The sequence below is a fragment of the Thermobia domestica genome, chromosome 18 (genome assembly GCF_964235325.1).
Source record: "Thermobia domestica chromosome 18, izTheDome1.hap1.1, whole genome shotgun sequence".
Taxonomy (NCBI): Eukaryota; Metazoa; Arthropoda; class Insecta; order Zygentoma; family Lepismatidae; genus Thermobia; species Thermobia domestica.
In genome coordinates, this window is record NC_137471.1 from 164,304,417 (window position 1) to 164,376,505 (window position 72,089).

At 34.7% G+C, this 72,089-nt stretch overlaps 1 protein-coding gene across 2 annotated transcripts; it reads right to left on the reverse strand.

Annotated features, from left to right (window-relative positions):
* Window positions 1–8,615: 8,615 nt before the first annotated feature.
* LOC145675683 (uncharacterized) lies at window positions 8,616–39,623 on the reverse strand. Of its 2 annotated transcripts, none has more exons than XM_081746276.1 (2): window positions 38,712–39,623; window positions 8,616–21,318 (listed from the first exon to the last, which is right to left on the reverse strand). In XM_081746276.1, exons 1-2 carry the CDS (start codon window positions 38,762–38,764, stop codon window positions 20,136–20,138), a joined length of 1,236 nt encoding a protein of 411 aa, XP_081602402.1. In that variant the 5' UTR covers window positions 38,765–39,623; the 3' UTR covers window positions 8,616–20,135. The 2 variants fall into 2 exon arrangements, with proteins under 2 accessions (XP_081602402.1, XP_081602401.1); XM_081746275.1 differs by lacking the exon at window positions 38,712–39,623 and adding an exon at window positions 29,994–31,873.
* Window positions 39,624–72,089: the final 32,466 nt, after the last annotated feature.

A 72,089-nucleotide genomic window follows, 5' to 3' on the forward strand; every position in this document is an offset into this window, starting at 1 on the left:
GTCTTTATGCCATGCATCCGGCCTCGTATATATAAACGCAAATCATAAAAGAATAATTGGGGAAAGTTCTAGAACACAAGCCACACATATAGGTTAGCACATAGGTTGGTTCTTTTCTGTAGTGAAATGTAATATTTAATCGAAACAGTATTGCCGAGTGAGCGTGAGCGAGCGAAGGCCGGTTAGAGCCCCGCAGGGCACGTTGTTTCCAGTCTTTATTACAGCTAAAATGGAAGGGGGCCTTGCCGAATAATTATAATTTATTGACAATTACTTGCGATGCCCCTCTTGAATTTTATCTATGCCATGTGAGACATTTCAAGTCGCCTAGCGCAAATCATTTAGGCGACAAGAAGGAAATGAGTAAAAGAATCGGTGCAATTTTACTATACGGATCCACAGATTGTAGATTGCACGAAAAAACTTGGAGAAGTCTAATTTTCCATTTTATGTCGAGAACAGAACCCAACGGTAAAGTTCTAGATCACAGGTCCCTCTTCCCATTTAGTTGTAATAAAGACAGAAAACGACGTGCCCTGCGTTTCTCTAACCCGCCTTCACAAGCTCGGCAATAGGCTTTTAATTAAAATTTGAACTTTGGTACAGAAAAGAACCAACCTTACTACTAACCTATATGGGGGGACCTGTGTCCTAAAACCTTCCCGAACCGAATGAACCAATGCGGGGCTTCTAACCCCTTCCCACTCCTATTGTTACCCCTTAGCCCTACTCCTATTACTACTTACACTATGGATCCGTATACTAAAACTGCACGAAAGAATCAATTTTTTAACTATTATTTCGAGTGGTTAGCCAAAAGTAAACTTGCGCGGAATTTTATGTATAAAGAAAAAATACAAATTTAAAAAATATAGGCGTTTATACCGAATTGAGAAGTCACTCTCATACGCACAAGAGATAGAATACTTTTCCAAATGTTCAGCAGCTCACAAAAAACGTTCAATATTTAATTCACAATACTTTTCCAAATGTTCTGCAGCTTACAAAAAACGTTCAATATTTAATTCACACGGTATTCGCTATTCCTGTATGCACTCATTCACTCATTCACTTTAATTCATTCACTCATTCACTCATTCAAAATATAATATGCACTCATTCACTTTAACCGCAGAGAGTTAAAGTAAACTAAAATTTTTATGATCGTTATACTTACCGACTTCTTTCTTTCTTCTTCACTATCATTAGTGTTGAAGGAGTGCCTCCGACTTCAGGACGACATTGTAGAACTTTGTATCACACCAACAAGAACTAAAAAATAACATTTGTCGAAAAATAAACTGGAGTTCGAGATGGGCTCTCCTATAAAGACGCAATATTGCCCCGGACCTTTCTTGTTGTTAGTCATCTCCAATACAAGTAGCGCGCGCGGAATGCTGGTACTTTTGATAAACAAATGACGGCTGTTGTGGCGATACTAATTTGCAACCACACAGATGTCTGTGTGATATCAGTCAGGATAACATAATTTTCAGATTTTTAACAAAATATATTTGTTTGATGCTGCTACAATTAGTACAATGATTGCTAATGTCACTACGATATTCTCATGAGAAAATTTGTGATGTAGGCTACAATTGGGGATATCACAGAGACGTCTTAGATATGTACCATTTGTTATTTTGGAAAAAAATAACATTAAGATTTCTCAGTAATGTACACTCATGTCCAAAGTGATTGTTGTATATCTATAACTGCCTTCTTGTAAGAATATATTTGGATAATGATTTTGCAGTGTACTTTTAATACTGATACTATATGTAGAATCGGGAAATGTATATTTGTGGTAAATTTCATAGAAAAAAATATTATAAATACGAAAATTAGAATGAGTGAAACAAAACGTTGCTAAATTGACAAGAAAGTTTTATTTTCGTTTTATTGTTCTTATTGACTGCTCTTTTGACAAAGTTCGCCACATACACGTTTTTGCCGATTATACACATACTATTATTATAAGAAATACCGGGCGAATTCGTTATCAAATTATATTCCTACAACAATATATTTATAGACATGCGACAATAATTTTGCACATGAGTGTACCACTGACATCTCTGGGCTATGGTGGGACATCTCCAGAACGTCTATTAGGGTTTGCAGCTGTCGGCGGCTGGCCAACTTCTTTACCACTATTGTGCCGCCATTCTCCCGAGTCGAAAAATGCGCTCATATCGACCGCCTATTGACTCACTCTTTACTTTCATATAAATTCCATTCGACTTACTTTACATTTCAATATATTTGTTTCAACGAATGCCCTACCTGAAGCGCCGACCCGTGGATAGGGATACATATATTACGATTTTAACGCGACACACCGGCTGGGAATACAGTGGCGGTATGTTGCCTGAACGATTGCACTGCTATTTACATAATAGCTGAAAACCACCGAAGACCTTCTTAGGGGGGGGGGGTATTGAGAGACTTTGATCCTTCGCCAATTCCATTCTAAAAAAAAATATTCTTATGTTGTATTATACAGAATTGTACACGAAAATGCTCAAAAACCGAGCTTTTATATTAACAATTCCCTGCGGGAAACTCTCAGACCCCCTACTTGACTAAGGTGTATTCCAAACTCCCGGAAGAATCACCCGAACAGCAGACAAACCCTAAATACGCTCAGCCTGAAAACACGACATTTATATGAATTAAGACAAGAAGACACACAAATTCATACGAAAGAAACAATTCAAGTGACACATCCTGACTATAAATAAAACTACATGAACTGACATAAATTAAAGAGGTACTTCCCGTTGACGTGGAAAGTTGAAATTTGGCATGATTGTAGCTTTCTTGGACTAACCGATAGGAAAATTGCCAAACGTTTTAAATTTTATAGTGTCTAAAAAGGAACGAGGAATTTCCCCGTGTTATTTAAATGGGTCTTTTTTTTTTTACCTATAATCGCATGTTTCAGGCACTTGGAATCGGAGTAAAAACTTGAAAGTCGGTATGTTTGTTCGTTTTCGTTAGCATTACCTAACTAGATCACTAAAAATAAAATTTTCCAACTTTGGAGTGGCTTAATGGGGAACTGAATAATCTTTCCCATCTTATTTATATGGAACACCTTTTACCTCCCAAAATTATTGGGCACTTCCTGTAGGGCTACAATGATTAAATTTGACATGATTGTAGCTTTTCAGATAGAAAAATTGCCAAAAGTGGATATTTTTAATTTTTAGGGGTCTAAAGGGGAGATTCTTAATAGCCCCATGATATTTAAATGCGTCTTTTTTGGACCTATAATCTCATATTTTAGGTACTTTTAATTGGAATACAAACTTAAAATGCTGTATGCTTGCATGGTTTCGTTAGCGTTACATAAATAAATCACTATAAAATAAAAATGTCCAACTTTAGAGTGGTTTTATGGGGAACTGAAAAATATTCTCCATCTTATTTATACGGGATATTTTCTAAACACCAAAATGTTTAAGCACTTCATAAAACATTACTAGCTAAAAGCACAAACTATATTTCATAAACACGACGGAACACAGTTTCTATTCATTATTAATATCTGTTTTATTATTTTTATTCAACATTCAATAAAATATTCTGGAAATAATTCTAAAATATTGTATGAAAATATTTCATTTAAGTTACAATAGAAAGTAACAAAAACATTTCCATACAAAATGAATAGACGTTTTAAAAATATTTCTTATATTACGAACGAATTTATTTTTGAATATTCGAAACATTTTAAAACTTATGTTTCATATGTTTTCTCGTAACAATAGAAACGATTGCAAATAACATGTTGGAAAACGTTTGTAAAATATTGGCGAACCTTGTGCGAACTTGTAACGAACCTTGTGCCGAGGATTGTTTGACACCTACCTTAATTCTATTCAAGACAAATAAGCAAAGATTAAGTTTAGCCAAACTATCTTTTGACACGGTAATGATATCTGGCATAAATAAAAAAAAGGAATCCCCCAATTAATGCAGGCTTCAAATCTCCCAAAGGAAAATGCAAGGTTATCAAGATTACAAATACTAAATATTATTTTAAATAAAAGAAAATATTCAATTGGTTTTTTATTACAATCAAATAACTATTTAAAAAAAATACAAACTAACAATAACAATTTAAATTCTGTGAATGAGCCTCTTACTATGAAAATTAAAATAGTAATTTAAATGCAACTGAATAATAGGTGAAAATTACTTGAAAAATAGTTAAATATACTTTGATTAAATAAATAATTCCAAACAAGAACAATCCTAACGCTATTATCAATTACAAAAGTTAATAAAAAATAACCGCAATAGAAAGTGTCGAAACTTAGTCAAAAGCGACCGCGACTCGACCAAAGATTTTAATTACAATATAACGCGAAAAACTATCAAACGCAAAACTATTAAATGCAACTGAATAATAGTTGAAAACTGCTTGAAAAATAGTTAAATATACTTTGATTAAATAAATAATTCCAAACAAGAACAATCCTAACGCTATTATCAATTACAAAAGTTAATAAAAAATAACCGCAATAGAAAGTGTCGAAACTTAGTCAAAAGCGACCGCGACTCGACCAAAGATTTTAATTACAATATAACGCGAAAAACTATCAAACGCAAAACTATTAAATGCAACTGAATAATAGGTGAAAACTGCTTGAAAAATAGTTAAATATACTTTGATTAAATAAATAATTCCAAACAAGAACAATCCTAACGCTATTATCAATTACAAAAGTTAATAAAAAATAACCGGAATAGAAAGTGTCGAAACTTTGTCAAAAGCGACCGCGACTCGACCAAACATTTTAATTACAATATAACGCGAAAAACTATCAAACTCGCAAAGCAAGAAACAAGAAAATTTAATTCGACGCAAAATTTAATATCTCAATGGAAATCTCAAAAAGACTATAATGGAACGATAAATACAATTTTTATTTCGATATCAAATTACGAATTATTTTCATACCAAGTTTTAAATCTAATAACAATAGCTACTTCTACTTGTGTTAGAAGGAAAAAATGTATTAGTCAACTGTTAGTTAATTAACCAATCCAAGGTTACCAGGGTTTAAGTCCTAGAAACTACAACTAGGTCTGTACTTACCAATTTTCAAATTGCTCTATTCTGCCATTGGATTCGTCTGTCCTCAATCACCTCTACTCGATTCTACTGTTCCCAATTAGTTCAGTTAAAAGAAGAAAACTTTGTAGGAAATCGGATGATTCTAAAGAACGCCAAACAGATAACTTATAAATACTTCGTATTATTCCGATCCGGTAATTCAAACGAAGAGAATAATTCGACTTCAAACTTTATATTCCTCCATACTCCATTAAACATTCGACCAAATACAACAGTCAGGTACTTCCAGATGGACGTTCGACCCAGCAACTAACCTGGCTCACGGCTTTCGCTCACGAGCGAGGCAGCCGCCCACGCGCAAACGACCAGACACTACGTCACGCGATTTAACCTTGAGTTTGTTACAAACAAACTCGCTTCAACAACCTTCGCTCTTCTCATTACCTAAGATTTTACTTTTTCTTTTTTTTAAAAAAAAGGCAAACACAATAGATTCTCTCAAACGAGAAAAATAAAAAATTAGGAGTAAATTATACAATCAGATATACATTTTTCTTTCTTTCTTTCATTTCTTGTCATTAGTCCATATTTTCATTTCACATCCAGAGACCAGCATATACAGAGTGTTCCAAAAAAGAGACAGCTCCAACTCAATGTAGCAGAGCATGGACATGGGCATGCTACATGGACTACATTTCCTATTCTGCCTTTTTTATCATGTATGTAAGACATTTTTAGTATTACTTTGAAAACATTTTCCCTCTCAACATTGAAAACATATTACATTACATTTAACACAATAGGCCCTATGCAGAGGCGTTTTGACGTATGTTTAGCGTCATAATAAAAGCCTGACTACTGCAGAAACCATATGTTAGTCGAACTCTTTAGTATGGCAAAATCACGCGTCAGAATGTCTCTGCATAACGCCCAAAATTTGTAGTACAATTTATGAAAATTTTCCTTACATTATTTTCCTGCTAACGCTCTTAAAATGTACTTCCTGTACTTCATAAAATGTTTTCCAAACATTTCTTGAAAAGCATTTCCGGTAAACATTTGGAGTACTTTTCAGATATAACAAAGAATATGTTTATTTTCAGTATATTCTGAAAATAATGTAAAAATGTTTCTATAATATATCAGAAAATGTTGTCCACTAAAAACACAAAATATTTTCCAAAACACAACAGAAAACAATTCCTATTCATTTTTAACATGTTTTCTTTTTCCTGTTTTAAAGTTTTATATTAAAAATTCGAAAAAAATATTCTGGAAGTAATAATAAAATATTGTACGAAAATATTTTATTTAAGTTATAAGAGAAGATTACTAAAATTTTTTCGTAAAATTAAGTAAATTTTTTAAAAACATTTCTGAAAATTATTTATTACATTACGAAATAATTTATTTTTAAAATATTTTAAACGTTTTTTAAAATATATATTCAATATGTTTTGTCGTAAAAATAGAAAATATTGCAAATATCGTATTGGAACACATATTTTGAATATATGGAATATATTTCATTTCATTGTTTTCCATATCATATATGAAAAACATTTTTAGTATCATTTCGAAAATATTTTCCTTCTAACAGTGAAAACATATTACATTATATCCAATACAATATTTCTAATACATTTTGTAAATATTTTCTTGGATTTACTTTCCGGTGAGCATTCTCAAAATGCACTTTCGGTAATTTCTAAAATGTTTTCAAAACATTTTTGGAAAAATTTTTTTCGGGAAATATTCGGAATACATTGGGGAAACCAGCATGGAAATCTCCAGAGAAAGAAAAACTTTTGGAAACCAACGAAAATATTTTCTTTTGGTTGAGAAAATATTCCTTGCTGTGTAGGTTGCTAGTACCTTCATATTTCTTTATGCGTTTAAATTTTCTGCTCATATTATCTCTTAATCTACATGCTCTTAAACAAGTAGAAAGAAAGTACGAAATAAATACAAAACTATTTAGAAGCTTGAAAACCGGTTTTATTTGTCTGCAAATTGTGGACTTTTGTGTTGAAAGATAAAAGAGTTGAATTATTTTGTTTTTAAATGTTTATATATACTGTTGGTACACTTTAGAAGTTTATTAGGAAGATACATACGTAATAGATATATACATCAATACAAACTTTCTACATCTAGAATCAAAGCAAGATGAAAGAACACGCGTTGACATTGACAAAATTTGTGAACTCGAAATACATCAAGTTTCTAGAACTCGAAATACATCAAGTTTTTTCATTACAAAGAAATGAAGTTGTTATTTCATTTTATGAAAAAGTTTCTTTCTAAATATTAATGCTGTGCTATGTAATTAGTTATTTTATTTTTAAAAATACTTCACACAGAAAAAAATACGCTACAAGAAATTGATAATTATACTCAAGTACTGTCCAGCAACCAGATTTCTTAATAAATTTTACAGTCACTCACGAAGATACAATATGAAGCTCTGAAAGTCATTTTTAGACAGCTGAGCTTTTGTCCTAAAAATGCACTGATAACGAAAACAAGAACTGCTTCTTTACATATACAAATGTTTTTGTTTGCATGCAAATTTATGATCACAAGCCTGGGAATGTCATTATTTGAAATAATGTATAAATTACATAAATTTGCCAAAATTTACCAAAAGAGGAAAGTGAAATACATCTCACAGATTCATGGATATATCATACCTTTATTCTTCTTAACATTAGATCAAAAATAGCAAAAGCGTCTCTCCTCTGTTACAAGTTTCAATAACAATGTCACATTACTAATATTACTCTTATCTTACTTCACCATCCACTAACGTACCGTATATGCGGCGAAATATTAAAGCCCTAGGCAAATATGTCACATGCATCACATACGTCAATAGAACCAAGGACTACACTTCTGTTTACTTACGCAGCGGAAAAAAAGGTGCTGCAGTTCTCATCCTGAACTTAAACCAAAGTTAGAGATATAAGCTCCCTAAACTTATCGGCAGGTGAAGCATTTTCCATCCGCTAATACTAGTCAAACAAAAACAAATACAAACTGCATGTATATGCATTGATTCATTGAGATTGAAAGCGTTAGAAACAGTTAATTGAAATAAGAAAACGTTATGGATGGACATTATTATTTATTATGGGTTTAATTTGTACTTTATGAAAATTAACGTATTCATTCTGTATTTTATACATACTTTCCCCATGTCAACTTAAAATTCAATGCAGAAATTGACGAAATTTCTCGATCTGCGAAACTGCTTAAGTTGACATGGGGAAAGTCAAACTACAATGCTTCAAATTTCCATATTTTGCGAAAGTTATAAGTTAACGGACAGTTGTAGTTTTTTTTCTTTTAATGAAGCAAGTTCAAAAATGTTCAGTAACATTCAATTGGAAAATAATAGAATGTTATCAAAATCTAAACAAAGATATCAAATAATTATATTCATTCACCTAAAATTGAATACTTTACTTACGCCAGTAACTAAACCTACATAAAATAAACCCTAAGGATAACGACTTTTATTAGATAATCACTAGTGAATTCTATCAATTCAAATCAAGAAAATAAACTTAAGATAATATGCCGAAAGGAAACTTAATATGGTATTGATTGATATAGCTTAAGAAAAACTATCAAACTTTCACTAAACATAAATTTTACGAGTTGAGTTTGATTGTCAATGTTTGCATATTGCATTGTAAGCGTTTGTAACGTTTTTTTAATTTAAAATTTAATTCACCAGTGCAACTTGTGCCAACCTATTGCAGTTTGCAAGCGAGAGTTTTTAGATTTTTGTTCAAAAATATTAATATATCTGCATTTTCAGGGAGAAGTCTAGATCTACTGGCAGTAACGATATTACCAGCAAGTGCAAATACTCGTTCAGATTCGACTGAAGTTGCTGGAATCACCGTGAATCTTTTAGCAAGACATGCTAATTTTTGAAGCCGATGTTCGTTAAGTTTCCACCATTCAAGGCTGTTGCCACTTTGCGAAAGACACTGATCTGATTTATAAAGAGTAAGCTCATCTGTTACATTAGGACTTTTTGAACACGATGGAAATATTCCAAGCAAATAGTCTAATGCTGATGACCCACCAGACGATTGCTGTGATAAATCATCTTCTGATCCTACAGATTCTACGAGCATATCATCAACCAATCTATGGATCTTTGTTTGCATTTTAAAATTCAGAAATGTCACTGTTTGTGATTCTTGTGTGTCACTGCGTGACACCACTGCGTGGTAGCGATTTGTGTTCATGCAAAACAAAATGTGCGTACATCAGCACAATACAAAACTGAAAAAAGCTATTTATTAATGCTTCTTTTCATTACCGCAAACTAAACGCAAATATTACGTTGTGTCGAGCTCGAAAACCGCTAGTGAATGAGGGCTCAGAGCGCTTGAAAAAATTGATTTACACAATAATTTTGTACTCGGAGTCCAGGAAATGAACACCAATAGGCCTACATACATTTCAATTTCTTACTGGTAAATAGTTATCCGGACTTTCGGTATCCAGTTCTCAAACAAGCCAAAAAGTTCGATATAGTAGATTAATTCAACGACGGTACTAAGAAAGAGCTGTTTCAAAGAAACAGTACACAGTAATTTTTGAAAAGGCGGTAGATGAGCCTCCATAGGAATGCCTCCGTCTGTCTTTATTCGTGAAGACAATAAATCAAGCAATTTTTGTACTAGTATTACCATTTCTTCTATCTACTACATAATATTACGCAACTCTATCATACAGGGCATAGTGTTTAATTTCAGTATTCTCCCCAATAAATTGATCACTTATGACTATAAATATCTATATATTAAAATGCTAGGTTTATATGTTTGTGGGCAAAGAAAAGTTTATATGTTTGTCTCCAATCCTTTTGACAATGAGATCTCGAAAACCGCAAGTGCTAGAATCGTGCCATTTTTGCTGGTCGATTCCAAATTTTGTGTAGATTGGCCCAGTTCTAATTGGATATTTAAAAAACGTGGCCATTATTTCTTTAATACATTTTTTAGGGTACACTGGAACTGTTGACATTTTAAAAAATAACACATTCTATAAGTTATACACTCCAACACAACATGTTTGTATACAGTGGTTGTATATTTCTCAGGCGTTTGTTTCATGATCAATTGATAATGAAAATCGAAGAAAACTATTTCTCGAGTGATGGAGAATCTTTAACATTTAGAATGTTTTGCTAATGAACACCATATATCAGTGGCATTGTAATAAATTGTGTATGTAATGTATTTGCTTATTACATACTGCATGCAAGAAGAAAGAAAGCACTGATCATACATGAATTAGAAATTCCAACCAGCTTGCAAACGGTGCGAGATATTGAAAAAAATAATCGTAAAAATCTCTCCTTTGTGGTACCCCTTGCCGATTTTTATCAAGACGTCTTTCATTTATTGTGTCTATAAGGGGACATGTAGAGATGTTGTGAGGAATGACAAGGAGATTCATGCTCATATGTGAATGATGCGCTGTGTAGAGAGTGCAGGTTAAGCTAGTCTAATTAAAATAAATCCAGGTTCTGAAAATCTATCGATAATAAGGAAAGTAATTGTATTCGAAACAACTAGAGATTTACAGAAGAGTGAATATTGAATCGAAGGAAAAACATGTTTTTAAGCGTAACTAATAATAATAATAATAATAATAATAATAATAATAATAAAGTACCGTTATAACAAAAATCCCAACTGGGTTTTGATGAAAGTTCAAACTGGATTTAAGTAGAAGCTCAAAGGTAGTTCTTGATGAAAACGGAAGCCAATTTTGATTGAAAAGTAAGCCGATTTGAAGATCTAAGACATATGTAGATTCTCAAGGAACCAATACCGGATTCGGTGAACATCGCAATGGTTTTAGTAAAAACTAAAACTCAAAACTGTTCTGGAAAATACATAAAACTATCTGTGGAAAGGAAATGGGTTCCGGAGAACAACGAAAAAATTTCTAGTCAGAAATAGAACCAGTTTTGGAAAAACTGATACAGGTTTTGATGAAAAACTGAACCAGCTTTGAAGAAAACCGAAATCGGTTTCAGTACAAAAATCGTACCGGTTTTTGAAGAATACAAGAACCGGTTTTGGAGAAAACCGAAACCGGTTTCGATGAAAACCGAACCGAAAATGAAGAAAACCTAAACCGGTTTCGGCCAAACGAAACCGGTTTTTCGAAGAAAACCGAAACTGGGTTCTGAAGAAGACCGATACCGTTTTTTAAAACCGAAACCGGTTTTTGGAGAAAACCGGTTTCGGTGAAAAGTTTTTTTAAAATTTTGAAAAAAGGTTTAGGTTTTTCTTGGAAACCGGAAACAGAAAAACCGGTTTCTGCGCCTACCACTAGTATATACTGTATGTGTGTGTCGTCTTTTTAAGCGTATGAGTAATTGTATGTTTATCTGTTTATGTATATAATTATTTATTTCTGTGTATTTATATATATTTATAATATTATTTAATTATTTATGCCAATTATTTGTTAGTTTAGATTAGTTGTGCTAGGATCGTCCTTTTGATGTGTGTGTGTAATTTACAACAGATAGGAAGCCTCGGTATAGGGAAAAACGAATTAGAATACTTGAAGTGGATTGGCTGCTGCCAGGAGCCAATCAGAAGCAAGATATCTCAGCTCTTGTGTGTATATAAGACTGCACGTTTTTCATGTATCACATAGTGTCTGATGAAGCCAAAATGTTAGTTGACGAAACTGTAACACGTATGTAATATTTTGTTTTGCTCAGCAAATATTTTGTTTGTGTTTAAGTATATATAAAGCAAAGCTTCTACTTATGGAAAATATTACAGGTGTAAGGATAAAATAGTATTGTAACGCCGCTAGTGGCGCATCGAGCCGGAAGCTTCATATCGTGTGGAATGAGTTGATAGCCGGTAAATTTGCAATTAAGTTTGGGAGTGAGATGCGTTTTACTGATAAGTAATGTGTCAAATTGTTCCTCGTGTAATAACTAACTAACTAACTAACTAACTCCATGGCCTATGGAACCCGGAGGTTCAGTGCCGCGTTCACAAAAGCTCTCCACCGACTTCTATCCTTAGCCAACTGCATCCAGCTTCCACTTTGTATTCCTATCTCTGCGAGATCCATCTCAATATTGTCCTCCCATCTGCGCCTAGGTCTTCCTAATGGTCGTTTTCCTATGGGTCTACCAGTCAAGACTTTGAAAGCGTTTCCACTTTCTTCCATTCTAGCTACATGACCTGCCCACCTAAGCCTCCTAGACTTGACGACCCTAACAATGTTGGGTAAACCGTATAAACTATGTAGTTCCTCGTTATGAAGCTTCCGCCATTCCCCATTCTCGTTCCTCTTGGGTCCGAATATTCTTCTCAGGACCCTGTTCTCAAATACTTTCAGTCTATGTTCTTCCCTCAGAGTAAGCGACCATGTTTCACAACCATACAGAACAACAGGCATGATTATCGTTTTATATATTTTAAGCTTCAAATTTCTCGACAGAATTCGCGACGACAAGAGATTTTGAACCGAATAGTAACACGAATTCCCTGCTTTTAGTCGACATATAATTTCTTCGTGAATATGATTTTCGTCTGTTAATATTGATCCTAAATATTTGAAAGTATCTACTTTATCAAAAAATTTATCATTTAATATTTTAACGCCTCCACAATTTGCCGTATTACGGTCCCGACGCACTTCCATGTATTTAGTTTTCTCTGCATTTACTTCTAAACCCATGTCCCTGCAAGCGTTTAATAAGATCTCTGCATTTATTTCTACTGTTCTCCTATCATCCCCTATTAAATTTACATCATCATCATATGCCATAACCTGGTGAACACCGTTCAACTCTAGGCCCTGGTTGCTATCTTTGATTTTCCTTATGGCGTATTCCAGCACAATGTTAAATAATAATGGCGACAACGCATCTCCTTGTTTCAGGCCATTTTCGACGTGGAATCTCGTGGATAAAAATTTTCCTACCCGGACTTTACTTTGGGATTCACTTAAACATATCTTAGTTAATCTAATTAGCTTTCTCGGTATTCCAAGTTCTGTAAGAACGTTGTATAATGTTTCTCTCCTAACCGAGTCGTAATCCTTTCTAAAATCAATAAACAGCTAATGTACCGGGGTATTGTATTCCCACTTCTTTTCGAGTATTTGGCGAATGGTAAATATTTGGTCGATAGTTGATCGATTTCGTCTAAATCCGCACTGATAATCTCCAATAATTTCATCTGCGTATGGGGTCAATCTTGCTAACAGAATATTTGAAAGGATTTTATAGGATGTTGACAGAAGAGAAATGCCTCGATAATTATTACAGTCAGTTTTGTCGCCTTTGTTGTGAATTGGAACAATGATTGATTCTTTCCACTCTTGTGGCAATTCTTCCTTGTTCCAGATAAGGAGAACGAGTTTGTGTATCTTGTTCCACAATTTTTCGCCTCCAGCTAAAATTAACTCAGCCGGAATTTCATCTACACCCGGAGATTTGTGTTTCTTCAATTTCTTTATAGCGGCTTCCACTTCTATTCGATTGTGTTCTGGAATATACGGTTCTGCGGTGTGTATCTCCTTTTCTCCACGCACATTAGTTTTTGGCTGCGTGTTCAGCAAATCGTCAAGGAAATCTTTCCATCTATTTAAGAGGCTATCCGTATCGGTGAGAACTGTTCCGTCAGATTTCTTTAATATATAAGCACGAGGTTGATAGCCTTTCTTAAATTCGCTGATCCCCTTATACATGTCCCGAATATTTTTATTTTTACTATTATCTTCAAGTTCCTTAATTTTAGCTTTCAAAAAATCCCGTTTCTTTGTTCTAAAGGTTTTGGAAGTTTCCCGCCTGATATCTGCGAAATTTTGTGTAGTTGTTTCATTCGGATTTTGTAGCCACCGTAATTTCCTGTTTTCTCTTCTCTGCTAGTTTAATGCATTCTTGGTCGAACCATGGTTTGTTCCTACGTATTTCCGCGTGTCCCAATTTTTCTATTGCTGAATTTTTAATACTATCTCTAATTTCAATCCAAGTATCCTCAACACTAGTGCATTCCGAGTCTTCTAAAACCGCGAATCTATTCGAAACTTCAATCTGGTATTCCTCTCTTACCTGGCTCTCTTCTAATTTCTTTAAATTAAATCTCTCCGTTTTCGGACATTGAATATTAACTTTATTCAACGATAATCTCTCCCGTATTATCGCTACTACCAGGTAGTGATCAGTGTCACAATCAGCCCCTCTAAACGACCGGACGTCAATTATGCTAGATTGTCTTCTTCTATCTACTAAAACGTGATCAATTTGATTATGTGTTTTCCCGTCTGGTGATGTCCAAGTGTATTTATGAACGTCGCGATGTGGGAATTTTGTACTCTTCACGATTAGGTTTTTGGATGTTGCAAAGTTCACGAGTCTAACACCGTTGTCATTACTTTCCTTATGCAAACTTTCGTTCCCTATAATCGGTTTGAAAATATCCTCTCGTCCTACCTTCGCATTGAAATCCCCTAATAGAATCTTCATATGGTATCGCGGGAGGTGGTCAAATATCCGTTCCACTTCTTCGTAAAAACTATCTTTTATATCGTCACCCTTATCTTCAGTTGGAGCATGTACATTTAAAACAATAATATCACACCACCATCCCTTAAGAGTAATAAAAGAAAGTCTGTCAGTAACAAATTCAACCCGTTTAATTGCTGGTAATATTCGTTTGTGAACGAAAAACCCTGTTCCTAACTGGTGATTTTTATTTCCTTCCCCGTAAAAGAACGTAAAATTTCCGGAATTCTCAGATCCATTTCCTTCCCACCTAACTTCCTGAATTCCTACTAAGTCCATCCTGTATTTCTCTAACTCATTCGTTACAGATTTTAACGCGCCTGCCCTATAAAGACTTCTAATATTCCATGTTCCAAATCTCATGTCCATTTTCTTTTGCTGATGTCGTGCCAAGTTATCAGTCCTTATCCGAGGCTTTTGTGAATGTTTCTGAACAAGTACCTTTTTTTACAGGATGAGGATGTTAGCCTTACCCAAACCCCCAAGCTGGAGGACCACTCCTAGTCGTCTATCCGCGACTGCTTATTCAGTATATTCGCAGCTAACCTCTATATCTAGAGGCCTTCTCCTCGATCCGCAACCTGAGGACGCGCCATTCCGTGGTGACAGTTGTTAAAATAGGAGTTTATGAGGTAAGTACAAGAGAATGTTGAGAAATAGAAATAAAAGTCATAGTCAAATAACTAGATACATAATCACTATGAAGTTAAATAGTTGTTTCGGGTGGAGATACATGAAAGTGCACGTACGAACCACTGTAAGTGTCATGAAAATCGAGGTGAAGAATGTTGCGAGCTGCGTGCTGAACGTGTTTTAATATTAATGGTTGTGCAAAAGACGAACGTTTTGAAGAGTGTGGGTGACAAATGCTAATAGTTTATGCATATAAAGAAACTGATTAGTCTTTCGAAGTCTCACCTTTTCGATTTTGAACATAATGAGTCAATAGTGGTACTACAAGTTTCGGCCTGAATTCTTCTGGAGCAAGCCGAGACTTGCACTTGTAGCTGTATCTCGGAGGCGGGAATTGATACCAAGTGTTGCAGATTGGAACTTGTTGCAGATTCGGACAGTTTTCATAAGAAAAGGAAAAGTGTGCACCTCTTTGTAGGATTACAGGTTCATAGGTTGCACCTGTTAGTAGGATGTAATTTGTTTTCTTGACAGCGTTTACCTGGGAGAGGAATTGGTCGTAATGAGCAAGATTGTTCAAATCGGCATCTCTTCTTGAAAATTAAGATTTGTTTATGCAAAAAGTCGTTGATAGTATCCTGTGATGTTCTCAGAATTCGAACTATGTACGTTGGTCCCTGATTGTTCCGAATACGGATGTGATGAGAACAGGATAAGAGTGAAAATGATCATAATGATGATTAAAAATTATACTACTTGTGTACTCCAGCCAAATTACGCTCGTGAAAACTCTCAATTTCTTGCAACCTGTTGCCTGTTAATGAATTAGCATCACTGTGCGCCCACATGAGTGCAATAAATAGAGTCTAGACTTGGCAGCTACGCCTCACTACATGTGCGCCAGCTGAGAAAGTATGTGAATGCACTACGTTTTACCGGCAAATCGAAGTGGCTAGCAACCTATGAGAAGGTTACGCCCTCTATAACGTGAGTGATGGAAAAGAATTTATTTACAAAGTGTAAGTGGAGATCTGTGCTCTATCGAAATTTTACAATTATACGGTATAAAAACTAACAAAAAATCAAAAAGAAAAAGAAAAATGGGCGTATGGAACTTTGATCCTTAGCATTATAATGTAAGTAAATATATATAACAGAACTTAATATAGACAGATTGATTCAATATAAATACAATACAATTAGAGAAAATAAAAAATGTGTAAAGGGATAACGAGGACGGAGAATGAGGGGAGGTGCGAAGCAGAAGTTAACACATGTGTATTGTTAATCAGACAAATGAATGTGTCTTTTGCGTAGGGTCATCTCTATGTGATGATGGGAACCGGAGAAGCCAAACTGCGCAGAAAGTGATTACTGTGCAGGATAGGATGGATGAAAAAGTGGAAGATGCTAATGAATAACATAATCAGATATAACCTTCAGCCCCAGATTAGCCCCAACTCGTAACTTTTTTGAATTATTTGTAAACAACTGCAACTACAGTTTTCTTAATTTGTATGTTAGTAACTTTGGGTGAGACACTTGTCGGTTTGCGGGGAAGATGTGGATTTCGTATTGATATGCCTAAAAGACCTCCAAAATGTGGAATTAAAATTTTTATTCTTGTTGGTGAAACATTATACTACAAACAAATATAGAAGTGTATGTGAGGACACAACCAGAAGGCCCGTTCCTGATAGATAACAAACCTGAAGAAGTAGTGAAGAGATTGTGTCAACAGATTCATGGTTCATCTTGCAAAGAGACCTTTCTACAATAATCGGTTTACAAGCTGCAATTTGGTTAAATAAATGGAATGAGACAGTAAGTTAACTATTATAGGGACAATTCGTAAAAACAAGAGAGTTGCCCCCGCGTTTGTGAATGCGAAACGGAGGAAAGAATACAGTAGTGTATTTGGTTTTCATTAGAACTGCACCATTGGTTCCTATGCATCTAAGAAAAATCTGTGTTTAGTGCTGATCTCAAGTATGCACAATGACGTCAAATTAGATGAGAGTATCAGAGATAACAGGAAGCCAGATATCGTCACATTTTACAACGATACTAAAGGTGAGGTGGACATAGTAGACCAGATACCTACTGAATATGACGAAGAAAGAAATACTACACGATGGCAAATAACGTGATTTTATCACTTCTAAAATGTAGAACCGACTAATAGTAATGTTATACGTTTATACACATAGATATTTTGCCAAAAGTGCTGTAAGTTGATTTGCCTAAGTCACGCAAAAATGATGTGTGGAGACTGCTGCAGAATTGAAACGTGAATATACCACTATTAGGAGAAATCCTGGTTTACTTCTTTCTAGTTAATAAATATTTTATTTTCAGTACCGGTATCTAAGCAATAAAAGTCACATAATTATCGAACTTCATTTTAACAAGAAAGGTATTACCTCAATAAAATTCTATAGTTTCGCTTAAAGCGTATCCACTGCCTGGTGTTTGTATTTAATATTGTAAATATAATACAAATTTAAATCCTAGTTCACATCTTATCAGACAAAAATGTTCCTGTGTCCAAGAGACAAAATGTTACCATTCATAAAAATGTTTTTCACCTTACCACTATAAGGTTAAGAACAATGAATCTCATATGGGTAAAGTGTACTGGCAGAGCGTAAACATTAGGGACAAGGAGTATGCTGATAGCGATTTGGTTGGGGTCTAAAGTGAGGTAGTATATATTGCATGAATAAAAGGGTGCTGAGTTTAGAAGCGTTTGTTGATATAGGTGATATTTACTTTTTCGATATATTACTGTAAAACGGACAAGTTTTTCATTGGTATAGCTCCAGAGTGGGACTACGTAACCGGACAATGAAAGGTACGTGGAAAACTTTTCGTTAGAAGGTCAACAGTTTTTTTATAGATTTTGAATAATGAAGTTATCCACACTGTAAATCTGTATGTTGTTTGGCAGTAACAAATCTTTGTATGTACTTAGGATCGTCTATGCATAAAATACAGAAAGACGGCATCAAACCGCAGAAAAGTTAAAGTTCGAGGAAAAATATTTGTGCTATCTCTATGCTTTATCATTTCCATTGTGAACCCAGTAGTAAGTCTACGGCTAGAGTCTGCGTTTGAAGTTGGAGATGCAGTGAAATATCGTTATCATTTATTGGTAGAGAACACTCAATTAAAATAATTTACAATGTTCAACTCAGATAGCAAGAAATGAGTAAGAGTGACTTGGACAACGTAATCCCACGCTAGAGAAGTGTGCCAAATCTTACGTTTTATATTCTGCGTTTAATGTGGTGATGTACAGTAGAATGCTGCTCAAAAGTGCAGTGAACAGAAAACCACCTTTAAACTATACTACAAAAACGTACAAAGTGTAACAAACAATTTTACAGACTGTGCCGTAAATATGGCTGTTTAGTGGTGAGCGAAACATGTCTGAAAATATCAATAAGGAACAGTGGAATGTCGTTTCTCAACCAATTCTCTACATAGAAATAAGACCGCAAGACCATAGAGGCGGATTGTTTGTAGTACTAAAACAAATGGGGCAGCAGAGCACAGAATGATCTCGTACGTGAGTGTGAAACTATTTGAGCAGAGGTAAGTCTGTCCAAAAACAGTCTTCGTGGGGTGTTTCTGCAGACCATATAGGAACAGTGCTCAAAGTTAACTTGAAAGATGCCACGAACATTTCCAGATGTTGTGAGAAGGTGACAAAATTGCTCATTTTGGTGACTATAACTTGAGCTTAGTTATGGATCTACAATAAACATGGGATAACGTCAGACACACATGACATCCCTCTGTCGACTATTCTAATCAAGCATCAATTTGGGATAGTACAATTTTCATAGCACGCGTAAAAATAACAGCGTAGATTATTTCATCTCTATTCCTCCAACAGAATTCTACATCTCATATAAACTCTCCGCACGTGTGAGATTTTTTTCCTTTGTGGATTATCATTTACTTTGCAATATGTGAACCTTGAGTAAACGCCTTGCTAAGATCTTTGCATCTCTTTGGTGATTGTCGTATGTTCAACTGCATTTCAAGCTTTGAACGTAGACTATATCGTCCTCTACACCTGTCACGTGTGAGGTTTTGATCCTGTGTGGCTCAGCACGTATGAACGTTGAATAAATTCTATTCCAGGATTTTTGCAAGGTGAGATTTTGCTACTGTATGGATTCACATGTGTGTAGCCAATTTCGAACGTAGATTCTCCACACTCTTGGCATGTGTGATGTTTTACTCCTGCGCGGGTTAACATTTCTCTAGCCAAACATCAACGTTTATCAAATGACATACCACACTCAGGGCATATTAATGCATATTAACATGTGTAGCCAGAGTTGAACTTCGATTAAACTTCTAACCATCCTCTTAGCATACGTGACCTCTTTTTCCTGTATGGATTATCATGTGTGTAACCAAACTTAACGATATTTAAATTCGCCATCACACTCGTAGCATGTGTGATACTTTTTCCTCTGAGGATTAACATGTGTGCAGCCTAACTGGAACCTCGATTAGCCATTAATGACTGGAACCTCGACAACCAAATACGAACGACGAGTAAATGCCGTACCTCACTTTTGGCACGTGTGAGGTTTTCCTCCTGTGCGGACGAACATGTATGTGGCCAAAGTCGAACGTCGAATAAATGCCTCATTACACTCTTAGCACGTGTGAGGTTTTTCTCCTTTGTGGATTATCATGTGTGTAGCCAAATTTGAACGTCGATAAAATGCCTTACCACACTCTTGGCACGTGTGAGTTCTTTCTCCTGTGTGGGTTAACATGTGTCTAGCCAAATGTGAACGATGAGTAATAACCTTACCACACTTTTGGCACGTGTGAGGTTTTTCTCCTGTGTGCAGCCAAAGTCGAACGATAATTAAATGACTTACCACACTCTTGGCACATGTGAGGTTTTTTTCCTGTGTGGATTAACATGTGTTTATTTAAAGTTGAACGTTCAGTAAATGCCTTACCACACTCTTGGCACATGTGACGTTTTTCTCCTGTGTGGATTAACATGTGTGTAGCCAAATGGGAACGTTGAGTAAATGCCTTACCACACTCTTGGCACGTGTGAGGTTTTTCTCCTGTGTGAATTAACGTGTGTTTAACCAAACTTGAACGATCAGTAAATGCCTTACCACACTCTTGGCACGTGTGAGGTTTTTCTCCGGTGTGGATTAACATGTGTGTAGCCAAAGTCGAACGACGATTAAATGCCTTACCACACTGTTGGCATATGTAATTTTTTTCTCCTGTGTGGGTTAACATGTGTGTAGCCAGATTTGGACGTCGCTTGAATACTTGACCACATTCTTGGCATTTGTAAACTTTTTCTCCTGTGTGGATTAACATGTGTCTAGCTAAAGACGAACGTTGATTAAATGCCTTATCACACTCTTTGCACGTGTGAGGTGTTTCTCCTGTGTGGATTAACATGTGTGTAGCCAAATTTGAACGATAAGTAAATGCCTTACCACACTCTTGGCACATGTGAGGTTTATCTCCTGTGTGGATTAACATGTGTCTAGCCAAAGTCGAACGTTGATTAAATGCCTTATCACACTCTCGGCACGGGTGAGGTTTTTCTCCTGTGTGGATTAATATGTGTGTAGCCAAAGTTGAACGTTGTTTAAATGCCTTTCCACACTCTTGGCACGTGTGAGGTTTTCCACTTGTATGAAGCACCATGTGGGTAGCCAAACTTGAACATACTCTAAATTCCTTTCTACATACTCCACATATGTGAGATTTTGCACCTGAATGCACAAACTCACCACTTGACATAGTTGAACTTCGACTAGAGCGTTTAAAACTATTTTGGTACGTATGATGCTTTTCACTTTCCTGTGTCACCATATTTGCTGTCAAACGTGATCGATGAAATCCTTTGCCAAACTGCGTCGAAGTATCAGATTCCTCATAAGAATCAGAAATGGTCTTATTTAATGTAGTAAATGTATTCCCGTCTCCGTGGAAAGCAAATATGTTATCGCGCCTGAAACAAATTCAAGAAACAATGAAATGTAAATGGACATAATGATTAAGTAGCAAGAAAACATGTAATCATTCGCTATATTACATGTTTTATTCCATTAAATATTGTAGAAATATGAAATGGAGTACCATATCACTATAGTCTCAAAATAAGTTGCTGTAGTTTGTTTCACTATATCAAATTAAACTATCATTTATACCGTGGCGGACATAAGTCTATGACCAGGTATTGTCGGCTGTCTTGACACAAATGCACACTATGAGATTTTAATCTGTCTTATCTGTAGTTTCATCTGGAGAAAAAACCAACTTGCGATCCAAAGGTTTAAGAACAACTCAACGTATTAATAGAAACTGTTCCGAAGATAATTCACTTATATCATCATAAGAGGAACACGAAAGACGTTTTGAAAAAAATTAAAAAATTACATACAACTTTCCAATCTGAGGCAGAGAAACTTAGAGTAACAAGACTAAAGACGAATCATTTACAGCGTTGTGATCGTGGTTCAGTGGTCTGGGGGCTTGACCAGTAATCTCGAGGTTCTTCGATCAAACACACGTTAAGCATTTTTTTCCCTTTAGGAATTTTGATGGAAATAGATCGGCGATAACACAGGCTTCATTACATTCAAATATTTGAATACTTGTTTGTTTCAGCACTTGAACTATCAAATTTTCAGGAGTAATGCTAATAATATTATCAATTATCTCGAAGAATATTTAAAACTTAAAAACTTATTATCGCTCAGGTCGTACCATTACAAGCAGAAACGTGATATTAGGCAAAAAAAAAGTTTCGGTTTTGTGTAATGTTGCGCATGAAAAGACGAATTTCTCATCTCGATTCTAAAACAAACCAAACAAAATCGGGATGAAACATTTTAATTCGAGACGGGACAAGGTTAATTCACACTATAGTCATGCTTTGGAGATGAGAATCGAGACGAGACCCAAACTATCGTAAACATTTCTCATCTTATCTCGATTCTAGGAATAGTGTATGCCACTCTTTAAGCAACAATTGCTCTGTAGACTGAATCTTATACATCATTTTGATAAGATTTCAGAGCTCACTGAATTATGGTCTGTGTATATATTTTTGTAGCAAAGCTTTTTTAATTGCATCTGCAAACTTCACAAGTTAGTTTATGACAAGCTTTATTTTTCAATTATATTCAGTTCTTTTTTCCTGAAAACGTACAGTACAATATATTCTACACGAAATATTAGCGGAAATCTGTCGTTTAAATTTGAGTAGCTTTAGAGGTGTCTAATGATGGTACGGAACCCCTTTCCCGAAATCCCTTCGACATCTTCTGTAGCTTAGCCAGCATAACCATTACTTAAAAACAACTGTAATTACGGCTCTTGTGAGTTCAGAATCCCTACTTTCTACACCAAAATTACCTCGAAACTTTCCGTTATAACATTTAACTTTCCTTTAGAACATTTAGCTAGTTGAAGGGAAACTTTCCGTTATAACATGTAGCTAGTTGTAGGAACGTATCGAGAGGGTATGTGCTGTTGGTGCTGACACTTCTCTCCAATCCCGACTATTTTGTAACTTATGGCTTACGCTACGGGTTATTTTACAGGCTTTAATACAATGTGTCCTCATACGGAATTTGTTACCTATACTATTATTATTACTGAATATTTGAGACCTCAATATTACGTCTCACTGCCGTAGCAAAGCTGGGATAAATGCAATAAACAAGTGACAAATCTTGGGAAAAACACGAAAATCAATGTGAAGGTTACGATTATATTTACAAGAATCTAACAACTACCAAAAAACACGATTTCAACCACATGGCGACCGTTTTCCGGATTAAATTATAGCAGTCTTCTTACAACTGCTTTTACAATACCATTAGTTATACAGATTACGTGTTGAGTTTGGATCTGATTAGCCTAGTGTCGACAGTCAATTTCTATCAGATCCTCGGCGAACACAATTAATTAAAAATAAAGCAGAGTGATAGATAGAAACAAGAACTGAGTAATGTAGATTTTTCATGTAAGTTAAGTAAATATGTTTTGACCTTGAGAGCAACGGAGAGATTAATGTAGCTCATAAAAATTTTTCTTGTTGATTTTTAATTCTATGTAGATGTGAGTGGATAGCAAACAGCTGATTGAGTATACACACATACATACATGTTTTACACTATGCACCTTCATGTGCATTTATGAATACGAGTAAATGTTTTAATACTAATACACAATAACACACTGAGCAAGGCTATGTGATAATATGTAAAAAGAAAACAGTATCACGTGACAGTTTTGTCACAGTAACTGTGCAAACAAACAGAGAACATATAGAGAATGTTTCTGAAAGCAGGAATTAGGACGTACAGGAAAAGAGGAAGAAGAATAATTAAACTAGTCAGAAGAAAAAAGAGAAAAGCAATAGCGAACAAAGATCAAGGGGAGTAGTATATAGAGTAGGGTGCGAGGAGTGTAACAAAATTTTCATAGGAGAAAAGAAAAAAATATAAAAAAAAGGATTAAGCAGCACCAGGATGTTATAAGACTGAAAATGGACAACAATGCGATATACAAGCATCAGAAAGAAACAAACCACAGGATAGGGTGGGAAGGAGCAGAGGTCACAGAAGTAGAGAACAGGACTTTGGTGAGAAAATGGAAGGAAGCCAGAGAGATTATGAAAGCAGGACGCAAGGTGAACTGGAATGCAAGATTCTCGATAAATAAGGAGTGAGAGAAGATTCTGCTTAAAGAAGAAGGAATAAAAAGGAAGAAGAAAGAAAGAGAAACAAAATAACAAGGATAATAAGGATAATTAGAGGACAGGACGCATCCAGCGGAAAAAAGTAAACCTCTAATTGGACACGTGTGCAGCTAAAAAGTGAAAGTGAAAACCAGACAAGTGTTATTTTTTAAAGAAGGGGCGGAACCTAATTAAAATTGACCTCCGGACAGTATATATAAGTGATGACCAACTCCCAGCAACCAGAAGGAGTGGAAGTCTGATGAAGACAGAGTTATTGTGTAGAAACTGTCACGTGATACTGTTTTTCAAATATTATCACACGGCCTTGCTGAATGTGTTATTGTGTATTTGTACACAATGGAATCAAAGCCTGATAGAATAGTTATAGAAACTATTTTATATATGGTACTAGTTTATATCTGTGTTAATTTTTATTGAAGCACTTCGCAAAATGAAACCTGAGTTGTAAAAACAAGGATTGGTTGTTAATGGTCGTAATATCAAAATTCTTAGTGTTTCACGTTTTAAGTGCATGTTTCTTATTTTCGTATTAAACTCGGATACTTATATTTTTGTACTTTGAATTAGTTGCTCGTATCTCATATCAATATGGAGGCTAGTGTTTTAGAACAATTTCGAGCAATGTTGACAGAGAAATTAGAGAAACAATTAGAAACCATTGCTCAAAAATGGTAATGAATATTGGATGCCTAGGACAAAAAATACATGAATCAGTAGGTGAACTTCAAAAGCCTGTAACAGAAACGATTTGGGAGCGTAGGAAAGAGCGAATATAATGCCAAAGCAGACAGCTTACGTATTAATATCAACGTAACCAACAACTCCTTAACTGAAGTACTCTCTGAATTAGTTAACGCGGCCAATGATGTTGATTCAGTAACTGCTGAGTTTAAAAAAAGTGTAGCGGAATGAAAGAAAGGTCTCACTGTGTTCTATGAATACATGCGAACGGCACAGATTTAGTGTAGGCAAACCAACAAAATAAAAGAGTGCAAGGCGGAAAAGAAACCATCTTGAATTCGAGCCAGCCCAAGTTGTGAAAGATATGTGCCAAATAAACCAGAAAGTCGATTACAGTCAGGAAAAGGAAATATGCAGTGTAGAGATAGCAAGAAAGAAGAATCGTTACGCGTACCTGTAAAAAATTGTTTCTAATGTAATTGTTTTGCCGGCAACGGATACCGATGTTTCACACATAATAAGCGGTAGCGTTCTGGTTGCGCTTATCCGCCCTCTCGAAAAAGCCAGGGAAGGCTTGAGAGTTCAATTGATGATTTTGTGTGATAACGAAGTTACAGTGTTGTCGCTTTTGTGTCGCAGGCAAATGGTTTTGCGCGAATTAACAAATTCGTATTTGTCTTTGTAACAGTGTATGTCTAAAGTAAGTTGCATTTTAGTGCTGCAAATCCATTCCGACTTTATCAGCTTTGAATATTGTAGAAGGAAACGACTTCAAATTCACAATAGACCCACCAAGCGAATTCTTTTTTACGTAGTGAAGGTCTCGTAGATAATACATCGGTCGGAAATGTTTACCGTAAACAAGCGTAACACTTCCAATAAAGCACACGCAGTCGAAAGTATATTTCCGTTATAGAACCAAAATGTAACACCAAAGTTAAGAAGAAAAATAAGATGGCCAATGATACCCAGTTGAGTTTTCGTAATACATTATTAACGTAAACTCGATTTCGAGGAGCATAATCAGTAGAATTAAAATGAGCAGACGTGATCATATCAGTACATCAGATGCAACATTTATTAATTTTCAGTTGCCGAAATGTTTGAATTTTCAAGCTGGTACTTCACTATTGCGAAATTGTAAAAAGCGAAAGTTTAAGTGTAGTGCTACACAAAATGTAGACATGTTGATTGCTCATGATGAAAACAATGTGCGTCGACCTCCACGTACAGCGTATTCTCAGCACGCACAACCACACATTAGGCGTGCAGAAGGAAATATGTTGAGAATAAAAGGAAAGTGCCTTGGTAAGCGTAATTCGGAACGCACTAAACTCGGTCAAAGACGAACTACATGCAAATTAAAGTCGAGGTGTAGGCGAGGTTATTTCGAGTCAAACATGCTGAAGAAGTATACATCGACTCCGAAGAGCACTAAAAACCTTAAGCGAAAACACGTACGAACATTGTATAGTAAACTACATGGCAAAACATAGTAATAGTAAGCGCAAACCTAAAAAGAAATTTATGGCAGGTATCGCAATGCAGCGTAAATCCAAACGTCGCAAAGGAAGGCGTGTCATTACGTGGAAGTTTAGTAAATACGCTGTAAAAAGGAGAAAAGTTCCGAAATTAAACAAACTAACTGGAAAAGTACACGTAACCGTGCTAAATTTCAGCTTACAAGCGTAACCGGCACAGATGGAAAATTAAAATCTTAGCACAAAAAAAGCGTGAACTCCACCCCAACTCGGGTTAAACCCCGGAAGAGATGAGAGATCAGAAATACCGAATTTGAACTTTTAAACTTTTAGATTATGAAAAAAAGGATTACTGTTTATTTATTTGATTATTTCCCCGAATTTCGAAGGTTAATTTTCAGAAACAAAGTGTGTGCCCACCGCCACTGACGCACCAGTCCAAGAAACCATCAATATCGCCTTACAATTAGGTACGTTTATTTAGATGTCATATTTTATGGTTTCCTTACAGCATTTGGAGATGAAAGATGAATGTTGAAAGGAGAGGAAAGACAGCATTGGAAATTTTAATTGATTTAGAACGCGTTTTCCGACTTTGAAATTGTAATAATACCGCACCACTTTTGAAAAGTATGGCTATCCCGTTTTAAATGCGGACTTTCAGTATCGAGTTCTTATTAGGATGTTTAAGTTTTGTATTTTTTTTCAGGTTTTTCCAGTTTTGGGATCCATACTTCATAATAAAATTTTTTATCAAATTTTGCTTGAGTTTTTAATCATTCTCCTTTATGTTTATATTAACATTAACCGTCCCCATACAATCAAGCATTTAGAGACATGTTAGGCAATTAGATAAATTACGAACATAATTAGAGAAGTACTAGTAATAACTACAATTAATCATAAAGTTAAAATTTTGGGTAATTAAAAAAATGTGCTCTTCAGATAGTGAAGTTTTTCATCTGATGTTGTGATTGCATAATGAGAAAATATGCGAAATTTGTAATGTAAAATCAAGTCGCCGTCAAAATACTGTAAGTTAAACACAATTTAGTATAATATTGAAAGTAATTGACAATAACCTTGAGTTTGATAAAGTTTCTCGTTGATTTGTTCGTCGTTCGATATATACATGCCGTCTACTATGAAAAGTCAATGTGCATTCAATGTGACTAATGATAGCTGAAGTTAATTGACTTCAGGGAAAGCGATATTATAAGTTAAGAAGAGTTGAAAATTAAAATATAGTTCATCCCCTAGGGACATCCCTACTTTCGTTATAAAATTAAAGTGATGAAACCAGTTCGACGCTAATGTGCAGATTTGGCAATTGACTAAAATTTCAAAATTTTGTTCTAATTTTTAATGTTTGGCATAATTAGAGAAGATTTTGATATAATAATTAGTTTTGATTTGGATTTATAGAAAATAATTAGAGTTTTATTTTTCTTTTAGAGAAAGTAAATTAAATGTTATTCTTTTTGATATTTGAAAATAACTCTTGTATTCTTGTGCCGGGAATCATAAACCGATCTCGAGAAAAAGAAAAAGGGAAGCCCGTTTACGATTCCACGTTACCCTTTACTACGATAAACACCGGATACTATGATGTATCGATAGTACGGAGTGCCTACGTCAGTTACGTAGTATATGGTAAAATTAAGGATTATGTTATGAGAACATATTAAGATTGCTACGTACGAGTAGGCTCTGAAGAACAATAATGTTTAATGAACAAGTTAATATTACTGTTATCTTGTGTTTCACTATTGTGACAAATGCTCTCGGATGTGGCTTTGTTCTCGATAAAGATAAGTGCAATTGCTAGTAAGCCACACATAAGTATTAGCTAGCGCTCTTTAAAAGGTTACATTTGTAAACCTACCAATTTTGTAGGTACGAGCGAGCCTGAAGTAATACTAATGATTAAAAAATTGATGAATTGAAATGTGAGGCTGTAGCATTAAATCTCCTCCCAGGGTGTATTTCTTGTCGTCCTCTTCATTATATTTATTTTCTTAAAATGCCTCTTCAAGGCCTGAATGTTGACAGCCCAATTGAGGTTCGGAAATTAACCCTAATTTGTCACGACTTGAATACCGAAGGCATGCAACTAGGGTGGTATGTAAGGTCTTAGGGTAGAAGCGATTCATTCGAATCATGAGGGACCCTGCAAGCTTCAACTGTAAGAGGTTGTCAGCACTGTTGGTTTTAGGATCCAATTTATTAATCTGTAATTTTAATGAATGACCTACAACCTGTGTTGGCAAATAATTACGCACAGAATGGTGCTCCGTATGGCATAACCGCCGTTTTACTAATTTATTTGTATTTAAATGTTCAAACGGTTATTAGTTACGTTGTATAATGCAAGTTACAATATATAATATAGCGAAACTGACTTAACATTGACGGAAATTCTTTTAAAATTTGGCGGTCCTTACAGCGACTGTTTTTCACGCCACTACAACAACAAAGCCTCCCTGTAATTAGAACTGATGCTGACCCCAACTTAACACCAAAATAAAGTTACATGTTTTATCGTACAGTGTAGTTGAAACTTCGTGTATACAGTTCATAGTTTAACCGACGGAGGACTGTGAAACTCTCTTCATATTTTGGCGAAGTAATGCCCGATTAGCAAAGTAACCGCTTGTCAAGTTAGCTAGTAACCATTGTAAGCGAACTGAAGTATCAAAATTTAGTGTGGCAAATCATAACACGGAACTATGAAAATGTTTGGGAATGAAGGGATCCATATAATTAAGAAGTTACATCCGTAATGTATTGTGTTACTTTGGAACACAAATATACAAGCAAAGAAAGCATTTCATCATGTTACCTATAAAATACTTAGGAACGTACAAGAACACATTGAACACGTAAGACATGTAAGTCATCCTAAATACAGAATTTTGCGCTATCCTTGTTTACCCACATTCTGCGTAATGCCCTAATCTGCATAGCAATCTTATTTTTACCGGCCATCTAGTACATGCTGATTAGCGTTGTTTTTACAATAATTCATATATTATTAATATGTACGTATACCAAGCCCCTAAAGTGATCCCAAATTGAAAAATGCAAGTCCATACCCTAAAAAAGATTCCTGGGAATGTAAAAAGTCGACTTCCTTGAAAAAATGAGTGCAGTTATGAAATGGATGTTGTATGGACCTCTACAAATAATGAACATCCATTGTTGGTTAAAATATTCTTTATCTTGTATTTTACTTATGTCTTTCGAAGCCAGCCGGAAAAATCAAGCTAGACCCATTTGAGCTAAATCAAAATAAAATCATAAACGTCCATAGTTTATGTTCGAATATAATAGGCTACATTACAGATTTTCATTTGTAAAATTTTAGGATAATTACCATTCTCATTATTTGGTATTTTACATAAGTCTCTATATAAATAAAACAATATCGTCGAGCACCCATATTTTAAATATGTGAAACAATTAGTGAGAAATGTGTAACCAATAATAAAGAAATAATTATTTTATCAAAATATGAACTACATAAGAATTGTATGGATCGTATCAATCTCGTTATTATTTTTATTTGGTAAAGAGCTTGTCAATGTGTGCCATGTCATTTCCAAATTTTAGGCTACTAACTTACGTTCACGATATCTCCCATACCTAAATATTTCTCGTGAAGTATTGCTTTTAACCAATAAAGTTTCCGAAACCATGTAACCGTATTATCAATCTGAGCAAATTAGTTAATGAAAAATTGAACATTACCTTTCTGGCCGAACTGAATTTAAACTTTTTGTTGTTAATTGTTGGGAGTCATTAGAATACGACGCGCAAGTCTCCTGAACCACAATTTTTCTTAGCGTTACTATATTACTTTCAAATTCAGGATCTTCTTCTAGTGCTAATTCTGGTTTCACCCCAACAACGTTTAGTTTCACATCCAAAGAGCACATAGCTTTATCCTTGTCCACTGATACATCTCCTTCCGTTGTAGATAATATTAACTCTTTGTTGTCATTCATTAGTTCGTATGTCCACCCTCTCCCTTCGAGCGGATCATCACTAGGTAAGTCATAAGCAATTTCTTCTTTGCACATCAATTCCGACTAAACAGACGCCTTACCAGCCAATACTCCCCTTATATTTTACGCTGCCATCGTTAATGAAATGGTTTACAAGTACGTTCACAAAAGCAACTTTTTATTTCCAATAATCTTCTTCTTCCTCTTATTCTTCTTCATCAACCACTACTCCTCTCTCGGCAATTGATTGTTTGTTTGTAGTAAGCATCACAAAAGTTTTGCATAGTATCATTATCACTGTATTGAACAAGAATATCGGCAATTTAGAAAGGTAACTAAACGTGTAAAATGTAAAGATTAGAATAGTTGAAAAATAATAAAAAAGTAAAAAGATGTGTACAAAGTCATAAAACAGATAGAAAGTAGTAAGTATGATAAAGCGAAAATACGTTAAAAAAGAAGTGTCGCAGTCGGGAAAAAGTCAAATTTCAGGTTCCGGTTCTAGGTATTTTCCTTCCTTCTCTTCGGAAGTTTGGTTCTTGAAAAAAAGAGAAAGTAAGTACTGCCCTTTTGTCATTTAAAGTTTTTCATTTTCTTTTTCCACCAAAATTCAAGAAGTTCTTTGTTTTTTTTCCTATTTCTCTCTCACTTAGTTCCCTTCCATTTACATTAAAGCCTAACCTCCAAGCTAATTTAACCAAATTTCCTTCCTTTTTCATTTCATCGATCCATTTCCATTTTTCCCTGATTTTTATGGTTTCTTCACATTTTAACAATAAGTGTTCTAATGTTTCATCCTCTTTAAAACATAATTGATATTTCTCGTTCACTTCTTTAATTTTTTTCAATCTTACCCCTGTTTCAAGGCTCCCTGACCTGGCTTTGAAAATAAAAATGCTTCGCAAATCATTGTTCATATAATTTATTTTCTCATAAAGCCTTTTATATGTTTATATTCCTTTCAAACTGCTCTTCTTGACACCTTCTTCATGACACTTTTCCTGCGGTTTCTCTTTAATGGTTTCTTCTGTGATTTTTTGGAGGGAAGTGTGGTACAATAGGAAAAGATCAGAATAAGGAGAGAATTTCGAACAGATAAAGGGAGCTGAAGGCCAAGTTCAACAGAACAAGAGGTAGAGAAAATTGAGGAGTGTAAAATGACTGGGAAAAAGTGTAGAAAAAGGAGAGAATGTATGAACGTGTAAAGGAAAGAAAAAATGTGTAAGTTCAGTAAATATGTATAGAAAACCCCACAAAACTCTCGTCATGACAGGACGCACAAAGCACGATGCACTCGCCATAACGGCCACTCTACTCGATATTTCATGGATACTCTCCCGGCAATTATAGACGGTACTTGCAATCAAATGTACGATCAGGTTTTAATATGATACAGAATAATTGCTTATTGAAAAAATTAGTTCTTCTTCTTCACAAATATAAAGCCCGACCTGACAAAGACCATTGGAAATTTATGATGTGTTTAAAGCCACTGTTGTAAACATGTTGAAGGCATGAGCTACCACTGACTTTATATTATTATTATTAATAATAATAATGATATGCATAACAATAAACGAAAAGTGGTTGGTGTGTTTTCTTTGTACTTTTGTTTTGATATCATTATTGTTTTCCACCGTTAATTAAATTGTACTAGTAATTTTTTTCCTTTATTCTATTTGTAAAATGTTAACTTTTACCAATGTCAACTCATTCAAGAATAGTGATAGGCAGTGGGAATATTTACGGTGGAAAGGAAAATAAAAAAACGGGAATATTCCCGGGTTGTTCTCTTGCATATCAATTTCCGGGAAGGAATTTATTTCCATTTCTTTATTTTATTTTCCAAATTATAAGAAAAGTATGACAAATTACTTTATTTTCATTTATTATGATATACTTCTAGGTTTTAAACAATTTGGAGGTTACAAAAATTGAAATTCGTTGACTGTATTTTATATAACTAGTCATATGATTTTTTCTAACAAGGGACATGATTCGGTTAAACCGCGATGATCGGTATAAAACTTGGTATACATATACAGGACTAAGTATTGAACAATGTATGATAAGTCATTCCCCGTGTAAAAGTCGTTTTCCGCCGACAACGCCAACTATCCTTCGAAACACTAGCAGTTAAATTCCTCGTTATAGGTGCTGAGTGACGATCAGTCTGGCGGGCCAGTGTGTCGTAGTAAGCTCGGATTAGTGTTAGGTCAGTGTGGAAAAAATGGGGCGGGCTGCTGGCATTAACCTCCTTCATGTAAGTGAATTGTTAAAAGACAAACTAAGGCGCAGATTTAAGAATCAAATATCAGTTGGAGCAGAACATGAGTGATTTGCAACACTTTGATGCAATTTAATTATCAATGAGTACGAAAATAAATTAGAAATGATCATACTCGTCAGAGATGTTAAGAAAACTGGGCCATATGCAGAGTCCTTCTGGTTTGTGATTAGTACCATACTAAATCGTTCGACTTATATATGCTTCCTTCAGATGTCAGGCGTTTAGCATGACGCTAATCATTTGTCAAAACGACTTTGCATAAGGCGGATTAAATTTCTAAATGTTATAAACAAATTAGGTTGGATAACTGCCAGAACACAGATACCCCTCCATTTTGTGAACATTTGCGCTTAAATATGTATGTTCACAATATTTGCATGTCTTTCCATTTTTTTTTAATTTTGCATGTAACATTGCCACACACGACTTTTCTTCCTGCCTATTTCTCGAAATTCCATGCGTGAATTCACATGTAAGTTCGAGTACCTCTTCAGAAATTCGGGTCAGAGAGAAAAGACAGACTGACGTCTGTTAAAAACGGCAAAATTTGATGCAAATATGTTAGAACTGTTATATATATATATATATATATATATATATATATATATATATATATTACTAGGGTACTATTCACTAACTCGTGTGTGTCCATAGAGAAGAGGCACGTTAGCTGTGGTGGGTATACGCGTGCAAGATGTCGAAAAATACTAATTTGTTAAAGGCGGCCACTACAAGCTAGTTTTGATTACAATTAGAAGCAGTAAACCGTTTTCTATGGTTACAAGTGACCTATATAATTTCTCTTAATATTGCTGTTCCTTTCTAGCTTGACACGTTTCAGGTTGTAAGCCTGTAACAAGACCTCCGAAAAGAATGAAAAGCACTTCATCCTTGACAGTCCACAATTGCTCCTTCTGTGAAGATTACTTTGTACATAGTGTTTGTATTTGCTGTGTCAGTTCTTCACTATTACTTTTCAGCTATGTCGCCTGAGTGAAGTAACTATTCTGCACAGTCTTTTGTTGTGACGTGACTGATTTCACCTGGAAATGTCCAAATACTGGACCCCTTCTTCATTTTAAGCATGTCCCAAATAGCAAAAATGACATGCAACAAACTTGCAGTAGATTTGCAATTCAAGTCTGGCAAACTAGCAGCAGACTTGTGATGCAAGTCTGCAAGTTTGAAGCAAGTTTAATGCAAACTTCCTAGTTGACGCTCTTCGAACTTGCAGCACGCCTGACGTACAAGTGTATGGTAAGTTTGCAAAGCAAGTTTCTGCAACGGGGTTTACTTGCACAGCAAGTCTACTGCAAGTTTCCACTTGCACTGCAAATGCACAGCAAGTCGGCAGCAAGTTAGTGCAGGTTTGACGCAAGTCTGCAAGGATACCACTTGCACTGCAACTCTACAACAAGTTTGTAGTAAGTCTTCTGCAAGTCTACAACAGGTCTTCAGCAAGTGAGTGTAGTAAGTCTTCTGCAGGTATATACTAGCATTGCACTGCATGCCTTTTACAAACTGAACATTTACTGTATACGAACATACACACAGTATATTTTTCTCTACAACTTTGTCAAACAATACACGTTTAAAATATAAATTATTTCTACATGCTGGATACTTAGGTAATTATGTTAATTATCCACTTGTTTGAATGCATCACACAATTCGCACTTACTATAAATGCCGTTAGTGTATGTCTAACGTAAGTTGCATTTTAGTGCTGCAAATCCATTCCGACTTTATCAGCTTTGAGTATTGTAGAAGGAAACGACTTCAAATTCACAATAGACCCACCAAGCGAATTCTGTTTTACGTAGCGAAGGTCTCGTAGATAATACATCGGTCGGAAATGTTTACCGTAAACAAGCGTAACACTACCAATAAAGCACACGCAGTCGAAAGTATATTTCCGTTATAGAACCGAAATGTAACACCAAAGTTAAGAAGTAAAATAAGATGGCCAATGATACCCAGTTGAGTTTTCGTAATACATTATTAACGTAAACTCGATATCGAGGAGCATAATCAGTAGAATTAAAATGAGAAGATGTGATCATATCAGTACATCAGATGCAACATTTATTAATTTTCAGTTGCCGAAATGTTTGAATTTTCAAGCTAGTACTTCACTATTGCGAAATTGTAAAAAGCGAAAGTTTAAGTGTAGTGCTACACAAAATGTAGACATGTTGATTGCTCATGATGAAAACAATGTGCGTCGACCTCCACGTACAGCGTATTCTCAGCACGCACAACCACACATTAGGCGTGCAGAAGGAAATATGTTGAGAATAAAAGGAAAGTGCCTTGGTAAGCGTAATTCGGAACGCACTAAACTTGGTCAAAGACGAACTACATGCAAATTAAAGTCGAGGTGTAGGCGAGGTTATTTCGAGTCAAACATGCTGAAGAAGTATACATCGACTCCGAAGAGCACTAAAAACCTTAAGCGAAAACACGTACGAACATTGTATAGTAAACTACATGGCAAAATATAGTAATAGTAAGCGCAAACCTAAAAAGAAATTTATGGCAGGTATCGCAATGCAGCGTAAATCCAAACGTCGCAAAGGAATGCGTGTCATTACGTGGAAGTTTAGTAAATACGCTGTAAAAAGGAGAAAAGTTCCGAAATTAAACAAACTAACTGGAAAAGTACACGTAACCGTGCTAAATTACAGCTTACAAGCGTAACCGGCACAGATGGAAAATTAAAATCTTAGCACAAAAAAAGCGTGAACTTCACCCCAACTCGGGTTAAACCCCGGAAGAGATGAGAGATCAGAAATACCGAATTTGAACTTTTAAACTTTTAGATTATGAAAAAAGGATTATTGTTTATTTATTTGATTATTTCCCCGAATTTCGAAGGTTACTTTTCAGAAACAAAGTGTGTGCCCACCGCCACTGACGCACCAGTCCAAGAAACCATCAATATCGCCTTACAATTAGGTACGTTTATTTAGATGTCATATTTTATGGTTTCCTTACAGCATTTGGAGATGAAAGATGAATGTTGAAAGGAGAGGAAAGACAGTATTGGAAATTTTAATTGATTTAGAACGCGTTTTCCGACTTTGAAATTGTAATAATACCGCACCACTTTTGAAAAGTATGGCTATCACGTTTTAAATGCGCACTTTCAGTATCGAATTCTTATTAGGATGTTTAAGTTTTGTATTTTTTTTCAGGTCTTTCCAGTTTTGGGATCCATACTTCATAATAAAATTTTATTATCAAATTTTGCTTGAGTTTTTAATCATTCTCCTTTATGTTTATATTAACATTAACTGTCCCCATACAATCAAGCATTTAGAGACATGTTAGGCAATTAGATAAATTACGAACATAATTAGAGAAGTACTAGTAATAACTACAATTAATCATAAAGTTAAAATTTTGGGTAATTAAAAAAATGTGCTCTTCAGATAGTGAACTTTTTCATCTGATGTTGTGATTGTATAATGAGAAAATAAGCGAAATTTGTAATGTAAAATCAAGTCGCCGTCAAAATACTGTAAGTTAAACACAATTTAGTATAATATTGAAAGTAATTGACAATAACCTTGAATTTGATAAAGTTTCTCTTTGATTTGTTCGTCGTTCGATATATACATGCCGTCTACTATGAAAAGTCAATGTGCATTCAATGTGACTAATGATAGCTGAAGTTAATTGACTTCAGACAAAGCGATATTATAAGTTAAGAAGAGTTGAAGGTTAAAATATAGTTCATCCCCTAGGGACATCCCTACTTTCGTTATAAAATTAAAGTGATGAAACCAGTTCGACGCTAATGTGCAGATTCGGCAATTGACTAAAATTTCAAAATTTTGTTCTAATTTTTAATGTTTGGCATAATTAGAGAAAAGTATAATAGTAATAAAATTGATGCTCGGATTTTAGATTTTGATATAATAATTAGTTTTGATTTGCATTTATAGAAAATAATTAGAGTTTTGATTTGCATTTAGAGAAAGTAAATTAAATGTTATTCTTTTTGATATTTGAAAATAACTCTTGTATTCTTGTGCCGGGAATCATAAACCGATCTCGAGAAAAAGAAAAAGGGAAGCCCGTTTACGATTCCACGTTACCCTTTACTACGATAAACACCGGATACTATGATGTATCGATAGTACGAAGTTCCTACGTCAGTTACGCAGTATATGGTAAAATTAAGGTTTATGTTATGAGAACATATTAAGATTGCTACGTACGAGTAGGCCCTGAAGAAGAATAATGTTTAATGAACAAGTTAATATTACTGTTATCTTGTGTTTCACTATTGTGACAAATGCTCTCGGATGTGACTTTGTTCTCGATAAAGATAAGTGCAATTGCTAGTAAGCCACACATAAGTATTAGCTAGCGCTCTTTAAAAGGTTACATTTGTAAACCTACCAATTTTGTAGGTACGAGCGAGCCTGAAGTAATACTAATGATTAAAAAATTGATGAATTGAAATGTGAGGCTGTAGCATTAAATCTCCTCCCAGGGTGTATTTCTTGTCGTCCTCTTCATTATATTTATTTTCTTAAAATGCCTCCTCAAGGCCTGAATGTTGACAGGCCAATTGGGGTTCGGAAATTAACCCTGATTTGTCATGACTTGAATACCGAAGGCATGCAACTAGGGTGGTATGTAAGGTCTTAGGGAAGAAGCTATTCATTCGAATCGTCAGGGACCCTGCAAGCTTCAACTGTAAGAGATTGTCAGCACCGTTGGTTTTAGGATCCAATTTATTAATCTGTATTTTTAATGAATGACTTACAACCTTTGTTGTCAAGTAATTACGCACAGAATGGCGCTCCGTAGGGCTTAACCGCCGTTTTACTAATTTATTTGTAATCAAATGTTCAAACGGTTATTAGTTACGTTGTATAATGCAAGTTACAATGTATAATATAACGAAACTGACTTAACATTGACGGAAATTCTTTTAAAATTTGGCGGTCCTTACAGCGACTGTTTTTCACGCCACTACAACAACAAAGCCTCCCTGTAATTAGAACTGATGCTGACCCCAACATTAACACCAAAATAAAGTTACATGTTCTATCGTACAGTGTAGTTGAAACTTCGTGTATACAGTTCATAGTTTAACCGACGGAGGACTGTGAAACTCTCTTCATATTTTGGCGAAGTAATGCCCGATTAGCAAAGTAACCGCTTGTCAAGGTAGCTAGTAACCATTGTAAGCGAACTGAAGTATCAAAATTTAGTGTGGCAAATCATAACACGGAACTATGAAAATGTTTGGGAATGAAGGGATCCATATAATTAAGAAGTTACATCCGTAATGTATTGTGTTACTTTGGAACACAAATATACAAGCAAAGAAAGCATTTCATCATGTTACCTATAAAATACTTAGGAACGTACAAGAACACATTGAACACGTAAGACATGTAAGTCATCCTAAATACAGAATTTTGCGCTATCCTTGTTTACCCACATTCTGCGTAATGCCCTAATCTGCATAGCAATCTTATTTTTATCGGCCATCTAGTACATGCTGATTAGCGTTGTTTTTACAATAATTCATATATTATTAATATGTACGTACACCAAGCCCCTAAAGTGATCCCAAATTGAAAAATGCAAGTCCATACCCTAAAAAAGATTCCTGGGAATGTAAAAAGTCGACTTCCTTGAAAAAATGAGTGTAGTTATGAAATGGATGTTGTATGGACCTCTACAAATAATGAACATCCATTGTTGGTTAAAATATTCTTTATCTTGTATTTTACTTATGTCTTTCGAAGCCAGCCGGAAAAATCAAGCTAGACCCATTTGAGCTAAATCAAAATAAAATCATAAACGTCCATAGTTTATGTTCGAATATAATAGGCTACATTACAGATTTTCATTTGTAAAATTTTAGGATAATTACCATTCTCATTATTTGGTATTTTACATAAGTCTCTATATAAATAAAACAATATCGTCGAGCACCCATATTTTAAATATGTGAAACAATTAGTGAGAAATGTGTAACCAATAATAAAGAAATAATTATTTTATCAAAATATGAACTACATAAGAATTGTATGGGTCGTATCAATCTTGTTATTATTTTTATTTGGTAAAGAGCTTGTCTATGTGTGCCATGTCATTTCCAAATTTTAGGCTACTAACTTACGTTCACGATATCTCCCATACCTAAATATTTCTCGTGAAGTATTGCTTTTAACCAACAAAATTTCCGAAACCATGTAACCGTATTATCAATCTGAGCAAATTAGTTAATGAAAAATTGAACATTACATTTCTGGCTGAACTGAATTTAAACTTTTTGTTGTTAATTGTTGGGAGTCATTACAATACGACGCGCAAGTCTCCTGAACCACAATTTTTCTTAGCGTTACTATATTACTTTCAAATTCAGGATCTTCTTCTAGTGCTAATTCTGGTTTCACCCTATCAACGTTTAGTTTCACATCCAAAGAGCACATAGCTTTATCCTTGTCCACTGATACATCTCCTTCCGTTGTAGATAATATTAACTCTTTGTTGTCATTCATTAGTTCGTATGTCCACCCTCTCCCTTCGAGCGGATCATCACTAGGTAAGTCATAAGCAATTTCTTCTTTGCACATCAATTCCGACTTAACAGTAGCCTTACCAGCCATTGTGAATTGAAATATAATAAGAATTTAACACTGTTCTTATACTCCCCTTATATTTTACGCTGCCAGCGTTAATGAAATGAATTAGAAGTACGTTCACAAAAGCAACTTTTTTATTTCCAATATTCTTCTTCTTCCTCTTATTCTTCTTCATCAACCACTACTCCTCTCTCGGCCATTGATTGTTTGTTTGTAGTAAGCATCACAAAAGTTTTGCATAGTATCATTATCACTGTATTGAACAAGAATATCGGCAATTTAGAAAGGTAATTAAACGTGTAAAATGTAAAGATTAGAATAGTTGAAAAATGATGAAAAAGTAAAAAGATGTGTACAAAGTCATAAAACAGATAGAAAGTAGTAAATATGATAAAGTGAAAATACGTGAAAAAAGAAGTGTCGCAATCGGGAAAAAGTCAAATTTCAGGTTCAGGTTTAGGTTCAAGGTATTCTCCTTCCTTCTCTTCGGAAGTTTGATTCCTGAAAAAAAGAAAAAAGGAGAAAGTAAGTACTGCCCTTTTTTCATTTAAAGGTTACCATTTTCTTTTTCCACCAAAATTCAAGAAGTTCTTTGTTTCTTTCTATTTCTTTCTCACTTAGTTCCCTTCCATTTACAATAAAGCCTAGCCTCCAAGCTAATTTAACCAAATTTCCTTCCTTTTTCATTTCATCGATCCATTTCCATTTTTCCCTGATTTTTACGGTTTCTTCACATTTTAACAATAAGTGTTCTAATGTTTCATCTTCTTTAAAACATAATTGATATTTTTCGTTCACTTCTATAATTTTTTTCAATCTTGCCCCTGTTTCAAGGCTCCCTGACTTGGCTTTGAAAATAAAAATGCTTCGCAAATCATTGTTCATATAATTTATTTTCTCATAACGCCTTTTATATGTTTATATTCCTTTCAAACTGCTCTTCTTGACACCTTCTTCATAACACTTTTCCTGCGCTTTCTCTTTAATTGTTTCTTCTGTGATTTTTTGGAGAGAAGTATGGTACAATAGGAAAGGGTCAGAATAAGGAGAGAATTTCGAACAGATAAAGGGGGCTGAAGGCCAAGTTCAACAGAACAAGAGGTAGAGAAAATTGAGGAGTGTAAAATGACTAGGAAAAAGTGTAGAAAATGGAGAGAATGTACCCACACAGCAATGAAATATTTTCAAAACGTTTTTAAAACGTGCCATCATTTTCCTTCAGAAAATGTATCCTACTTCCCTTAAGGAAATATATTCCATACGTTCTTGAAAACATTTTCCAATTAACACTGAAAATATTTTCGCAATACACTCAAAAACGTTGTAGAAATATTTTATACGCCGTTAGAAAAGTTTTCCAAAAAATGTTTTCCGTACGATTTCCAAACATTACTGAAAATGTATTTGAAACATTTTATACAATGTTAACGGAATGGTTTTTAAAATGTTTCGCATAGAATATTTTAAAATTATTTACTAATAATACAGAAAATAATTTGTCAAGAATGAAGAAAATTGTTTTCTAAATATTTTTTTAAATGTATTGGGTACATTAGTTGAAATATTTTCTGAAGGTTTGTAATTCATTTTTAACAAAAATTAATGATCAGTAAAATAATAATTTTAAAATGTTTTCCATACATAACAAAAAATATTTTCCATACATGAAAAAATATTTAGTGAATATTTTCTGTATATCACAGAGAATATTTTCTGTAAATGGCAAAATATTTAGAGAATATTTTCTGTACATGACGGAAAATATTCAGAGAATATTGGGTAGACATATCAAAAACATTTTCAAATTAGTTTCCTTGGTGTTCTGTAAAAGTAGAAAATGTTTAGAAAATACTAAACTAGTTTCAGATATGAATTTGTGATAACTAAGAAAATATTTACGAATCATTTTTCAAATAGCAATTGCTGTTGTTGAAAATATAGAGAATATTTTCTGTATATGGCAAAATATTTAGAGAATATTTTCTGTACATTACAGAATATTCGGATAATATAAGGTAGACACATCAAAAATATTTTCAAATTAGTTTTCTTGGTGTTTTGTAGCAGTAGAAACTTTTAAGAAAATATTAAACTAGTTTCAGATATGAATTTGTGCTAAGAAAGAAAATATTTACGATTCATTTTTCAACAATTTATATGTTTTTGATTTATTATTGTATGTAGTTTCAGAACGTACTTAAAATATTTTTCTAACATTTTCTAGTTTTCACAGAGACATATTTTAAATTCTTTCAGAATACTTTTCGTCATTACACAATAACACCTACAGTTTGAAATACATTTCTTTCTTCAAAACTGAAGGAAATGCATACTGCACTGTTTTCCAACTCTTGTGAGTTAAAATTTCCTGATTTCATTTATACAAATCCATGGGATGGTAGAAGTTTGTGTATGTTGGAACCAGTTTAGAATACACGGAAACTTCTAGCATCAAATAAATTTGTGGAATAAATTTCTAGTATTTAAGCTTACAGGTTGAAGAAAGAAATGTATTTCAAAATGTAGGTGTTATCGTGGTAATGACGAAAAATATTCAGAATTTAAAATATTTCTCAGCGAAAACCAGAAAATGTTAGAAAATATTTTAAGTACGTTCTGAAACTACATACAATAATAAATCAAAAACATATAAATTGTTGAAAAATGAATCGTAAATATTTTCTTTCTTAGCACAAATTCATATCTGAAACTAGTTTAATATTTTCTTAAAAGTTTCTACTGCTACAAAGCACCAAGAAAACAAATTTGAAAATATTTTTGATGTGTCTACCTTATATTATCCGAATATTCTGTCATGTACCCAGGATCCCTTAATATTAGAAGGCGAGAAGACAGGGAACACTGTACAGTATAAGTGGAGAAAAACTAAATCATCTTGGACACACCACATTCTATATCTATGATAATATACATTGAAAAATATGGAGGAACAATAACAATCGGAACAAATCACATGCATTTTGAGAAAAGTATTTATAATGGAACTCCTAAGAAATACATTAGTACAATTTCTTACAGAAGTATTAAAATATAAGAAACTTACAAACACGTGTATATAATGAGTTTTTCTTTTAAAGAGTCATTATGAAACGTGGTCATACCACCATGAAACCATTTTATTGCACCATGACTCTCAACATAAGGACGACGTGGACCACTCATATGTTCACAGGTGGGGTGTCTTCAGTGTCCTCTTTGTTGTAGGTTTTACACAACATTAAAATAGCTATTGTAGTGCGTAAAATAAATGACAGAGCAAAAGAAAGACACCCCGGGTGTCAACATGTGAGTGGTTTATGTCGTCCTTGTAGTGGGTTCACCGGTGGTTAGATTTATATATGACAAATGGAGAAAATAACTGATTTTATATCATGTAAATATTTAATGTGATATACAATCGATTATTCCCTTGAGTTATCGTATATAATAGAGAAATTAAACCGTTTATCCTTAGAATTGTCTAAATTCCATCATTCTACATTACTTAGATTGCATAACAAATCGAAAGCCAAATAAAGGAACGAAGGTTTAAAAGACAATACATAAAATAACATCCTGTACATTTATTGAGAATAATTTCTTAATTTTACATCGAGTATAAATTTGTTGTACACAATACATTTAATGTGAATACATAAACAAAAAGTCTATAATAATTTAAGTCTAGTAATTGCATACCGTACATTAAAATAGTTTGGAATGTATATATACCTCAACAGTGTATCAATATTAACCAGTGTTATATATTTGGTCTAGGAATTAATTCGTGCGGTTTTACAAAAGATGGCGTAACTAGCTTATTGTCCCATAGTTTCGTTGATCCGAACATGCGTTGAAAACTACTGTCATTGAGCATCTTGTTTAGTATATGTCAGTTGCTTGAAGCGGAAACAACAACATTTTTTCTTCAACTGAAAATGGCGCATTTTGTGCCTGATAAAGTGTTTCTGCGGGGAGTTATTCTTCATTGCTTTAACATGAAGAAAAGTGCTACCGCAAGTCATCATATTTTAGTGGAAGTGTTTGGTGACCATGCTCTAGCTGAGCGAACGTGTCAGAAGTGGTTTGCACGGTTTAAAGGTGGTGATTTCAGCTTGGAAGACCAAAAGCAATTTGGACAGCCAAAAGAATTTGAAGATGAAGAATTGAGAGCATTGCTTGATCAGGATTCGTGTCAAACGCAGGACGAACTTGAGTTGAGCATTTGGAGTTGAGCAAATAACAGTTTCCAAACGTCTCAAAGCCATAGGAATGATTCAAAAGATGTCTTATTGGGTTTCACATGAATTGAAAAGAAAGACGTTGAAAGAAGAAAAACCGTTTGCGAATTGCTGCTTCAAAGACAGAAAAGGAAGGGATTTTTGCATCGAATTGTAACTGGTGATGAGAAGTGGATTCATTACGAGAATCCTAAACGAAAAAAGGCCTGGGTGAAGCAAGGTGAACCAGGTTCTTCACAACCGAAACGAGATATTCATTGTGCAAAGGTTATGCTGTATATATGGTGGGATTTGAAACGTGTGGTGTACTATGAACTTCTGAAACTTGGTGAAACTATTAATGGACACCGCTATCGACAACAATTAATGCGTTTGAAGCAAGCTCTGGCCTGAAAACGACCAGAATGGAATAACAGGCATAATAAACTTATGTATCAAGATGATAACGCTCGACCACATGTCGCAAAACCGGTCAAAACCTATTTGGAAAATGTCGGATGGAAAGTGTTACTCCACCCGCGATATTCACCAGACACTGCTCCGTCTGACTACTACTTGATCGATTGCATGAATAACGATTTGATTGGACAGCGGTTCACTTCTTCAGAAAATATCGAAAAATGGGTCTTTGATTAGATTGCGTCAAAAGATGAGGAATTCTTTTGACACGGAATCCGTAGATTGCCTGAAAGATGGGAGAAAGTAGTGGCTAGCGATGGACAATATTTTTGTTAACGTATTCATTTACTTTGTTTTTGAAATAAAGCTTCAATTTTTATTAAAAACCGCACGAATTAATTCCTAGACCAAATAACATTTTAAAAAAAAACACTTACTTTGTAAGAACAGTTCGAATAGAGTTGCAGCTTATCCATTTTCAGTCTTGTCCCCACATCCTAGCATTGTAGTTCAGAAGATGGCAGTACCAATAACCGAAAACCAAGCAACAGAATCATGCGTTTACTTACGTTCCCCCTTCCTTCACCACACACCCACAATATAAGTTAAACTATTTCTTGAAAAGTTCTCTGCTACCTTCTTCTAAGAATATATTTAACGATACGAAGTACGTATATTAACATTACTTTAGCATTTGAAGTGTGATTTAACTACCACAAATTAAAACTGAGCACAATATGCATGCAAATTAGCCTAAATGGGTACCATATACATCACACTAAACGAACTATGCCAATAAAAAAAATCATAGTCAATAAGAATTACATCTTCAGTCTAGACTTTTAAATTGCTGCTATGTTGATGCTCTGAATTTTGGGCTCCCCACACTAAATGTCTCTATGCCAAACGTTTTTGGTCGAAGCTGTGAGCAAACCGCAGGCTAATGATCGGAAGATGATGATAGCATGCAGGCTGATGATAGTTCATTATTTATAGGAAGACAGTTCGAAGTACTAGGTGAGACAGAACACGCTTCTTTTTCCTGGGATTCATCCTCACTTACGGTCAAATTTAGTACCGTCTATGTAGTATCTATGTGCAGTGTACCTTGAAATCATCTCGGTTGATAGCCTCCACAGTGCACTCCTAAAATAAAGCAATTGTTTTAGAATTTGCAGCATGTGTGGCAAAATTTAAAAACGAAATACATCTCAGAATCAAGGTTACGTCAAACGAAGCAATTTATGCGTTTTTTTTGTTATATATCTTACCACAGGCTATCCAAAAGACTACAACATTGTTTCCTATACTTTTGGAAGTTATATATTAAATATCTTAGTAGCTGGCAATCAATTTTGGAACGCTGAATAAGTTGTAGTGTAGATATACAATTGAAGCTATGATCCAAACATAAAATAATATTACAAATAAACAAAATTATCTTAGGATGAAAATGGAAGCTGTAGACGCATGAGTATTACTGAGTGAAGGAAGGAAAATACCAACGTTATGGCATCTTCAGCTGGGTTACGAGTTTGACAGAGTTCATACACAGAAATCGTTCGGTGGTTTATATTTCCTGTTTCGACTTAAAAGATAAAGATTTGTTCGCTTTAAAAAAGTTAAAAAGTAAAAACTTTAAAAAGATTTAATTTATTGTATTTTTGTTAATGTAAATAAATAATGTAGAAAACTGACACAGAGCTTTCCCGATGGATCTTGGCGCCCTAATCCAACTGCCATTTATGTGCCTGCCGTAAAGTAATAAAGATATAAACTTTTTTAAAAAGTGCAGATTAAAGGTAGCTTAACATTTACATTTTTTAACGATATCTATAAATTAATAAGGTAGAAGTATATGTGGTCCTTCTCACTATGCTTACTTATATGCACTTATATATATCTTAAAGCCTAGTGATAAATAACACCAGCCCTCTGCTCCTATACCACCCTGCGATACCGGAGCAGGACGTTTGGACGCAAAGCCATATATCTAAATAGGGTTATCTACTTAAATAGGTTATAATGTATTTCATAACCAGAAACCAAATAATTACGTAATAAAAGCCTTAAAAATATGCACTAATATCACAAAAACTCTTAAAAAATAACTGCATAAGCTAAAATTAGGAAGTTCAGAAAGGTGAAATTTGATCCAAATTTTCTTTAAAATGCCATCTTCAAAACTCTAAATTTTCGTTGTTATAGTATGTCCTATGGTAAACAGTCACTGAAAGTCTCAGTTGCAACAAATGCTTAATTTAGTTCTAATAAATTTTTGTGTGATGCACAAAGAAAACATATGGGTCTAATTATTTTGTTTTTAGAAAGATATATCCTAATTTCAGGAAAATCGGAGACAATGATTTGCAGATTTTTATTTTCAGCATGAATCTATCATGAGCTAAAATAAAACTTGCTGCAGGCATCCTATGACACCCCAAAATAAATTCTATGAAGTTACCTTTATAATATCTCTAACATAAAGGATATTCATAACTTCATACCAATTCATAACACTGCATTACTGCTTATTACTATGTATTTGCAACAGAGATAATTGGAAAGAAGGCACCAGAAGTAAACAGTGAAATCTAATAGACATATTGAATAATTTATTTCGTCTTATGTTACAATTACCATGACATTATCATTCCATGACGGAATTATGGGCCAAATTCAGCATTATTCTACAATTTCAAAAGTTTCAAAATTCTGTACGGCGAATTCTTTCATCTGTCTGAATATATTTCCTTTTGAGTTGATATTGAGATTAACGTCCCGTTCAGCAGCGAGGCTATATAAGACGTGGACCTACTGATTAACGTGGAATCCGAACCACATGGGCTCCCGACGGGAATTTTCTTCTTTTCACGGGCGGATCTTTTTCTCGAAGCATTGCCTCGTACACTAAGTCCTGCTTTTTTTTTCTTGTCCGAAATGCATCAATAAAGCGCCAAATAGACCAATATTGTTCCTTTACCTTAGATATACTATAAAGAACATAAGTTCATTTATTTTGGGGTTTCACAGGCTACCTAAAGTAAATTTTATTTGGCCCATTCTTCGTATTTAAATGTATAGTTAGTGCCTATTTTTATCAAAATTTATTAATATTGTCTCAACTTTCTATTAACCCTTGTAAATTATGGCTTTTTTTATAGGTATTTTGTAGACTTTCACTCAATTATCTATTGCTTCAAGACTATTTATCGTAGGATCATGGTTCATACACCGTTTTGTTTTTACTAAAGCAGTGTTTCCAACCGGGTCCGTAAAATTTCCCTAAAGTTTACAAAATGCGAGAAATTTCCGCTCAAAGTAGGAAAAAGAGATTTTATTTTTAAAAATTACCTTTTTTTTATATCGAGTATCTCCCCTTTGGTAAAGGGTTCGATCATGCAAATGCTACTAAAAAACTTTGCTTTATGGTGAAGAGAATGAGATACAAACAGCGGCCCTGGGATAAATAGTATTGATGGTACAGCCGATTTACATATTTTCCCTTGATAAAACTTTTTAGTGAATTTCTATACTATCACCATCATCATCATCAAGACTGTTCATTGTGGGAACATGAATTGTACCTCGTTTTCTTTGCCATTAACCAGTCTTTCAAACGGTACCACTCGCATGTCTCTAGCATGTACCATAGTGGAAAAAAATTGCGAAAAAGGGAAAATTTTGTCAAAAATCCCTTTTTCGCCAATTTTGGCCCCTCTGGCCGGCCCCTGTGACAACCCACAGAGCCCCAAAAAATTTCAAATATACTATATACTATGTGTAATAACTATACGAAGTTTCAATATTGTATCTTGAAAAATAAGAGAGGAAAAAAATATTGCCCCATGTGCAAAATGGGTTATCCATTGCTCACATAGGAGAAAGCTGGTGCTGTTTGCAAATTCCGAAGGTCGACGCTATGGCACAGGTGTTGTGCCATCATAATTTAAAAGGGTTAATACAACAGTCTCCACTATCCGATCTAATGGGCATATCAAATAACAAAAAGGTGCCTTCCATTTCAATTCAGGTAGAGCGTGTACCATCACCATCTCAGATATTGATGAAACGTTTTTATAGCAACCTGACATGTTCCTAAGTGACTCGTATTTTTTTGTTTTGTTTTGTCGAAAAAAAATTTCCCGTCAAGTAATGGGCCATCAAAGATGGGGAGTACAATTTATGAATTTTAGAAAAAATGGAAATGGTCAACTTCGGAGCATCACCATTCAGCTATGGAAGCAGATAGAGTTGTAATTCTTGTTGTGGTATGTACATAGGGATATAAATAAATATATTTTATTATAGTTTGGCTTCGCATGCGTATCTTTCTGTATATAAGTTAACAAATGAACTTCAGTTTATCTGAAAAGTCGAGGTTTGCGATTTTTCGAGCACTTGCGGTTCGAATTTTAAAATTCTGTTTTGACGGTTAGTGAGACCTAGTTACCCGCTTTCCGAAAAAAAAAATGCATCGCTTCTGTGTGCAACCGTTTTGTCGCAAAAAAATTCGAGAAATCGTCAATTTTTAAAAAAATTGCCATTTTTGAGCGCCATTTTCTCGAAAACACCATAATTTAAAATTGTGAAAATTTGTCAATGGTTCAACTTTACATGAATAATGAACACACCAAATAGCATTGCTTCATGAATTAACTACAGCCTTTTGAAATTACCGAAGATTCGTTAACTTTGATGTCACAGTTGGTAGCACTGAAAACAATGAAAGTGCAACAATTTAATGATGCTTCTGGTTCACATTCATTAAATAAAGAATAAAAAGTTTTTCTGGCTGCTTTTTATTACTTTGATGAAAATGGCTCTCTGAAATGGTAAAATGAGCCTCCAACTACTCCGTCTTCTTAAATCGATCTAATCTGAGATGGAAATTACGATTATGAAACACACACATTTTAAGTTTACTTGAAACGGCCATCCTATAGATCCTGATGATCTACAAACAGCCTGAACTATTACCTCAGTGATGAAATGGAATGCTCCAGACAAAATCCCAATAAGTGCGATGTCACTACAGTGATCGAAAATAGACAAAAAATTTTAAAAATCGAAAGATTTTCTTACGCATTCTATCAAAGAAATTTAAGGGCTGTTTAAACAGATCAATCCCAGCATAAGAATGGTTCACTCGAAATTTTATAGTATTCGACCAAAGTGGGTCAGTCCGCAACCTGCGAGGGAGGTGTTTGTGTTTTGTGCAAATTTTAAGTTAGCTGCTACTGCGTTGCAACAAATCAAAGGAGCAGCCTGTATTGAAGCTGTCATGAGTGACCTATTTCCATTAGTAGTATGGTTTGTAGAAAATGACGGCTGTCTTCTTCAATAATGTGGTGATTGTCCTGGAGCGGAAGAAGTAAGTGTGAAGTCTTTAATTATTGATCCTGATGAAAATGAAAATATTACACATGGGAAAATAATGATCTCGTTAAAAAAAAAAAAAACTGTGACACTTTCTGTTTTCGTATTGTACGTTGCTGGTTAAAACTAAGAATTTTAAATCACGAGCACATCGAGAAAATCCAAAGAGAATTACTACCGAAAAGCATCGTGTAAAATTTCAAGACACAAATTCTATTTTATTGCATGTGGACTTCGTTGAAAACTGGACTGTTATTCTGCAAAGTGAAATTCAGAGTGATCACTGAAAAACGATCAAATCTCCATCTTTACGGCAGTGGTATATTATTAAGAAACAACTGACAGTTTTGCTGTAATAGGCGACGACAAAAAACACGATTCCGATCGTACTCATAGCCATGGATAAGATTCTAAAAATACTCGAAGAAAAGCGAAAATATAGGTTTTAGAAAAAGGTTCGAATACATGAAGATAAGTTTCTACTATTTACCAAACCGTTTCAGTGATTTCTAATGGTGCTGTATCCCACTTTAAAAATTGCTTTCAGATGTTCGAGACGCAGACAGGTCCGATAGCAGTGGCTTTTCAGTGAAACCGGCCGTGTCAAGGGTCTCTGCGACGGTATTTGGGGTGTGGGGGGAAAGGTATAAAGAATGTGGCAACACGGCATAACCTTAGGCAAGAACAGATTCACAATATTAAAACTGCAGAAGAATTCGTGAGTATAGTGCAAGTACAAACTCCGGGTATTACTCTCGTTTTGTTGTCAGGAGCCGAATTTGACAATTTTCAAAAAAAGTGAGAATGGGAAAGTGTGCGACCGGTAACTGGTATTCGACGAAGTCATCTTTGGCTTTCATGGCAGTAACGGGTCACCATGAACTAACTTAGTGCTTTCCCAAAATCGAGCTGCTGCAATTCAAAGTGTAAATTTAAGAAATCTGCAAAAATTAACTTTTGTTACATGCATACATAATAACCAGTGATGGATAGGAGAAATATTATCAATAAATCAAGAATTACAGGAAGTTGAAGTGTTCTTTATGTTTCCACACAGACCGTCAACAGGGTACAGGTTTCCAGAAAGGCATAAGAGAAGTGAAAATACGTGTTTTGTGACTATCGACAACGTGCTAAGAGTTGTGAGTGCACCAGCACCTATTGGAGTATCTGCACGGTTAGATGCTACTAGCGAAGAAGACACTAAGCAAGTAAATAATTACTTCAGTTAGAAAAAAGCTGCGAAACTTTGTTTTCGAAAACCATTTTAAGTAAGTAAGTTTAAAATTTGTATGTTTCGTAATCGTAATTTTCATCTCTGATTGCATCGGTTTAAGAAAACGGAGGAGGTGTAGAGGGAGGTTCATTTTACCATTTCAGAGAGCCATTTTGATCAAAAGAATAAAAAGCAGCCAGGAAAAGCTTTTATTCTTTATTTAATGAATGTGAACCACACACGTCATCAAATTGTTGCACTTTCATTGTTTTTAGTGTTGCCAGTGTAGTTAATTCATGAAGCATTGGTCGAGAATACTGTTTGGTGTGTTTATTATTCATGTAAAGTTAAACCATCTGACAAAATTTCAGAATTTTAATTATGGTGTTTTCGAGGAAATGGCGCTCAAACATGGCAATTTTTAAAACATTGACGATTTCTCGAATATTTTTGCGACAAAACGGTTGCACAAAGAAGCGATACATTTTTTTTTTTTTCGGAAAGCGAGTGCAAACAGAATTCCAAAATTCGAACCGGAAGTGCTCGAAAAAAATCGCAAACTTCGACTTTTCAGATAAACTGACGTTCATTTGTCAATATATGTACAAAACAATACACATGCGCGAACCAAACTATAAGAAAATATAGTTTATTTATATCCCTATGTACATACCACAATAAGAATTATAACTACGTGTCTCCATAGCTGAATGGTGCGGCTGCGAAGTTGACCATTTTCCATGTTTTCTAAAATTCATAAATTGTACTACTCCCCGTCTTTGATGGCCCATTATTTGGTGGGATTTTTTTTCGACAAAACAAAATATACGGGTCATTTAAAAACATGTCAAGTTGCTATAAAAAAGTTTCAACAATATCTGAGATGGTGATAGTACATTCTTTTTGGGGGGGGCGGTGGCTGAGAGGATGGTATAGTTTTTTTGGGGCTGTTACAAATACAAAAAAAATTACATAAAATATAAAAACTTACTCTTTTCTTTATAATAGCACTATCTTATTCTAGATTCCTCGCTCTACTAAATGAGGAGCCGAACTTATGAAAGATCAATAAAAACTGTATTCTATAACCAAAGACGCCCGCTGCAGGGAACAGTTGCTTTCCCCATGGATTTTCAAAATACATATCAAAATTTTAAATTTTATTATTCACACGCAAGTTAGTGAAGTTAGCAGTGAATGTAAATAATTGTTTTTTACATTAAATATTATATGGTTCTAGGTATCTCTATTCGTGACTTTCTTTGTTATGTCGGTTCTTTTTCCCCCTCCCGCCTGTAAGAAATCCTGTGGGAGTTACTATGTCTACATTTCCATTTAAAATTCGCTTATATACTACATATACATCTATATAGCAACTAGTTTTCAATAAAGATGAATATATTTATGATTACGCCAACCACACGATTAAATTAATCGAGAGCCGTAATTAGTAGACAGTACTTTACTCGGTTAGTGCATCGCATACACGACAATGACAACCAGCATATCTGAGAATATTTCATACTGTTGACAGAAAAATTTACTTCGAAATATCCCATACTGCAGCTAACTTAATATTATATAAGAATTTCGATACCCGAAAAGAAAGAGCAATTAAGACGTGCTAATTTATCTTGAATAACCAAGTCCTGTAACCAACGAAGAGGGGTTAAAATAGCTAATTGTCTACAACAGCTCAAGTGCCCGGCAATAATTAGGTGGAACGAGCAATTACAAAGAGACGGTTATGGTTACCGCAAAACTGTACAATGGCTATTCCTCTTGCTTAATGTAACCAAATAAGTTGGTTAACACCTTTTGCTCATTTTCTTGGTAACTAAAGTCCAGAAGGTATAACGTCATTGACTTCCCGCACTTGGACATGCTCGTCACTGGGGGTGTGATAAGAGGATAGCCAATCACCAGCCACAATTCACCGCGCTCAGCGAGCCACGAGTAACCAAGCTGGCAATTCCCCATAAACGTCACAACACCTTTTCACGGGAAAGCAACGACGTTATACCTTCCGTACTATAGTAATCCAGGAAAAGGCAAAATGTAGTTTCACTGAGTACTGCTCGGTTACTATTTGGCTACGCGATTTCTAGCGTAGTTTTAACCGAAATTCGACTACCAGTAGCTAAGTTATCATTTAATTCTTACTATGCACACGATAAAAAATAAATAAATAAAAAATCACATGGACTCGTGATGTGAGTTATTAGTTAAAATTTATTAGTTATTTGTTACAATTTTAGACAATGCCTTTCTTTTCAAAACAAGACAATACTACGTAAATTCTAAGGGGAGAAGTGACACCAGTGCTTATAGTGTAAGTCTTCGTACATATACATATAAGCTCTAAGACAGGCTTTCCCAACCTGGGGTGCACAATCCAATCTGAGAAAGACAGGCAGACAGACAGACACACACACACACACACAGTGGTGAGAAATACACCATTTTAAACTAATGATAGAATTAATAATGACAAGTCAATCTCTAAAATGCTGCCACGAAACTTAATGCCGTTTGTCATGACATTCCGTTCTGAATCAACGTTTTCTGCTCTTTCTTATTCGAAGAATAAGAACAGGATCAGACTTGATGAAAAATGAAATCTTTAAGTTTTACGTCCCACGGTTATGCCGATTAGGCTAAAGGAGACGATGATGATGAGAAATGAATGAAATGGTGGAATGAAGAAAGTGGGAGAAGCCTGAGAAAACCCACGAGCAAGATGTTTGCCCAAAACAAAGTCTACACGGCGCGAGCTGGGTTCGAACCAGGAACCCCAAACACCGGAGCTGAACGCTATACCACTGACCCACCGCGACCCCCGGATTAGACTTGATGTTGAGGCGGATCGTCGCTTAAAAGGTTCTTCGTTTGATCCTGACATTTCCAAGTTAGTGGCTGGAAGATAACACCAACCATCACATTAACGAAGTTGTGTACCCCGGTGAGTCATACACTTACGAGGAAGGTCCATAAACCGTGAGAGTTGGATTTTGATGAAAATTTGTGACAAGATTCAGTTCAAGTTGCTAAGTAACGTAGGAATAGTCACTCGATGCGCAAATGCTTCGTTGAGCTGCTACACCGACGCCATCTTGAAATCCTGTAGACAATGTCCAAGAATACCCTTTTAGCACAAAAATGGAAAAGCTTTTGTTATATCTGACTTCAGTATTGTAAACCAAGGTAAATCATCTATATGTGAGAGTAGTTCCAGTGCATGACCGCAATCTTGAAAGGCGCCATATTGAATCGCCGTCAAATATGATAAATGGCAAGGGGGTCATGTGGGGTATCAAAGAGCACTGGAATTTACTCCAGAATTCATTTCCGTAACCAAAATTTAGCTATCTGTTTTCACTTCAGAGTTAAGAGCCCTCTTACCCACAGGAACATATAAAAACTGTGCGAGTTAAACTTGTCATGAAACACGGTCGTGCGAGCACTTGCATGATTTTAACTAATGCAGTACAATAGCAACCATACCAATCAGATCTTGAGACTAGTAAGAAAAATCGTTAATTAAATTGAAATTTCTGTAGTGAAAAATGGAATATCAGCATGCTACAAGTTATACCTATTTCAAAGTGCGATGGAATAGACTGTTGGTCGATGAAACACATGCCTAATAGTACTGACAAGCAGAGAATACCAAAGGGATAGTTCGGATATATATTAGAAAAATTATATAAACTGGTACATATTAGTTGAACGACCAAAATGTTTCGGATTCCACTATAATCAGTAGCCCACGTCTCCTTTAGCGTAGCAGGTGTAGGACGTTGAATTGTATCAAACCAAAAATCTCTTTTAGGCAATTTTACGTGGTCCATTATAGTGTGTTAAGTTTTATTCTCCAATCTAGAAACCTTACGCAAAGACCATCATTGTTGCAGAATATTGCGTTCCTTGACGACCTATAATTTACAGTGCATATTACGAAGTTAAAATACTTTAATGTATTTATTGACAGTTTCTCTAAATACAATCGATTTATTACTGCCACATTGAACAATGAAGGAGATTTAAATTATCAGTTCACAGCCAATTCTTAGAAGATACACCTGGAAACTCAGAATTCACTTTTCTTGTGTCTGTTCTGCTATTAGTGATAAGAGAATGCATGCACAACTGCTAAGAATATGTGGCAGTAAAGATTATTACAAGATTCAATTCCAAGTTGCAATCCATAAAACAAGCCTCTTTCTTCCTTTTCCCTTCAATATAAAATAATTAAATATCTGCATCTTTCCACCTTTAACGAAAAAACACTTGCTTATAATAAGGGCAAGACTAGTTTTCATATCAAAACTGTGATAAATAACTGATTGTAGCAGGTGTTCACTTGTTCGGTGTACAAGTTATATCGCAGAATTTTCATAAAGAAAATGCATTCTGTTGTGTATCATCAATTCTGTGAGCCCGTTCTAAAGGACATGCTTGCATATGCATGGCAGAAATGTGAGTACGTAACAGGAGCAATAGTTGGTTCATTTACAAATGTTCTGAAGACTAGTAGAAAATAGTGTCTGTGGTCATGAAGATTGTGACGAAAGTGCATTTGTTAAGTGTTTGCACTGCTCCATGATGCTGTGTGCTAATCACTACGTTTTGGATCTCCATCATCACATTGAAGAGCAAAAGGTTAGTAGGTTAATATTTGCTTATGTGCAATAGTTTATATTATTTTTCCAATATTTTTTTTCTATTAATTTTCTAATAACTTCAAGACAGATTCTTTAAAACCATATGTGCCGTTCCACCTAACTTATATTACAGCATTTAAATGCTATGCATAATCGCAACACACACAGACTCATATATATAGCGATTTTGAAATAGGTATAATTTGTTACAGAGCTGCTATTCCATTTTTCGCTACAGGCATTTCAATTTAATTAACGATATCTCTCACTAGTCTCAAGATCTGATTGGTATAGTGGCTATTGTAGATCAAATAACTACTATTGCATTAGTTAAAATCATGCAAGTGTTTGCACGACCGCATTTCATATCACAAATGTTACTTTCTCAGTTTTTGTATGTTCCTGTGAGCGAGAGAGCTCTTAACTCTGAAGTGAAAACAGATATCTAAACTTTGGTTACGGAAATGAATTCTGGAGTAAATTCCAGTGCTACTTGATACCCCACATGACACCCTTGCCATTTATCATATTTGACGCCGATTCAATATGGCGCCTTTCAAGATGGCGGTCATGCACTGGAACTACTCTCACATATAGATGATTTACCTTGGTTTACAATACTGAAGTCAGATATATCAAAAGCTTTTTCATTTTTGTGCTAAAAGGGTATTCTTGGACATTGCCTACAGGATTTCAAGATGGCGTCGGTGTAGCAGCTCAACGAAGCATTTGCGCATCGAGTGACTATTACTACGTTATTTAGCAACTTGAACTGAACCTTGTCACAAATTTTCATCAAAATTCAACTCTCACGGTTTATGGACCTTCCTCGTTAGTGTCAGGTTAATTTGTTGAAGTTAATACATTTTATATTTTTCCAGAAAAAATATTTTTCTCTACTGGACGGGTAGGCTATTGTGGTTTTGTGTTGTTTACGTACTGGATTTATTTGCAACATTTTAGTCAAGATATCCGGCCTGAGATTTGATACCAAGAACCACCTGATTACGTGGTTGGCATCATACAACTCTAACATGATTATAGCATTGCAAAGAAAAACAAACACACCCATATATGCACTAACATGGGAAAAAATATAATACTAACCGTATATTATTTCAAGGGGTCCTTCACATGCATTGTAGACTCTAAAGGAGGCCGCAGCGTGGAAAAGGTTAAAAAAGGCTGCTCTATCTGCGTGGATTTTCCCGTTTCCTCCCACTGTCTTCATTTCACCCTTTCGGTCATTTTTCATTATCATCGTCTCCTTTAGCCTAGCCGGAATAATCGTGGGACGAAAAATTTTTAAAAAGAAGATTTCTACGATATCAAATAAAGAATATATCAATTAAATAAATTTCCGGTATATCACATTACAATTGTAGCATATATAAGGGGCAAATTTTTACTTTGGTTCGAACAGTGACTGTAACTAATTCACCTGAAGTGGAATCACAGTGAAGTTTCTCCACCAGGTCGTGATGTAAGGTTATGTGGTATTATCATGAGGTAAAAGTCGAATGAAACGAGCCCTGCGGGATTTCTAACCCAATTGCTCGCTGAAGCTCGCTCAGCTACGTTTCGTTGCGTAAGTATCGATATCACTTTTTTTTATCAATAAATTCGTGTTTGCAAAGGCGAGCACCAAAAGCATGAACATTTCCAACAAGTGACTGAGGCACAAAACATTTCCAGGAAGTGACTGAACTTATAAGAACCAGGGTTTGCCCAAGTGGGCCCAGCCCGAAAAAACCCACTTTAAAACCCACCTGGGTTTTTAACCTATTTGTTAGTATATTATTGGTAAAACTAAGGTGATCACATTCTAAGTGATTTTTATCAGATTTTAGACTTTCCTTGGACAAACTAGAGGCTTTCACGAAGGTATACAACAACATTCAACATAAGACCTTTATACTGTTCTGAAAGCACTAAATGAATTAATTAAAAAAAAGCTTAAAATAGTTGTAGAACAAATTAATGTATGGATTATGCTTATAGCCTATTTGAAGTAAAATAAGCAATTTTGTACTTTATAAAATATTTTCCGTGAATATTGTCCCCGTCGACTTGGCGACACCGAGGGACATTATCACTCATACGTTTCACGTGTTTAAGGTCATAGGTGCCGGTACTAATAGTATATATGTAAAAATATTAGTAAAGCTAATAGTATTATTTCTTACATTTGATGTAAAACATAAGTTTCTTCAACTAAAATTTGGTTTTTCAACAATAACTGTTTAGCTCAGTCATTTGTTACTACTCTTCAAATAAGCATTCTGTAGAATCAACACCAGCAATAGCGTAAAAATTCTTGTCAAATTTAAGAAGCTTAATGCACGGGGTTCCGAAGACTATGTAACGCTTAATATTTCAAGTGCTGAGTTCAAATTTCCGTACTAGTGGAAGTTTTGGTGTACATGCCGTAAAAGAAGTGCTCGGGAAATTCACGAATTAAACGCAGAAGGATCGGAAATGAATACTTTAACAATAAAACTATTTTACGCTTAAGCCTGCCATACGTCCCGTAAAAAAGGCGACAGTCCCGTTTTGGGGCCCGAGTGTCCCGCGTCCCCGTAAATTTAGTCGGGACAGGGAAATGTCCCGTATTTTAACTCTGTTCCATTTCTGCTATCAATATCAGCTTATTCGAAATGTGAAAAACAAAAAATTCTGATTTGGCTCGGAATCCTGTAATTAATGAATGGTGTTTCTACATTCACAAACACAAGGAAGATGACTGTCCATTTCTCCAGCAACACATTAGATAAGTTAACAATAAATCTTTTTCAGAGGCTAGGGGCACAGAATTGTGCTTTGGTCCAGATCTTAGAAATAAGTAAATCTGGTCCTGACAATTACACACGGCACAGGGAGAAAAATCAGCTTTTTATCAGATTAAACTGACGAACGTAATTTTGGCAAATACAGCCATGTAAATAAATATTGCTAAACGCGCGAAGAATATTGTAGGTAGATTTATGTACCGCTGATTTAAATAATTTTATATTGTTTTCCTGTAAAGCATTTTTATAGCACATCTTAAATTTTTAGGCATCTTCAGTCTGTACAATTAATTGCACGGTACAAACAGAGAAAAGCAGCTGCTGCTTAGTGAACTTCCGTCAATTATAGTCTTAAAAAAAAATCTTTTAGCTTTAGTCTCACGGTTATGCGTGCTATACTCAAGTTGACGGTGATGATGAGAAATGAATGAAATGACGGAATGAAGAAAGTGGGAGGAAACGTGAGAATCATGAGAAGTTTTCAAGTTACAATCGTAGGTGACAAGCATTCTGTTACTGATGGAATAAGCTGAATTTGGAAATATATTTTTATAAAGAGTCTAAATATCTGTTTTTTTATCCTATGCATTCCCATTACTGATATAAGAAGAATTAAGGATTTTTCTTTTTTAATGAGAATCTGCAACGTCTTTAGGCACAATAAAGCCAGTAGGCCTATTTACCGAAGAAATGGAGAACGAATTAGTGGAATGTATCACATTACTGGATCAATTCTTCAATGACTTAACTTTAAAAGATCTAAGAAGAATGGCATACAATTTTGCTGAACGTAACTAGTTGCCCCATATCCTTTAGCCATGTGAATCGAATGGCAGGAAGAAATTGGACAGAGTCTTTCCGTCGTAAACATTTAACAATTGCTTTACGACAGCCTTCAAAGACTGGTCTGGGGAGAGCTCGTGGTTTTAGTAAGCCACAAGTTGAATGCTTTAATTGTCTAAAAGATCTTGTAAGACAAAATGCCTCTCTTCCACGGGATATCTACATGTACGAAACTGGCATAAATACGGTTCCTCTTAAAGTTCCAAAAGTCGACTAAAAATCAGTTGTGAATAAAACTGTATCTAGTGATTTTGGAGTTAACATAACAGCTGTTTCCTGGTGAGTGCATCTGGTGCCTTTATTCCCCAGTTCCCACAAAACAAATGAAATAAGAATTATTCGATGGCTCGCCGCCGGGTTCCGTGGGAATATCTAATTCTGGTTCATCACCTCACAACTTTTCATAGAATGGTTATATTATTTACACCAACATGTGTGATCAAATTTGGTTACGAAAAAGGTATTGTCACTTGTTGACAACCAGACCTCTCACATTTCAATTGAAGGGATTGATTTCTGCAGGCAAAATGGCATAGTGATGTTGAGTTTACTACCAAATCCCAGCCATAATTTGAAACCATTAGATCGCTCCTTTTTTGACCCGCTGAAATCCTGGTATTCAACAGTGTGTGATAAATGAATGAGGAATCATCCATCCCGCCTAATTCCAAGTTGCGAGTTTGTTTACTGAGGCTTATTACAAAGCTGCAACCATCGGTATCCAGCCTTCAAGAATCTGAAGTTGTCCTACTGAATCCAGATGTGTTCACTGAAGAAGATTTTCTTCCTTCTATTGTGGATGTGGTAGACTTAAATGTAGAAGCCAAGTCTGAAGACGAAAGCATTCCTGAAGCAAAAAATCAAGCATCAGACCTGAATAGAGCCCAAAATCGTTCATCGGATGATTCACTGGAAGTAAAAAGGGACCCATGCGGCACATCCAGATCAAACACTCCTTTGCCAGTTGCTCGTCCTCCTCCATCTGTTACCAAATCTTCAACCAGTAACGCTACATCCTCACTAGAAGCAAGCAAGAGTTCATGCGGACTGTCCACTTCAAATACTCTTCTGCCGGTTGCTCGTTCTCATTCATCTGTTACCTAACCTTCAACCAGTAACGCTCGATTCTCACTAGAAGCAAGCAGGAGCTCATGCAGATTGTACACATCAAACACTTCTCTGCCGGCTGCTCGTTCATCGGTTACCAAACCTCCAACCAGTAAAGCTGGATCTTCATAGGAGGTAAGCAGGGGCCCATGTGGACCGTCCACATCATGCACTCCTTTGGTGGTTATCAGTCCTCCTCCGACTCAACCAAAAAATCTTATCTTCTCGATGTCAATCAGAGATTCTGACAACCTCTCCTTTCAAGTAGAACTTACTTCCGAAACGGCGCCCTAAAAAGAGCAAAGGCAAACATCATCTTGCATCAAGAAAGCTACAACCGAAGTTGTAGCTACAACTCCTCAGGTCAGTGAGGAAGTAGTGTAAGAGTGTCCATTATGCAATATCATCTACAGTGATCCACCAATAGAAGACTGGATCAAGTGCGCAAGATGCCATGAATGGTGGCATGAACAATGCACATCATATAAAGGAGTAGGCATCTTCATCTGTGATAATTGTTAATGCTCTTTTGGGTGCGTACTCTTGCCCCTTTGATTTCGTACTCTTGCCCCACATATTGGGGCAAGAGTACGAATTTGAATACTTTCATTTTACGAATTATAGTTCATCCAAGGGCAAAGGTATATAAAAGTTGAGTTCACATTTCGTAAAGGAAAGTTCAAGTTTTGTGTTCCATGTAAAAGTTTTCCGTTGTAACTATTTTTTACCAAAATATATAAGTTTAATTAAAATTTGCGAACTCTTGCCCCCCTTTCCTATATATATATATATATATATATATATATATATATATATATATATATATATATATATATATTCTCCAAAATATTAAAAAATATCCAACATAATATCTAAGGATATGCAATTGAAATTAGAAAAATGTTTCAGAAACATTTCCGGTAAAATTCATTTTAGGTACAGCAAGGAATATATACTTTTATTGTAACTGAAGATATATTGTGAGAATAATGTGAAAGTATTTCTTTGATATATCAGAAAATATTATTAGCTAAAAGCACAAACTATATTTCAAAAACACGATGGTAAACAGTTTTTATTCATTTTAATATCTGTTTTAATTGTTTAAATTAAACATTAGATAAAATATTCTAAAAATAATTCTAAAATATTGTATGAAAATATTTCATTTAAGTTACAGGAAAAGGTTACAAAAACATTTGCATACAAAATTAATAGGCGTTTTAAAACATTTCTGGGAAATATTTCTAATATTACGAACGAATTTATTTTTAAAATACTCGAAACATTTTAAAAATTACATTTCATACGTTTTCTCGTAACAATAGAAAAGATTGCAAATAATATGTTGGGAAACATTTATAAAATATATGGAATACATTTCCTATTCTGTTTTCTATATCATGTATGCAAAACATTTTTAGTATTACTTCGAAAACATTTTCTCTCTCAAGATCGGAAACATTACATTACATCCAACACAATATTTCTAGTACAATTTGAGAAAATTTTCTTTCCAGTATTTTGCTTCTAACTTTCTAAAAAATATACTTCCTTTACTTCATAAAATGTTTCCTAAACATTTCTTTAAAAAAAATTCCGGTAAATATTTGGGATATTTCTCAGATATAACAAGAAATATATTTTCTTCAGTAACGGAAGAGTATATTCTGAAAACAATGTAAAAATGTTTCTATAATATATCAGAAAATGTTGTTAACTAAAAACACAAAATATTTTCCAAAACATAACGGAAAACATTTTCCATTCATTTTTAATGTGGTTACTTTTCCCTGTTTTAAAGTTTTATATTCAAAATTCGATAAAATATCCTGGAAATAATACTAAAATATTGTACGAAACTATTTCATTTAAGTTATAAGAGAAGATTTCCAAAATACTTTTGTAAAAATTAAGTAAACCTTTTTAAAACATTTCTGAAAAATATTTCTTATACCACGAAAGAATTTATTTTTAAAATATTCTAAACCTTTTTAAAAATATATATTCAATATGTTTTCTCGTAAAAATAGAAAATATTACAAATAACATATTAGAAAACATTTTTTAAATATATGGAATATATTTTGTTTCATTGTTTTCCGTATCATATATGGAAAACATTTTTAGTATCATTTCGAAAATATTTCCCTTCTCAACAGTGAAAACATATTACATTACATCCAAAAAAACATTTCTAATATATTTTGTGAATATTTTCCTGGATTTACTTTCTGGCAAGCATTCTCAAAATGTAATCTCGGAAATTTCTAAAATGTTTTACAAACATTTTTGGGAAAATATTTTCGGGAAATATTCGGAATACATTGGGGAAACTAGCATGGAAATCTCCAGAGAAGGAAAACCTTTTGGAAACCAAGGAAAATATTTTCTTTTGATTGAGGAAATATTCCTTGCTGTGTGGTTATAAGTCGTTGCAGTTTACGCGTAAATGACTTTTAGGGATTATCCCAAAAAATGATCAAAAGATTGAGATCTTGGCTAATAATTAGTTTTCGGATCAGGGATCACAAAATTTTTGAACGGCCTCTAAATTGAGTTTTCGTATTTTTTACGGAATGAGCACATCATACTGAGTTTAGAGATAGTTTGGGTTCAATTGGATTCAATTGGCTAAGGATAAAAGTCAATGGAGAGCTTTTGTGAACTCGGCATTGAACCTCCGGGTTCCATACGCCATAGAGTTAGTTAGTTAGTTATATGTAGTTCTCCAGATGTAAGGCATGCAAGAAAATTTTTGATTGAAATATATTGGATATTTAGATCCAAAAATTGTGTTTTTTTTTTTACAGTGTCTGTGTTGCACTATTAGTACTTGCTATAGCATATTGTAAACATGTTTATTTACAAATACAAATATTTTGAAAAGTGAGATATATATACAGTGGCGTATTTAGGGGGTTTCCAGGCTTAAGCCGCAGCCCCGAAATCTTACTTGCTATAATAAAGTATATGTAATATCTTGCAGAATTTTCACATTTTCAGGCAAAGCCCCCCGAAACAAAATCGTAAATACGCCACTGTATATATTAACCGCGATTCTTAATTATTGATTTATAAGGATAATCGTATCCTATAAAACATTTTAGAATATTTTTTACGTCAAAGTTTTTACGTTTCGATGATTAACTTAAAACCTATTTATTCAAGTTGAAAGAGTATATAGTAGAAAATCACTATATTATTGTCACGATAACCAATCGACATATTTCTTCACCTACTTCGACACTTCCTACTTCACCTACACTCAATATACATTTCGTTTTTTTAATCTCTTTAGAAAATGACATTTTTTCTTACTTAATTGCAATTAAAACATTTTTTCGAAGAAATTGCAACTTCCATAAATATAAACAAATCTCCATAAGTATAATCAGAATAGCACTAAACAAGAATGAAGTATTGAAGAAAGTATTAATATAGCATTAGTAAGAGCACGTGTAAAGAAATTATTAACATATGGACAATAGCTTTATCCGCAATTCTGTGATACATATAGATCTTTCTTTAGTAATTGTTCTTTTTTTTTTTTTTTTTTTTTTGGTAACAGTTGGTTAATAATATGCCTGTTGTTAATAGCTATTCTTGTGTTTAGTTTGTTTCGATGGCATTACTGTATATGTGTGTTTAATATGATCAAATAAAGAATGAATAGAAAGAAATTAGGCTAGTTTTAGACGGAAGCATTTATCGTAGCATTTCTCGTAGCAAAAATCCTATCATCGATATCCTACCGTGTAAAGTAGCAAATGCTATAGCATTTCCCATGCCATGGCATATCCTATGGCATTTCTTATCGATGGAACCTGCTCTATTTCGTAGCATTTTCCCCAGCATTTCTGCTCCGATTGCAGCGCCGTGGTTTGTTAAAAGGAAGCGATTTTTTTTGTCAAATATCCATGTTCTTTGTTTTGTGTGGGAAATTGAATTGTAGTAAAGAAAAATGAGTTGGAGTAGGGATACTATTATTATGTTGATTAAAAAATATGAGGAACATCCTTGTTTGTACAAAGTTAAAAGCTTGCAGTTTCACAATACGGATCCACACAGAAATTCATTTTTAAAAAAATTCTCGTTTCATTTATTGTACCTTCAGCAATCATTTCTGAGGTGTGCTCTTGCATTCTCCGGTGCAGGTTCACTTTGACAGGTGGCAACGTGTAGTTTTACTATATGGATCCATAGTATATGTAGTAGTAGTTGTAGTAGTAGTAGGAAGATTAGTAGTAGTAGAAGTAGTAGTAGTAGTAGTAAGAGTAATAGCAGTAGCAGTAAGTAGTAGTAGGAGTAAGTAGTAGTAAGAGTAGAATTGGGAGTACTTAATAATAGTAAGAGTAGCAGTAGGTGTAGTAATAGTAAGAGTAGTAGTAGTAGTAGCAATAATAGGAATAGGCGTAGAAGTAGGAACAGGTAGTAGTAGTAGTTGGAATAGGAGTAGTAGCAGTAGTGGGAACTTGTTAGAAGCCCCGAAGGGGTTGGTTGGGTTCTGTTCTCGATACAAAATGGGGAAGTTACAGACTTGCAAAATTTTATGGCAGCTTATTGAAGGTTACGTGCATTTCAGGTTCGACTTTAATTTCTATATTTCCACGTAAATACGCATTTCAGATGTAAGTGTACACCTTATTTCCATTACTTATACACTACACTATTAAATATTAGAAATTTCTTCTGTAAATTTTAAAATCTATGGATCTGTATAGTATAACTGCACCGTTAAAAATCCTTTGTATCATAATAAGCATATGCGAAAAAGGGCTTTAGAAGAAATAGTGACTGAAATATCTGTTTTTAGTTCTTGAGCCATAATTGCGCTCTTCTCCAGTGATTTCTTTACTACATGACGACAAAATGCTTTTCAAAATGCTACCGTGTAAAAGCAAAACATACTTTTGATGCCATAGAATATTATATGAAATATTTGGCAGCATATCTGCTACGAGAAATGCTACGATAAATGCTTTCGTCTAAAACTAGCCTTAATCCTCATCACTGTTTCGGTCCAATATTGGAACAATTTCGGTTTTCTTGAACAAGACTGTTGGCTGCTGTTCTCACGTTGCTGCTATTTTGTATTATTTATCATATGCGAGGTACTTATCGAAAATCATTCGACCCGAACGAAAGAAGTTCCACATTCTGACTGTTTGTACTTCTAGTAAGTTATATTGGTTTATCACACAATATTTTCTAGACCGATACTTCGGTCAGAAATATAGTGCTTTGTCCAAAGTAGGGTCACGATGGCTTAGTGATAGAGCGTTTACTTCTTGTGCGAGATGGACATCGTTCGATCCCAGGTTATAGAAGTTCGTGGTGGATACCATCGTACTAGTGAGTCTACTCGGGATTATCTGTTTTCACTTACATTCTCATTTCACGAATTATTTTCCAATAATTAGCTTCCATCTATTACCTGTCTGTATTATTGGTTCGGATTTTAGTTTAGCATTCCTTCGGTAGCGAAGTTATATGAGCTATGGAGCTACGAATTAACCTGAGATTCAAACCGCTTGCGTTCCTGCCGGGTATCGGAGCCGGGTCTCCTATGCCAAAGTCCCGTATGCTACTCACATAGCCGTGAGTGATTTCTCTGTCTTCATTATTCTAGAAGACATAATATTTAAACGTTTTGGATTTCATATAATTTCAGTTCTTCCTCGATAGCTAATTCTGTACTGAGACAAAGTAGATCAATCAAGTATACTAATCTTTCCTTTTTCGAATTCTAACGAGGTTCTTGTAACTTGGACCACGTTCTAAGACTTTTGTTAGTTGAAACATCGTCTTTAGTTTAATTAGTTTAATCGTATGTCATTATACTCAACGTTTAATAAAATATCCCAGGATTTCTTCAATTTCTTTGGGGTGACCCTTGCCCCCGCCCTGCACGACATCGAGTTGTGTATTAATGGAAACTACGGCTAAAGATAATAAACATTCCCTTTCCCCCAACTTCGATCCGACATTTTGTTCTCGAGTTATGGCTTTTTTTTTTGCATCTTCCGACAGATTTTTTGCTGGTCATAGTACCGAAAGGAAGTATTTGTACAGCCAGGTTGGTCCCTAATTTTTGTCTTATCTTGGTGTCAGGAATCTGCTCCCAAACGTTGTCAGTGTTGTTTTGAAACACTGTATATTTCTATCATGTATATTTCTATCCTGTTTCTGATTAGTTCCTGTCTGCTAAGCACCTTCTAGTTTTCCCAAAACCAACCAAAAGTGAACTACATAAACTTCATCGTCCCCCCTCCCATGCTTTCTTGTTGTATAGTACTTATTGAATATTTATATTGTAGTTGACAGAAATTGAAAATATTGATTAAAATATCTGGTTAAAATGCTAGTAGAGGAATTCTCTCTTTAGTGCAGAAATTCCCTCCTTGTATCTTACCGTCATTTTAGGCGAGAAGGGATTAGGCAAGATGTGAATTCCCATCTCACCTAAAATAGCTGACATTCTTCTCTTGAAGATATCAGTGACTGATAAATCGTTAGGCGAGATGGAATGGAATCTCTTTTTCTATGGAAAATATTTTTCCTTCTCTGATAACTTACTACAAGGATGCTGGTGACCAGAACGCCATCCAGTTTCCCACCACCCTAATTTCAAGACAGCGGAAGTACGAACAAGTCTCCTGACGCAAATTTGTCAGAACAACTGTTGCATGCATACCCACTTAGTGGCTTGATGAGTCAAATAGTAATACACTGAAACTAGTTTCAATGCTAATATTCATAATTTCTTTGCTTTTGTCTTTAAAATAAGTTTATATTTAATTTGTTCATAGAATTACATTGTGATTTTTCATAAACATAATATTGTATCATTTTCTTTTTTAAGAGTACCATTGTGGAAGCTTCCTATTCGGATAGTTCTGAAGATTCTCCTGGACCTTCAGACTGTGTTGAGGCCACAAATATGTCAGAAGATACTACTGTGAAAGTTTCCTGTGATACTGTCACCAATGACGAAACGCGTGATGATGTAATTAGAGTTCCTCAAACACACAATAAAAAGTGAACGTATAAACAAAGATCAATAGTAAAGTATCTTTAAAATAGCCGGCTCTGCACACCAGAACATGAAGAACAGATTGCGAAAAGGATTGCAAACATGATAGTAACAGATCTACTCCCAATTTCATTTATTGAAGGGAAAGGGTTTCGGGAATTAATGTCCTTTCTTGAACCAAATTATAGCGTACTGTCTAGGCGAACACTATGGAGACGCTTGCAGCTTTTTTTATTCTGAACTGAAAGAGCAAGTACAACAGAGGCTACAGAGAGCAGAAGTAGTTGCTTTATCGAAAGATATATGGACGTCTCGAGCAACAGATTCTTACATTACAGTGACATGTCATGCTCTGTATAAGAACTTCTGTATAGAAGATTTTGTTCTCAAGACAATTGAACTAGAAGAACGACATACAGCTGAAAATGTAGCTAATGCTATTAAACTGTGTATGGAGGAATGGTGCATCAAAGACAAAGTAGTTGCATTACTTCACGACAATGCATCGAATATGATTAATGCTGGTCGTTTGTTGCCGTTTTACAATGTATTATGTTTGGTACAGCGATCCATACTGACCAGTTTAGAGAAAAGCGAGGTAACAAATATAATTTCAATCTGTAGCAAAGTGGTAGAGCACTTCAAGCGTAGCACCACTGCTTCAGTCGCGCCCGAAAAGAAGCAAGAAATTTTAAAGTTACCAAAGCATCGCCTTATTCAATATACAAAGACTCGCTGGAACAGTGTATATTCGATGATCGAACGGTTGCTGGAACAAAGAGAAGCAATAATTGCAGTGTTCTCTGATAGAAATGTCACTAAACATTAACTGAAGACAAGTGGCAAATCATGGAAGACATCGTTCGAGTACTGAAGGCACTACAAATGACTACAACAGTTATGTGTGATCAAAAGTGTTCCATTTCTTTTGCTTTACCATAAGGCTAGGGTCTTATTTCTAACCACTTGAAGGAATGTCCTTCAGATTCTGAAATTGTTAAGAACTTGAAATCTTCAATATCAGTTGACTTAGGAAAGCGTCTTCAGCTCGATGCATTATCCGATTCTGAATCATCAGATTTTTTGTCAAATAGTGTTCTGAAATGTTACCTCTTAGCAACATTCTTGGACCCAAAGTACAAAGCATTACCATTTCTGAATTTTAAAATGCAAACAAAGATCCATAGATTGGTTCATGATATGCTCGTAGAATCTGAAGGATCAGAAGATGATTTATCACAGTAATCGTCCGGTGGGTCATTAGCATTAGACTATTTGCTTGGAATATTTCCACCGTGTTCAAAAAGTCCTAATGTAACAGATGAGCTTACTCTTGCTAAATGAGTTCAGTGTCTTTCGCAAAGTGGCAACAGCCTTGAATGGTGGAAACTTAACGAACATCGGCTTCAAAAATTAGCATGTCTTGCTTAAAAATTCATGGTGATTCCAGAAACTTCAGTCGAATCTGAACGAGTATTTTCACTTGCTGGTAATATCGTTACTGCCAGTAGATCTAGACTTCTCCCTGAAAATGCAGATATATTAATATTTTTGAACAAAAAAATAAAACCTCTCGCTTGCAAACCGCAATAGGTTGGAACAAGTTGCAGTGGTGAATTAAATTTTAAATTAAAAAACGCTTAAAATGCAATATGCAAACACGATTTCACAATCAAACTCAACTCGTAAAATTTATGTTTAGTGAAAGTTTGATAGTTTTTCTTAAGCTATATCAATCAATACCATTTTAAGTTTCCTTTCGGCATATGTTCTTACGTTTCTTTTCTTGTTTTGAATTGATAGAATTCACTAGTGTTTATCTAATAAAAGTCGTTGTCCTTAGGGTTTATTTTATGTAGGTTTCGTTACTGGCATACGTAAAGTATTCAATTTTAGGTGAATGAATATAATTATTTGATATCTTTCTTTAGTTTTTGATAACATTCTATTATTTTCCAATTGAATGTTACTGAACATTTTTGAACTTGCTTCATTAAAAAAAACTACAACTGTCTGTTAACTTATAATTTTCGCAAGATATGGGAATTTGAAGCATGTCGTTTGATTGATGCTACTTAAGCAGTGTCGCAGATCGAGAAATTTCGTCGATTTCTGCATTGAATTTTAAGTTGACATGGGACAAAGTATGTATAAAATACAGAATGAATACGGTAATTTTCATAAAGTACAAATTAAACCTATAATAAATAATAATATCCATTCATAACGTTTTCTTATTTCAATTAACTGTTTCTAACGCTTTCAATCTCAATGAATCAGTGCATATACATGCAGTTTGTATTTGTTTTTGTTTGACTAGTATTGGTGGATGGCAACTGCTTCACCTGCAGATATTAATATAAGTTTAGGGAGCTTATATCTCAAACTTTGGTTTAAGCTCAGGGTGAGAATTGCTGCACCTTTTTTTTCGCTGCGTAAGTAAACAGAAGTGTAGTCCTTGGTTCTATTGATGTATGTGATGCATGTGAAATATTTGCATAGGGCTTTATTATTTCGCCGCATATAAGGTACGTTAGTGGATAATGAAGTAAGATAAGAGTAATATTAGTAATATTACATTGTTATTGAAACTGTGTTCTTTTATCTTGCTTTGATTCTAGATGTAGAAAGTTTGAATTGAAGTATATATCTATTACGTATGTATCTTCCTAATAAACTTCTAAAGTGTACCAACATTATATATAAACATTTAAAAACAAAATAATACAACTCTTGTATCTTTCAACACAAAACTCCACAATTTGCAGACAACTAAAACCGGTTTTGAAGCTTCTAAATAGTTTTGTAATTTATTTCGTACTTTCTTTCTACTTGTTTAAGAGCATGTAGGTTAAGAGATAATATGAGCAGCAAATTTAAACGCATAAAGAAGTATGAAGGTACATGCAAATGGCTCCAGGACACCACGTATGGAGGATATCTTAGCGAACCATTCTGACTTTTTTAGTCCCTTCTACGTAGCTAAAATCAAAGAACGCTGAAATACGTATTTATTTATTTTAAATGAGAGGTTCAAATTACATGTGTGTAACCTTAAAAGTTTACCTCACATTTAGCGAAACTCACCGTATTTTTTATTTTATTTATTTATTTATTTATTTATTTATTTATTGGTGAGGTTTAACTGGATTGTTGACGGAACTTGCACAATACAATATTTTAAAGTTTTTGTTTGCAAATAAACCTACATCTGTTTTATTTTCTGGTTATAATCACCTTAATTTCATCGCCAGTAACTAAACCTACATAAAATAAACCCTAAGGACAACGACTTTTATTAGATAAACACTAGTGAATTCTATCAATTCAAAACAAGAAAAGAAACATAAGAAAATATGCCGAAAGGAAACAAAATGATATTGATTGATATAGCTTAAGAAAAACTATCAAACTTTCACTAAACATAAATTTTACGAGTTGAGTTTGATTGTGAAATCGTGTTTGCATATTGCATTTTATGCGCTTTTTAATTTAAAATGTAATTCACCAGTGCAACTTGTGCCAACCTATTGCGGTTTGCAAGCGAGAGTTTTTAGATTTTTGTTCAAAAATATTAATATATCTGCATTTTCAGGGAGAAGTCTAGATCTACTGGCAGTAACGATATTACTAGCAAGTGAAAATACTCGTTCAGATTCGACTGAAGTTTCTGGAATCACCGTGAATTTTTTAGCAAGACATGCTAATTTTTGAAGCCGATGTTCGTTAAGTTTCCACCATTCAAGGCTGTTGCCACTTTGCGAAAGACACTGATCTGATTTATAAAGAGTATGCTCATCAGTTACATTAGGACTTTTTGAACACGATGGAAATATTCCAAGCAAATAGTCTAATGCTGATGACCCACCGGACGATTGCTGTGATAAATCGTCTTCTGATCCTTCAGATTCTACGAGCATATCATGAACCAATCTATGGATCTTTGTTTGCGTTTTAAAATTCAGAAATGGTAATGATTTGTACTTTGGGTCCAAGAATGTTGCTAAGAGGTAACACTATTTGACAAAAAATCTGATGATTCAGAATCGCATAATGCATCGAGCTGAAGACGCTTTCCTAAGTCAACTGATATTGAAGATTTCAAGTTCTTAACAATTTCAGAATCTGAAGAACATTCCGACAGGTGGTTAGAAATAAGACCATAGCCTTATGGTAAAGCAAAAGAAATGGAACACTTTTGATCACACATAACTGTTGTAGCCATTTGTAGTGGCTTCAGTACTCGAACGATATCTTCCATGATTTGCCACTTGTCTTCAGTTAATGTTTAGTGACATTTCTATCAGAGAACACTGCAATTATTGCTTCTATTTGTTCCAGCAACCGTTCGATCATCGAATATACACTGTTAAAGCGAGTCTTTGTATATTGAATAAGGCGATGCTTTGGTAACTTTAAAATTTCTTGCTTCTTTTCGGGCGCGACTGAAGCAGTGGTGCTACGCTTGAAGTGCTCTACCACTTTGCTACAGATTAAAAATTATATTTCTTACCTCGCTTTTCTCTAAACTGGTCAGTATGGATCGCTGTGCCAAACATAATACATTGTAAACCGGCAACAAACGTCCAGCATTAATCATATTCGATGCATTGTCGTGAAGTAATGCAACTACTTTGTCTTTGATGCACCATTCCTCCATACACAGTTTAATAGCATTAGCTACATTTTCAGCTCTATGTCGTTCTTCTAGTTCAATTGTCTTGAGAACAAATTCTTCTGTACAGAAATTCGTATACAGAGCATGACATGTCACTGTAATGTAAGAACCTGTTGCTCGAGACGTCCATATATCTGTCGTTAAAGCAACTACTTCTGCTCCCTGTAGCCTCTGTTGTACTTGCTCTTTCAGTTCAGAATAAAAAAGCTGCAAGCGTCTCCATAGTGTCCGCCTAGACGGTACGCTATAATCTGGTTCAAGAAAGAACATAAACTCCCGAAACCCTTTCCTGGGAGTAGATCTGTTACTATCATGTTTGCAATCCTTTTCGCAATCTGTTCTTCATGTTCTGGTGTGCACGGCCGGCTATTTTAAAGATACTTTACTATTGATCTTTGTTTATACGTTCACTTTTTATTGTGTGTTTGAGGAACTCTAATTACATCATCACGCGTTTCGTCATTGGTGACAGTTTCACAGGAAACTTTCACAGTATTATCTTCTGATATATTTGTGGCCTCAACACAGTCTGATGGTCCAGGAGAATCTTCAGAACTATCCGAATAGGAAGCTTCCACAA

What these genes read in the sequence shown, in the direction of transcription:
- LOC145675683 (XM_081746275.1), bottom strand. Translation starts at nt 30,325, where the DNA reads ATGTGCAAAGAAGAAATTGCTTATGACTTACCTAGTGATGATCCGCTC. An exon ending in AATTCAGTTCGGCCAGAAAG is followed by an intron (nt 21,319 to 29,993) that starts GTAATGTTCAAT and finishes AATTTGTTTCAG; the next exon opens with GCGCGATAACATATTTGCTT.